The following is a 65,861-nucleotide window of genomic DNA, read 5'->3' on the forward strand; positions in this document are numbered from 1 at the left end:
AAGACATTATGCCCTCTTCCTGCCGAATTGTAGGCGCTAACCGGAAGTGGAAAGCTGCCGTATGGAGCCCCACATGACGAGTTGCACAAGCTACCGAGGGACAAGGTGGATCGACTCAGGTTGCAGAGCTTAAAGCTGTCCAGCTGGCTTTGGATATTGCTGAACGAGAGAAGTGGCCGAGGCTCTATCTCTGCACCGACTCATGGATGGTAGCTAATGCTCTGTGGGGATGGCTGGATCGCTGGAGAAAAGCCAACTGGCAGCGCAGAGGGAAACCCATCTGGGCCGCTGAGATTTGGCAGGACATCGCCGCCCGAGTAGAGAAGCTGACCGTGAAAGTTCGACACGTGGATGCGCACGTACCCAAGAGTCGGGCTAATGAAGAACATCGCAACAACGAGCAGGTGGATCGAGCTGCCAAGGTGAAAGTATCTCAGGTGGATGTGGACTGGCAGCACAAGGGCGAATTACTCCTAGCTCGTTGGGCCCATGATGCCTCTGGTCATCAGGGGAAAGATGCAACATACCGATGGGCCCGTGACCAAGGGGTGGACCTTACTGTGGACAGCATCTCACAGTTGTGAGACCTGTGCTGCAATCAAACAGGCCAAGCAGGTGAAGCTTCTGTGGTACGGTGGACAATGGTCAAAGTACAGATATGGGGAAGCCTGGCAAGTTGACTACATCACCCTTCCCCAAACCTGCCAAGGCAAGTGCTACGTGTTGACCATGGTGGAAGCAACCACTGGATGGCTGGAGACCTACCCTGTGCCTCATGCTACAGCCCGGAACACCATCTTGGGCCTGGAAAAGCAAGTCCTGTGGAGACATGGCACCCCTGACAGGATCGAGTCAGACAACGAGACTCATATTAAGAACAGCCTCATAAACACCTGGGCCAGAGAACACGGTATTGAATGGATATATCATATTCCTTATCATGCACCAGCTGCTGGAAAAGTTGAATGCTACAATGGACTACTTAAAACCACCCTAAAGGCTCTTGGTGGGGGGACCTTCAAAAATTGGGAAGTGAACTTAGCAAAGGCCACCTGGATGGTCAATACCCGAGGGTCCATCAATGGAGCTGGTCCCGCTGAGTCTGAACCCTTGCACACAGTGGATGGAGATAGAGTCCCTGTGGTACACCTGAGAGGTATTTTAGGAAAGACTGTTTGGATTAATCCCACCTCAGGCAAAGGCAAACCCATCCGTGGGATTGTCTTTGCTCAAGGACCTGGTTACATTTGGTGGGTAATGCAGAAAGATGGAGAAACCTGTTGTGTACCACAAGGAGATCTAATCTTAGGTGAGAACTGTGTGTAGGGTTTCACTGTATATATATGTGCGTGTGTAGAATTTAGGGAAGGTATTGATTTAGGATGATGTAGATGGTAATAGAATAAGGGGTGGATAATGTCCTGGGTTGCAGTGTATTCTGTTACCATCCTCATGAGCTGTTGAAATCAGGTGGGGCAGTGTTTCCTTGCCTCCTCCCCCCAGACTATCTTTCTGTTCATGGCCCATCATTGTCCTGCCGAATGACTCAGAGATAACTCCCTCCGGACTATCTTCTGTTAATGAGCCTAATCAACACTTGGCCTCAGGACTCATCACCCCCATTGTGAGATGCTCCAACGCAGAGGGAGGAACCAAGCATTCCATCCTGGATATAATCTGAGATTCTGAACACCAGAAACAACCCTTCTACTGGATTTCCAGAGGACAGGAGGTACACAGCCACCACTGGACCTGAGGAAGAGCAGACCCTTTTCCTACAGGATCACCACTTCAGAGGACTGCAGCCACCATTCTACCAGACTGCTACCACCACCCTGCCTAACGGGGTGTCAGGTTGTATCTTGACTCTGTCAGTTTGAACCAGTGTTTTCTTTTAGTTTTTCCTTTTCTTTAATTTCCCCGTTAAAATGTCATTCTGACTTGGTGCCTCCCACTGGTTTGTTTTCAAAATAGTACACGTATAATCTCACTTTTAAGCCAAAGGAATTGCCTTAGAAGCCAAGCTGGGGCTGTCCCCAGCAATTCACATGCAGATTCACAGACATCTTTTGGAATCCTCTCCTGGTTTGGCCTGGAGAGACTGGAAATGAGACCAGGAGAGGTCCCCCTTTGCCCATGGCATTCCATGGCTGACTGCCCTGGCCAGGAACTCCCAGGAAAAGAGGCAAACGCACCCATTCCAGTTCCACAGAACATTTTATCCAAATAACATTTATCAATAATACATATTCTACAATTACAGAGTCCAATGTCAGTTCCCGAATGTTACAGCTCAGCCTTAATCTATTAATCTTAACACCTATTTTCAAATGAGAACAATAAATTTTATTGGGAACTTGAACAGAAAGGAAACTTCTTCTTGACCTAACTCTACCAACTTGTCTATCAGTAAATCTCTTAACAAACGGAAGCTAAACCTAATACAAACTACTACTACAAAACATCTAACTGTTCCTATCCTCTAAAACGCAAAATGCACTTCCTTTCCTTAGGCCAGATGCAGCCTTTTCTTTGGGATTATCTCCTCCTCTTGATCACTGGTAGATTCTGCTGGCTGACGTCTCTGCCAAAAAGAAAAAGGAGAAAAGGAAATTCTCACCTTGAAAGAACACTCAGGTGCAATTTCTGAGTATTCACCCAAATGCCATCTCCTCTGTCCATGCCCCAGCCCGAGCAGCCAGTGGGCAGGGCAAGAGCCCAGGAGTGGCCCCAGTTGAGGGATGCAGAAGCAGCGAGATCAGACTGTGCCCCCAGGTCAGCAGCAGACACCTGGGCCAGCCCATCCTTCCTTCAGGCTACCCCCCAGCTGTCAGGGGGGTGAACTGAGCCCTAACTAAGCCCCGCTGCAAGCCCCCATTGCCCTGGGCCAGGCCTGGGCAGCAGCTCAGCCCAGTTCTCCCACCTTGGGGGCCGTCAGCTGCGGGCGCGGGGTCGCCTTGTTGGAAGAGGAGCCCTTGGAGCTCGTTGGTGCTGTCTGAGCTGCGCCCCCTTGGTCTGCCCCGATGTTCAATTGGCCTTCCTGCCCTGAGGCTCTTGCACCTCTGCCTGAGAGGGATGGGACCCTGCGGAGAGACAGGACAAGTGATCCCGGCTTTGCTGCTGCTCCCGACTCAGCCAGGACCGGCAATGGCTCGCAGAGCTTTGGAGGGAGCGTGGCCCATTTGGGAAGGCAGTCCAGCTCCATGGGCACTTGTGCCCTGTCCGTAAGACTCAGCAGCCCCCGGCTGAGGCCCAGGCAGGCTGAATCCTCCCTGGCAGGGACACAGCAAGATTCTGCTCTGGGGAAGCTCAGGGCTTTCTCAGAGGAGCAAGGAATGCCCTGAGCAAGAGCAGCTCCACTGCAGGGGGCCACAAGGAAAGGCAGAGGGGGCTTTCCTCTCATGCCACAAGCTTTCCTCCAGAAGGAAAGCCAAGGCCAGCGCCAGCCACCTGCTCCTGCTGCCCTCTGGCAAAGAGAAAACCAAGGAGCAGCCCTGCCCTAGGGCAGTCCCTGCCAGGCTCCCAGCACAGAGACCGGGGCCTACCTGTGCACGCTCTGCTTTTGTCGGTGCTTGTCTCTCTCGTATTTCCTCTTCAGTCCCTGGAATGTCTGCACGTAGCTGATGGACTGCAGTGCAGGATAGAAGCTCTCGATGACATGGGCAACCAGGGACTTACAATCTTCCTGCAAAAGGAGGAACAAAACACGCTCTCAGTCTCCAGTGGTCACAGGCCAAAGTTCAGAAAGCTTCCAAGGAATGCCTTCCTTAGCCAGAGCCAAAGCCCTTTTGTCCAGAGCAGTTGGGAAGCAATTGAGATTGATCCTGAAGCCAAGAGCTGAAATGGGGAAAGAACGATTCATCTTCCCGTGGCACGGGGCACCAGGGTCAGCAGTGTCCCCAGGCTGTTGGTGACACTTGCATGGAAGCGGGAGGCTGCACTGGACCTGTTGAGCTGAGAGGCCACAGCCGTGTCTGAGCTGAAGCTGCTGCTAAACTCACCAGTCGGAGGAATTCAAACAGCTCCAGCACAGCCCAGTGGAGCAGGTTGGACGTAGCTCCACTCTGCAGCAGAGCCTGCACAAGGGGTGCCAAGAGCTTTCCCTGGATGATGTAACAGGAATACAGCTCATCCTTCAGGCCAATGATCTTCCTCAGGAAGTGCAGAGCCCCTGGAGAAGAGAGAAATGCAAGGGTTTCAGAGCCACCGGCCAGGGCTGCAGTGCAGCAATTCATTCCCATCCCTTCCCACGAATCCCGAGTTCAAGGGTCCCCTGGAACACCTCCCACCTGGGACACGCAGCCTGGCAGGAAGAAATGCCAAAGGCTACTCACGCAAGGCCAGAAAGGTGTGTTTGGAATTGATCAAGAGGAGGACTCGTCTTAGCAAATCCCAGTGGAAGATGTAAACCCTCATGTGCTCCTTGTGCCGCGTCACACAAAAGGTCAGCAGCTCCAAAATCAAGGCCAGGAGTTGTGCTGTTTGATAATCATCTACAGGAAAAAGTAATGCCTTCAATGAGCAAAAAAGAAAAATAAAAAGCAAGAGATATCCTGTGCTGCCCACCCAGCTCAGGTGCCAGTGCAGTTCCTGACATGGTTTCAGTGGACTTTGGCTTTCCTGGGTTGCTTTAGGAGGGGGAAGTTTGGGGGAGAACAAAACACAGAACAAAGCACAGCCTGAAGCCATGTCAGCACTCGGAGGGGCAAGAAGGGGCTGAAAAGTGCTGCCTGCAGCACCCCTGTCCCTGGGAAGCAGCAGTTTTCCTCAAGCACATTCCCAGCTGGCCTGGCAGGCTGATCGCTGGCAGCACCCCTGCCAGTCCCTTCCAGGCACTGCAGGCCTCCAAGGGGGGAAACAAGGAAAAATCCTCATTCCCTATTTCCCAGGTACCTTTGGCTGCGTTGGCCAGAAGCGGCGCAGTCAGAACAGGAAGGCAGCGGGTGTAGAAAGAGTTGAAAAATCCAATTATTTTGGATACCTAAGGGAGGAAACGGCTTCATTAAATCCTGGCCTCGGCAGAGACCTTCCCAATCAGAGAGCGCAGTACCAGCAGAAAGAGCCTGCAGAGAATTCCCGTGGCTCCGACAGCTCTGCCTGTATCTTTCTGGTGGGGCCTGAAGCATTCAGGTGTTCCCTGCACAAAGAGCCATTTCTTTCTTTGGGGGGAATCTGAGAGACATCCAGCCCACCTTGCTCTCCCCAAGAGAATCCCCACCAGGGATGCCAGTCTATCCTGGCAATCCATCCGTGACTCGCCAGGCTTGACAAAGTGTCCTTCGAGTCCTCTCCAATGCAGCCATTGCATCAGGACAAGCTGCCATCCTTTTCCCAGCTACTCCTGTCCATCGCAGGCTATGAAGCCGGGCACTGGGGGTGCCAGGGCCTCTCCTGGACTCTGCTGCTGCCGGATGTCTCCCCCAGGCAGCGGGAGCTCTGGCCAGGCACTGCTGTGTCCCTGAAGCGCTGCTTGGGGGAATGACTGCGGGCACAGTGCCCCACACACAGGCCTGGCCTCAGCCAAAGGCTCTGGCAACTTCAGCTGCTTTGGAGCTTCTTGCCGTTCAGGCTCAGAGCACACACCACAGCCAAGCGCTGAGCCCAAGCCCAAGCTGTTTGCATGCTGTGCCCACAAGAAGAGCCCTCGAGAAGATCAGGGTTTCCCTTGGCTGAGACAGCCCCGTGTCTTCAGCCCTTTGCATTCCCTTACATCAGCTGTAGCCAGCAGATTCCCGGGATCGAGCAGAGTCTGCAACAGCTCCACGACCTGATCAGCTCCTCCTACTGCAGCAGCAGGATGGTGGAACAGCTGCTTCATGAGCACACGGATGAGGTCGGTACCCTGCAAAACCCAGACAAAGTAAGCCCCCAATAATCAGAGTGCAATGGGTTTCCTGGTTTCTATCAGTCTGGTTGGTTTCTTCCAATAAAAATGAAAAGGAACTGGAAACATGGAGATTGTGTTTGGCTGGTCTGTTTCCCGTTTGCCCTAAGCCTGGTCTATCCAGGCACCCACAAACCACTTTTACTTACGTGGTCCCTCTGCTGGGCCTCTTGCATGAGAAACTCGTGGACCAAGAATGGACAGAAGTCGACAAAACAAGACAAGATCTCTGTGGCAGCAGATGCCACTTGCACATCATCCATTCCCTAAGACAAAAGAGTTTAATTTGGTAGGGTAAATCAGGTTTGCTGTTTCCTATCAGGTAAAGCTGCAAAGAAAAGGAGGGAAAGGTTTTGGGAAGGTTTCATTCCCAAGTTTCTCTGAGAAACACAGTCATATGGTTCCAGAGAAACTACAATAAGCCAGCAACCTCTTTTGCCCACCCTTTGCCTCCTTTAGAAGGGACACAAGGCTCTCTGTGAATCTGCGAGTCCTCACGTAGGCAGGAACCGTTCCCATCGTGCCACTTCCTGGCTGGAACAGCTGAGACACTGATCTTCTGTACCTGTTATCCACAGCTGATTCATTTTGTACTAAAGGACCAATTGCACACATCAGTCTCTGTCTCTTTCCTCTGCTCACTTCTTCTTCTCGTTGAAATAGATTGGAAGGCAGACTAAACAGCGCCAGTCCCTGCCTTGTTGTGTGGGTCAGTTAAAGGTGGCTAAGCTTAAGTTTGCCAAGGTCAAGTCTGTGAAGGGCCTTCCTTGGCCTGCATGTTGTTTTAAAACTTGGCAAGTGCCTCATTCTGCCTTCATGTTCTCAGGCTTGCGACTCAAAGGATGATCTCAAGCTTCCTGGGAATGCTGGTGTTTGTCCCACACGGGGACACGAGTGGCTCAACCAACCTTCCCCTAAAGCTACCAAGCCGAGTGGGGCAGCACAAAAGTTTTGCTGGCAGTGCTGTGCCTGGCTCAGTTCCCAGGTTGTTCCTGCAGCAGAGAAAGCCCCTGGAATCTGGTGTTTGTGAGGAACAGCAGCACTGATGCTGGATTGCAATGGTCAGGTGGCAATTGCTGCCCCAGCCAAAGGAGGGACAAAATTCTGTTTTCCCACTGCTGCTCAGGACAGAGGAATCTGCTGCCACCAGGAGGACAGGATCTTTTGGGGAGGAACCAGCCAACAGCTCCAGCGGAGCCAAAAAGACTTCTCTGGCCCCGCTCCAAGCAGAGCCACAACAGCCCCAGGAAAACAATGCCAATGCAGCTGCCCCGTGGCAGCGAGTCTCCTTCCATCTGGACCCTGCCTTGTCCCAAGGACTGCACTGAGTACAGACTTGGCCCTGGTGCAGCGCCACAAGAACCAGGACAAGCCAGGGAGGCGCTTCCCAGAGCTGGGGGAGCTTTGGGATTGTGGCCGCTCCAATCCACTTCCACTCTCAGCAGAGCCAAGGTGTGCCATACACAAGAGTTCAGCAGGTCCAAAAAGGGCTCCAGTGGCTCTGGCCTTTCCTGCTTTAAGGAAAAGCAGCTGGAAGTTTTCACTTACCAGTAGAATTTCAAGAGCAGGAAGAATTCCCAGCTTGGCCAAGTTTTGTAAAAATGCCTTTCTGTTCTGGTGGAACATGACAGAAAAGGCACAGAAGTCCTTCACAAAGGTCACCTGTTGCATAGGAAAAAGAATTTCAGGTGTCTTGGAGTCAGACAACTCTCTGAAAGGAGGAAAGGGTTGCAATTTCTCGCAGAGGGGGAGCCCAGGGTTGTTGTGACCTTCCTAGAGAATGGTCTTCTTCTCGTGCTGTCTCCTCCAAGCTTTGCCAACATCAACCAAGCAAAGCCACGGAACGGAAACACAGAGAAAGAAGAAATTCCTCAGCTGGCCTTGACCTTAGAAAGAAAGACGGTGATACAGAAATAAAGTTCTCTGGGATGCTGGAGCTTTCTGGGAAGAAAGCAGAGCTTGAAGTCGAGGGTGTCGGCTCTGTGCTGGTCCTTTCTCCACAAGGAAATCCTGATTCACATCAAAGACATCAGAGCTTACGTTGCCAGAAATATTTCTTGGAGTGAGGACTTAAGTGAAGACTGAGCTGCACTGGCAAGGATTGCTGGGTTCCAGAAAGACCTCAAGGACTACAGAAGGCCTCAAGAACAGTTTCCCTTTTCCTCCTTCACCCCTCTCCTTTCAAGCCTTGGAGGAAGCCCCACGAGCACTGACTCACCAGTTCCCATCGCTGGTGGGCACCTGTAGCTCCAGCTGTTAATTGGGCCAGAACTTCCAACCAGAATTTCTGGTCTTTCTGTGGAACACACAAAAGGAACACAACTGACAGGGGCCTCTGGAAAGGCAGAACTTCCATCTTGAGAGGATCCCCCCCTGCCACAAGCCCAAGTCTCCACCCCTCCGTTCATTGCAGCCCAAGAAAGGCCAACGCCAGAGCGCACAGATCCCGCAGGATCCGTCCTTCCCAGGGCACTGTGTCAGCAGTGCCTGTGTGCAGCAGAAGCAGGGCCAGGAGCCCAGAGCCCCAGGGGAAGCTGAGCTCAGGGGAGGCTCCCGAAAAGTGCAACTCCCAAGAGCCAGCCGAGACACAGCTTGTCCCGTGCGGCACCTGCCCCGCTCCCCCTGCCCTGACAACATCCCACAGGGATCCCTTTCCCTCCTGAGCAGCTGAAGCCCTGCAAAGCATCTTTCCAGGCCCCCCGGGGCATGGGGAGCAGATGAACAGGTTCCCAGCTCGCTGCAGCCACGGCCTGGTTGCCCTTCCTCGCACTCAAAGCAGCTCCCCCTTTGCAGACGCTCTGCTTTGCGCTTCTGCCCCAGCCTTGGCTTGCCACAGTCACAGCCTCTGCTCCCAAGAGAGACTTCAGGACCTCCAGGACAAGAGCTCCCTTCTGGCCAAGCATTTCAGTTCCCCCATTGCTCAAGCCTCCAGAGGGACATGAAAACCAGCCTGAACATCATCATCACCATCTAACGCAGGGTTTGGTGCTCGAGGCACCAACTCTGGCGTGCCCCAGGTCAGAGGGAGCCCAGCTGCGTTACTTCCACACATCGCTGAAGCGGCTTCGAAGTCAGGAAAAGGGCTGCTTGCTTTACAGCATTCAGGACTGGCTCTGGTGTATTTTGAGCCTGGTTCTGTGGCTTGGACAATAACCCCTCACCGGTAAGGTGATCCATAGAAACCCCGGTGTTTTTTGTATCCCGAAGTAAAATTGGGAGGACCTCTCCCAGTTGCTTTCTCCAACCTTCTTCCCATATTTGAAACTCGGATGGGGAAAGGAAGCAGGAGAAAATGTTTTTGAGGTCATGTGGCACAATCACTGTACTGATGAGAGTCATCTTAAGAAGGTTCTTAAAATACTGACTCTCCCTCCCAAATTCTTTCTGGGCTTTGCAAAGCTCTTTGAGCCCTGCAGCATCAAAAGGTTTCCATGTGGGATGATTGCCTGCTCTGTCATAGGTAACAGGAGCGGCGAAGGGATAGCAGGGGGCTGAGGGGACTCCCAGGCCCGATTTCAAGATGGCGTCGGTTCTGGTACTTTCCCCGTGGGAACCAGGAAGTTCTCCACAGGGGGCGGGGTCGGAGGACCAGGAGGAGCGGCCACGGGATGGGCGGGGATTCCTGACACAGGGGGCGGTACCCAAAGGTGGGAGGAGCCCGATGACATCACATCTGGGGGATAGGAAAGGGTTGGGGTGGGAGGGCGAAAGGGATTGTGGGAAGAAGAAGAGGGGGGAGGGGTGAACTGTGCCATGCGGTTGGCGCCATTGTTCGGACACGTGGAGTGGGGGGGCAATGGCAAACAGCATTTAGAACAGTTTTCTGGGCTTACAACTGGGGAAGAAGGCGCGGGATACGGGGTTTGGGAAGGGGTTGAGGCAGCCTGGCCAGGGCTATCCCGACAGGGCGGCTGAAAAGACCGAGAAAGGTCAGGGAGAAGGTAGCAACTCTGTGTCTGTGGGCGTATCACCCCATTCTGTCTTTCCAACGAAAGGGGAAGCGGGATAAGGAGCAGGAGGGGAGGAAGGAGGGTTACAGGAAGAACTGCGGGGGGGGGGGGGGGTTGTGCTTTTCTTTTACTTTCCGGTGCATTTTATGCAAGTCCCAAAGGACTAGAACTAGAGGAAAGAATTTTTCTCCAGAGGAGTCTCCCTTTCGCTTTAAATCAGTAATCTTATCCCCCACAGCCTGCAAGAAGGCAGGAGATTTTAAATTTGTAGGAGATACTTGAGGAAGGTAAAAGAAAAGCCAGCGAACAAACTGTTTTAACAGACCCTTAGAAAATTCAAAACCACTAACTTGAAGGGATTTCACAACTTGGAGAAAAACCTCTCTTTGGGGCTGAGAGAGTTTTGATCCCATCTCTCTCTCAGCACTTCTTCCACCCGCCACCCACAAAATAAAAAAAGAAACAAAGTGTAAGGGACTGCGGATACTCACACAACTTGTAGAACTGAGGGGACACATGCCAGCAGCCCCCCAGTAGCCACCAGGAGAGGACCACCTGAAGGCTGCACAGGGACTTTTCCCAGGGCCTTCAGGGACAGGATGGGGGGAATTGCTTGAAGCTGAGGGAAGGCAGGTTTCAGTGAGGTCTTGGGAAGACATTCTTGCCTTGAAGAAGGCTGGGCACTGGGCCAGGTTGCCCAGAGAGGTGGTGGACTCACCAGGCCTGGAGGTGTGCAGTGGGCTGACTGTACCCACCAGAGCCGCTCTGTCTCTGCTGTCTGCATGTGGACGGGGCAGAGGAAATAGCACCAAGGATCCCTGGGAAATTCAGTTCTTGAGGAAATTTGGCGGGAGTCCATCTGGTGGGAAACAGCTCCCCACAACCTGCTGCCACGTGGGTTACTCCTGCTCAGGGTCAGGCCTTCAGGCCCCTCCTGCTCCAGCCTGGGTCCCCCACGGGCTCCCAAGGCCTTGCAGCAAACTTGCTCCAGCGTGCAGGGCTCCTCCTGCACGGCTCCATGGGTCCCTGCCAGGACCCTGCTCCAGCAGGGGCTTCCCAGGGGCTCACAGCCTCTCTCGGGCATCCCCCTGCTCCAGTGTGCGGGAGTCCTGCAGGGGCTGCAGGGGGATCTCTGCCCCCCGTGCCCTCCATGGGCTGCAGGGGCACAGCTGCCTCTGCATGGGCTGCACCACGGGCAGCGGGGCAAGCTGCACCTGGCACAGCTTGTCCCAAACTTCTGCACAGCCCCTTTCTCTGGGAAACTCTGTGCTAAATCCCAGCAGTCAGGGATTCACAAGGCGGGGCTTGGGGTGACCTTAGCCCTAACTAAGCCCCCTGCCCACAGGCTGGTACTGCCCGTGCACCAGCACCCCCGAGTCCTTCCCCTCAGGGAACGCCACCGGCTTTGGATGAGGTCTGACCAGTATTTTTGATACCTTGATTGGTTTTGGCCACTGCTTTGGGCACCTCTGGCCACAGCTCACTGTCCCAGGACACTCTTTGGCTGGACCTTCTGGTGTGAGCATTCCCGCGTGCCCCCCGTGGCAGAGCCCGGCGCATTTCAGCCACACCGTGTGTGCAGATCTCCCTGAGTGCTTTGGGAAATGGGCCTGGAGGGGGTGGAACTGCCAGGTGGAATTGGGCCTGCCTGGGGAAGCTGGAGCCGTGCAGAGCAGAGGGTGCCAGCCCTTCCCACTGCCACATCCCGCCATGGCACAACACGAGCTGGTGCTGGGAGCCACGGCACTGTCCGGCCGGGACGCAGGGAATTGCACAATCACAGAGCCCTTGTGGCTGGAAAAGCTCTCTGAGAGTGTCGAGTCCAACCATTCCTCCAGCGCTGCCACGTTCAGCACTAACCCATGTCCCTGAGTGCCACATCCGCATCTGCCACGTGAAAAGGGATTTTCTTTACTGTTAGTGTAGGGAGATTTACTTGACCCTCAGTGTTTAATTTGTCTCTCAGTGCCCCAGCAAAGCCGAGACCCCTGTGCCCGAGCAGTCTGTCAGCGTCCCGTTAGGGGGAGCCTTCCCCGAGCCATCCTGCTGGATCGGAGGCTGGTTCCACTGACTTACTCCAGCATAAGGAAGAGCACTCGGCAACTCTTCCCACTTTTTGACTCCTCAGGGGCTCTTCCTCTTTATCCGAGTATATTCCCTGCTGCTGGCGACTCCAGGGAAGGACTCACTCTCAGAGTTTACAGAATAACTCTCTTTATTGATATAAAACTGTGACAGGTTACAGTTCGAGGATTGTCTGGGATAGGATGTGTCAGTGATAGGATCTGACTGCATAAACGTGTTCAAAGATTAAGACAAGCCTTAATCCCCAATTAAACATTCAGTGTGCACAGAGTACAGTTCTTACCCAATAGGTCCTGACAGGGAAGAAGGCAGGTTCAGCCCATCAACTGAGCCCTGCAGTTACCATGGAGTCTTCCCTCGCTTTGCCTTCATTCTCAACTTACTTTTTAAATTCGTCCTGTTTAGGTGGAACTTGAGTGACTCAAGTCATGCAGACCTTTATGTAAAAGGTGTAAAATTCTTTTGCTTTGCTTTTAAAGGTAAAGTCACAAAGATCACCCCAGTGAGAGGTGGTTATACGGCGGGGGTGGGGGGGGGGAGGACCACTGGGATGGAGGGGTGTGTTAACGATACAATTAGACTTTAATGAACCATGTTCATCAGAGGAGAGCATTTTCACCCCAGTTGCTGGCTCGGCAGCAGGACATCTCCTCCTCCCTGCCCTGGCTGGCAGGTGCTCAGCAGTTTCGAAGCTGCAATCACCATCGAGTTTTCTCCAATACCCAACCTGAACCTCCCCTGGGGCAACTTGAGGTCGCTTCCTCTTGTCCTGTCCCTTGTTCCCTGGGAGAAAAGGCTGACCGTCCCCTGGCTGTAAGTCCCTAAACGGAAAACTGCTCTCCTGCATCCCTGGGCTCTGCTGGGTGCTGCTGGGGAGATGGGAAAGCTGCAGCAGGTGAGAGGCAGAGGGACAGCCCCAGGCAGCCCCAGGTTACAGAGCCCAAGAGACACCACTCTGCCACTGGGGAGACACTGGGAGGTGATCTGGGATGGGCTTTGGGCTCTCTGCACTGCCAAAAGGGGCAGAGAGTGTCCCTCTGTCACACAAGGCCAGAGTGCTAGTGCTGGCAGGAGCCAGGCCTGGGCCCCGCTCCCTCTGCAATGGGGTCCTTCACAAGCCTGGTCCCCTTCAGAGCAAAGACCAGAGATGGAGTTTGCAGCAGTGGAATTGGGGGATACAGGGATCCTTTCTGAAGCTGACAGGCAGCTTTTAATCCACCTGCTCTGCCTCTTCTGGAGAAAAGAAACAGGAGTAGGAGAGCCTCTGAAACCTGGCAGCCCCTGCCTTGCTCCTGTGGGATGGAGGCTGGAGGGGGCAGGTCTGCCCAAGTCTGCTGCAGGTTGGCATCTGCAGCACCATCTCCTGCACCCTGGATTAGGCACAGCCTCTGAGCCATCTGGCAGAGGTTTCCCAGCCCCCAGGGAAAGGATGCTCATCTCCAAATGCTGCGGTGACATCAGATCTGGGATATGTCTCCAATGCTCTACAAGGCCTCAGGGAAACCTGTGGGAGATCCACCAGGAGCAGCTGCAGTGGGTGATGTTTTGGTTGACAGCTGTTTAACATGAGTGGCCAGTGTGCCCAAGTGGGCAAAGAGGCCAGTGGCATCCTGGCTTGCACCAGCCACGGTGTGGCCAGCAGGACCAGTGCCTGTCCCTCTGTGCTGGCACTGCTGAGGCACCTCCAGTCCTGGAGGAAGTCTGGGGGCCCTTATGGCAAGAGAGACATTGAGGGGCTGGAGCATGTCCAGAGAAGGGAATGGGGCTGGGGAAGGGTCTGGAGTCCCAGGAGCGGCTGAGGGAGCTGGGGGGGCTCAGCCTGGAGAAAAGAAGGCTCTGGGGGGAGCCTCTCCTTTTCTACAACTACCTGACAGGAGGTTGGAACAAGGGGGAGGCCTGGCTCTTCTCCCAAGTAGGAGGCAACAGGACAAGAGGAAATGGCCTCAAGTTCTGCCAGGAATTTCTTAGCCCAGGGTTCACAGCAAAATTCCTGTGGAATCTGATGCCAAAGCTTTCCAGGTCCAAAGGAAGCAGCTCCCTGCTGCACTCCGTCCTCCTCCCTTCCTGCCAGTTTCAGCTGCACAATCCCAGCAGCTGCAGCAGCCTGGGCTCCCCAGCCCCTGCCAGCAGAGTGCTGGCTCCCGGCGAGCCACGGTGCCTCGGGAGAGGAGTGGGAGTGGGAAGGGTCCCTGGGCCCCAGAGAGCTCCTTGTGCCAGCTGCCTGTTCCTCAGTGCCCACTTCCATTTGTCGAGGAGAAAAAGGCCAGCCCAGGCCAGAGAAATTCAATGGGAGCCTTTGCCAAGGGCACCCTGGCCTCCGTTGACAATCCTGTCCATGGCCACTGCCATCAGGAGCACTGAAGCATCCAGCTTCTCTCCAGCCTCACCTGCTGCAAGGGCTGGCAGATCCTCGCGGAGCACAGGGGCTCCCAGGGCAGCAGCTCAGGGTGGGAAGCTGTTTAGCCACCAGCAAAACTGTTCTGTTCTACTTCCCCTCCAGGAGCTTCCTGTGGAGCTGCTCCTGGAAAGGACAGCCTTTTGCGGGCCTCCAGGTTCAGGCAACAGAACACGGATGGATGGAATCTTCTTGGAGCCTTCCAAGACACTAAAAATGCCTAAGAAAGGGAAGATCCTTTCCCTGTCCGGTGCCACCTGGTTCCTGTCCCCGTGTGGGGTTTGCTGGGATCAGGGAGGGTGTCCCACTCCCCTCCCTGCCCTCCTCCACAGGCAGTGCCAGAGTGCCAGAGGGGGACAGATGCCGGGCAGTGTTTCCCAAGGGGAGGGAGAGCAGAAGTTTGTACCCCAGCAAGCAGCAAATCAGGCAGGGATCAGCAGACACCCAAAATCCAGGTGGGATGTGGGGTCCTGCCAGGGTGCTGAGCACGGGAGCAGTGAGCAGGGTCAGACAGAACATTCAGTGTGGGGTCAGGCTGCAGGGCCCACACGTGGACCACCCTTGGCTTCCAGGGTGTGAACAGTGTCCCCCGGAGCCCTGGAATTGTTTGTCACAAGGTCCTGGGCCTTCCTGGGCTCCTGTACTGCCCTGGCATAGAAACACACAGGAAAAAGGGAAAAGCAGCTTTGCAGCCCTGCAGCCACACTTTCTGTAGGCTGCTCTGGAAATGTTTGGGCTCAGAGGGACACATGTGAGGGTACAGAGGGTCTGTGGGACATCAGGGAGAGGCAGCAGTGTCTCTGCTCCTGCAGTGCTTTGGCCTCTTCACTTCTCAGAGCTCTCCCTTCACAGGGAGCCAGACCCCCCCTGTCCTCCAGCTGTGCTGGGAGTGCTTCCCCAACACCTCTGCAGCCGTTCCCGTGCAGTTTGGGGCTGGGCATATTTCTCCCCCCTCTGACTGCACCCAGAGCAGCGTTGCTGGGGGGGAGGGGGGTTCCCATGGGAACCATTGCCAGAGAGTCTCTCTTCACTCCCCTGCTCTGCAATTTGTCATGAGAGAGTCACAATCCCAGCCTGGGTTGGGTTGGAAGGCACCTGAAAGCCCATCTTGTCCCACCCCTGCCATGGGCAAGGACACCTTCCACTATCCCAGGTTACTCCGAGCCCCATCCAGCCTGGCCTCGGACACTTCCAGGGCTGGGACAGCCACAGCTTCTCTGGGCAACCTGTGCCAGGGCCTCACCAACCCTATTGTACAACAATTCTTGCTTATTTCTCATAAGCTCCATTTTGTCTGTGGAAAAGCTGCAGTAAGGTCTCCCTGGAGCCTCCTCTTCTCCAGGTGAACACCCCCAGCTCTCCCAGCCTGGCTCCAGAGCAGAGGGAGTCCCACACTCAGAGCAGCTCTGTGGCCTCCCCTGGACTCGCTGCAGCAGCTCCAGGTCCTTCCCGTGCTGGAACCCAGGGCTGGAGGCAGCTCTGCAGGTGGGGGCTCAGCTGAGCGGGGCACAGGGGCAGAATCCCCCCCTGCCCTGCTGCCCACGCTGGGGGCTCAGCCCAGCACACGGGGGGTTCTGGGCTGCCAGAGCACGTGGCCGGGGCACGCTGAGCTTCTCATCCACCAGCACCCCCACGTCCTTCTCGCCAGGGCTGCTCTCAGTTCATTCTCCGATCTGTCCCGGAGGCTCCTTCTCCCGGGGGTGGGATGGGGGTCCCGGGCAGCGTCAGGAGGTGCCGGGCGCTGTCGGGGCCGGCCCGGCCGTGCCGTCCTCCCCAGCCCCGTGACATCAGTCCCGCCGCCGAGCGCCGCCGCCCCCGACCCGCCCTGCCCCGCCAGCGACAAAAGCGCCGAGCGGCCGCCGGCCCCGGCGCGGCTCCCGACACCGGCACCGCGACAGGGACCAGCATCGGCACCGGAACCGGCACGGAACCCAGCACCGGCACCGACCCCGGACTGACACCGGCACCGACCCCGGCACCGTCCCCGGCCCGGCCGCAGGTGGGTGCGGAGCGGGGGCGCCGCCGGGTCCCGCCAGGCGCAGCGGAGCCGCCTCCCCGCTCGTTCCCGGCGCTGCCGCTCTCCCAGCCCGGCGCTACCTCCATCCCTCTCTCCCTCCCTCCATCCCCCCAGGCTGCCCCATCCCCGCCGCCCACAACCCGGCAGCGGGGCAGATGCGGGGCTGGAGAGGGGCACAGCCCCCCCCGTGTGCCCGTGGGGTGGGCACGGGAGCGGTGGGACCCCCTGAGGCTGCTCCCAGTGCCAGAGCACCGCGCACATGGCGGGATGCGGAAGCCGAATCTCTTTCATCCGATCGACTGCACTCAGTAAAGCTCATTTCCAGGGAGCCTGAGGCAGCTCAGCTGTGGGCTCGGCTCACTTCCCAGAGGAGATTTGGGCTGCCGTGCACCAGGCTGGGCACACGCTCGAGCACAACTCCAGGTGCTGCTTTGCAGCCCTCAGAGCCCCAGCCCGTGGCAGGGGGTTCAGGAGCACTGGGCAAAAGCCGCAGCTGCTACCAAGTCCCTGGATCAGATCTTCTGTCTCTCCCTGCGTGAGAAGGGGCCGATGCTAAAACAGTGTGAGGGGTGAGGCTGGCTTTGGGTGCTGCTCCTCCTGGCTCCAGAGCTTGGGGAAGGGTGAGAGGAGAAGGCCTCCAAGGAGCAAGTGTGGTCATTTGGTCTGTTCCTGCTGGAGCAGAGGAGCCTGAGCTCAGAGCTCCCCGGGTTCTGCAGCTTCCTCCCGAGGGGCAGCGGAGGGACAGCTTCAATCTCTGCTCTCTGTGAGCAGGGACAGGAGCCAGGGAAGGGCTGGAGCTGTGTCAGGGGAGGGTCAGGCTGGAGCTCAGGAAAAGGTTCTTCCCCCAGAGGGTGCTGGGCACTGCCCAGGCTCCCCAGGGAATGAATGGGCACAGCCCCAAGGCTGCCAGAGCTCCAGGAGCATTTGGCCAAGGCTCTCCGGGATGCACAGGGTGGGATTGTTGGGGTGTCTGTGCAGGGCCAGGGGCTGGATGTGATCCTTGTGGGTCAGTTCCAGCTCAGGACGTTCCATTATTCTGCTGGGGTGAGGCTGGCAAGGTGCAGTGGTGTGGCTGAGCACTGGGCCCTGGGGAGGACTCAGCCCTTCCCAAGGAGCTCGGGGCCGCTGCTGCACAGACAGCTCAGGGCTGTGCTGCTCCCGTGGGTCATGGGCTCTGTGCCAGCCTCTGCTGTGCCCTGCATCAGGGCCTGTCCAGCCGGGATGGCAGTGCCTGAGCGCTGCCTCAGAGCAGCTGAGCGCGGCTCCTGCTCCTGGGAGGCTGCACCAAGTGGGGAGGACGCGACCAACTGGGGCATTTCAGGGCTTTGGGGGAGCTCAGGTGAGCTGGGTCAGGTGATGGATCTTGATCCCTGTGGGAGTCAGGAGCTTTCCTAAGCGTCCCTGAAAATGCTGCTGCTTTTGTTCTGGATCCAGTTGGGATCTTCATGGAGGACCCTGCTTCCAAGGAGCCTTTGTAAGCCAAGCTTGGGAGCAGTGTGTGCGCAGGCAGAGGCCCGTGGCTGTGAGAGCCATCAGGCTTGTGGCTCAGCGCCGTGCTGGCCTCTCTTAGGCCTCTTTTCTCCACAGCCGACCTGAGGCTGCCTTGGCAGCAGAATCATTTGTGATTGCTGATGGAGTCAAGCCCGACTGCTCTTGGAGTCATAAGAGTAGATGAGCCCCATGTGAGCATCACTCTGGAGCTCAGAGCCTCCTGACTTCCTCCCCTCCTATCCCAGCAAAGCCCTCAGAGGCATCTGATGTGATCCAGCTGCATCTCCTGGGGCAGCTCTGTGATTTCTCCCTGGTACTTCCCAGCGTTTTTCCATGACTCTGAGCTCACCAGCCTCAGGTCCCCGTTCTCTTGCTCACCAGTTCAACATCACTGGGTCACACGTGACCTTCGCTTATCCTTGTTTACACTGTTGGTGGCCCATGGACTCCTCACGTTACTGCTCCTCCCAGCTCATGACACAGCAGGGGACAAGGGGACAGTTCTCGCTTGCCCCTTGTAGGGCTATTCCCACCTGTGCCCAGGTGATAGGAAAGCTGCTCTGTGACACTTCCTGTTTGCCTGGGGCAGAGTCCCCCGTGGGTCCGACTGCAGGTCCCGGTGCTGAACCCCTGGTGCCATGTCCCGGGGCTTTCCCAGGGGATGTTCCCTGGTGTGTCCCTGGGAGCTGGTTCCTCTCTGCTCTGCCCATGTCTCATCTGTTTGGGTCCCTCCTGCTTCAAATTTCTGCCCATTTTATGGTCGTGCCAGCTGCTCTGTAAACTGGAAGGCACTACTCAGTCCCCCGGGCCTGGGGCTCCTGCTGTGTCCTCCTGCCCTTTGACTCTGCCAGGGCATGAATTAATTCTGCCTGCACTGCTGTGAACATCCCTAGGAGTGAATTTTGTGCAGCACTGATGGTGCTCATCTGTCATTCACTTGTTTTAATGCTCTCATTGGGAAAAAAAACACCCCTTTTTATGGGCCAGCACGAGCCTGCTGTTCCTCAGTGATCTCCAAGCACAAAGTGATTGCTCTGCAATTAATTACTGTAGGATTTTAGTAGGGCACAGACACGGGAAGGTTTTCCAGCTCTTGCAGAAGTTTGGATGGTTGGGTTGACATCCCGGTGGCCTGCAGGGATGTTCCTCCGAGTGTGACGGGGTAGGACCTGCCCTGCCCTGAGTGCTCCCATGGCCATGGAGCTGCATCCACACAGCCATGGGTGCTGCTCCAGCTCCAGCAGTTCCCACCCAGCTGCTCTCAGAAGGGCAGGCAGGGTGGAGGGTGGCAGCTTCGGGGGCAGTCACAGGAACACACTGACCTTTCAACCCATTCAAAAACCATGATGACTGTGTTTCTGCTGCTTGATGGCTGCATCTGCTCACTGCTTCCCGTTACAGCCAGTGATGACATCCCAAAGCACCAGTACATACTGGTTCCATACTGGTTCATGCCTGGTTGTTCAGTGTAGCTTACACTGCCTCCCAGCCTGGTGCAACACAGCACCTCAGGTGAGTCTGAGCCCAGATTTCACAGAACCACAGACAGTTTGGGGTTGGAAGCGACCTCAAAGATTATCCAGTGCCACCCCCTGCCACAGGCAGGGGCACCTTCCACTATCTCAGGTTGCTCCAAGCCCCGTCCAAGCTGGTCTTGTCTGGAGAGCTGGACTGCTGCAACATCAGACTCTGGAACTGGGGTTAATCTCCAGCAAAGGTCAGCTTTGGGTGGTTCTGCACAAGCCTCCCCTGTGTCTGTGCTCCTCACAGTGCAGCTGCTGCTAAAGGATGGGATCTTGGTTTCGGGGGCCTCTTCCCTTATCTGTAGTGGATGATGGAGTGGCTCCAGGGCCAAGCCCTGCTTGGCACCGAGGGTGGTGTTTGTAGGGCTCTGGACATGTTTGCTGGGAGTTGTGCTCCATGGACTGTGGAGCTGCAGGGGGGAAGGAGAATAAGCTTGGTTTTTTGGCAGCCCTGGGTGGCCCCGTGCCTGTGCTCAGTGAGGTCATTGGCTGCAGGACTGTCACCTCCTGTTCCTTATTTTGCATGGGGACCAGAGTGACCTGGAGAAGTGTGACTGTGGTCACCGGGTGTCGCAACTGGGCAAAATATGCAAAGTATTCTGAAAATAATGCTAAAAGGGTTGCAAACACTGTGACATATCTTAAAGTGGCCATTCCTTAGGGAATTGGGAGGATGGGTCTGTCTGGATGGCAGCTGTGAGGACTTTGTTGGTCAGGTCCAGGCACCCAGAGCAGGGTTTTCTATTCCTTTTTTTTGCTGCTGATGCCAGCCTATAGCACAAACTGCTCGTTGGTCTCTGTGTGGCCTGCTGGGCTCTCAGCATGTGGGGGGTGTGTTGTGGACTAACAGGGAATTTTTAGCAATGTAAATCTTATCTCAGGCTTTCTCTGTGTCCAGCTGTGAGCCTTCATGTGGATCCCCAGGACAAACTGATTTCCATGGTCTCTCCCCTCAGAAAACCCATCCTGGTGGGTGCTAGGAGGTTTTGCTGGGATGTGGCTTTGCTGGGACTGTGTTTGTGCTTCATGGTGAGAGTCACCTGCTCAAATCACCTGGCATCATTTAAACTGAGTGGAGGCACCTGCAGCCTTCCCATGGTGGATTGAGGAAAATCAGCAGCAAGAGGGTTTGGACCCCTCTTGTGGCAAATGTCAGATGAACTTCACCCAGAAGCAGTTTTTCTCCTCTTTTAGGCTTCCAGGCAGCTCAGAGGAAGGTGTCCCCTCTGCTAATGTCTTGGTTTGGTCAGGGGTGCCCTGATGTTCAGGACAAACAAAGCCTTTTCCTTTGCTGCTGCTGCTGCTCTGAGGGGAACAAAATGTGCTGTGGAAGCAAAGGGGAGCAGCTGGTCCCAAACCGTGGGGGGCACTTGTGGATGGGCTGGCAAGAGGCTGCCCCCAAAACAAGGCCTGGGGAATCCAAGAGGTGGGGTCTACCAGCTGTGGTGGTTGGAAAGGGCTGGGGGACCCAGAAAAATTGTAGCCAGAGATGTGTAATTCCTGACGCAGGGGCTGAAGGGGCTCAGGGGCTGGCAGGGGGTGCTGCTGGATGTTTCTGCCCTCCAAGGAAACTCCTGAACCAGGTCACGCCCTCCTCCTGATCCAGGGCAAAAAACCAGGCTCTGGAGAGAAACGGCCTGTGTCCTTTTAAGGCAATCCAAGGGCTGGGACTGGAAGAACCAGGCTGGGAGGGATTTGGCACAGCGGGAGGCCCAGCCTGCGGGGCCTTTGGAAAAGAGACTTCCCAGCTGCTCTGATCACACCCCAAACACTGCTCCCAGGAGCCAGCACAGCCTCTCCAGCCCCTGCTCCTGGCACCCTCCACTTCTGTCTGTCTGTCTGTCTGTCTGTCCTGCGCTGAGACCCTCTTGGCATCTGGGAGCTGTGGCTGGGATAAAGTGGGGTCAGCAAGTCAGCTCTGACCCCTGTCCTGGTAACCAGGCTAGGATCAGTTTCCCTTTTCCTGACAAAATCCTCTCACACAGGGAAGATCTCGAGTTCCCCATGACCTGGGAGGTGTAGGGATCTTGCTGTGCCTGTGAGCCCTTCATGCTCCCAATCTCTGTCTGATGTTTGTACAACCCCCAGTCCTGCTGGGTTTAGCACCCACCTCCCCATCTGGGAGAGCCACTGGGACTGGAGGCCCAGGGATGGGGCCTCAGCTGCCTGAGGTGCCCCAGGGGATTGAATCTGCTGCAGGGGGGGGCTCCAAGGCTCCTGGTGTGCCCCGGCAGACCCAGGTCCCTTCCTCATCTCCACACAGCTGAGCTGAGGGAGGTGATGAGATCCTACACATGTGGTGGGCTGGCAAATCTTGTACTCTGAAGATGGGGTTTCGTTTTTGGGGACCTTGTCCTGCTGCTTTAGCTGTTCAGGGGTCAGGAAGCACATGGCGACTTCTGCTGCCTGTCCCCAGGTGAGAGCAGGATGGAGAATTACAGAGGTGTTGATGGAAAGAGGGCCCTGGAGACCTCTCAAGCTGCAGCTTGTGCCTATTGACCTTTCATGTATCATTGGGCCTCTCCAAAAAGTGTTTTATTGTCTTTGTAGCAACCCCGGGTTGCTGTTTGATCCTCCTTAGCTTCCTCTTGGCCACACTCAACGAGCCTGGCTCCCTCAGAATCTCCTTGCAGGGCTTTATTGTGTGAGTCTTGAGGTTTATGTTAACCTAGTCTTCACAAGTGTCAAGGCCCCTTGGGACTGGAGCTTTGCTCGTGTAAGCAACCCAGTATTTTGGGGTTATCTGCAAATCCAGGGACCTCTTGATGGTGTCTCATCAGACACCATCTGCTGCAGTTCAGGAAAGAGAAACAGAAGCCTTTATAGCCTGCTGAGGAGCTGGATGGTGGCTTAGGCTGGTGCCCAGGTCTTTGCCCTGCACTGTGTTCTTGATGTCAGATTCTCCAGGCTCCGTGACTCTGCCTGCAGTCCTGGAGGAGACTGAGACACCGGAGTGCAGGGGGTGCCTGGGAGGGGTTGGCCCCGCAAGGCAGGAGCTGATGGTGCTGTGGGACACGGTGCCAGAGCCTGGGGTTTGGTGGGGTCAGGGGTCAGCCCTGACTGTCCCCTGCCCTGCAGTGGCTGAGATGGAGGAGTTGGTCAGGCCGGAGAAGCTGGGGCTGTGTCCAGGGGGGTGACAGCTGTCACTCCAGCACCAAGGCTCTGTCACAGTCCCCCGGCCGTGGCATGGGGTGACAGCAGGGCTGTGACCTGAGGAGGTGCCTGGGTAACTCCGTGAGCGCCGTCTCCCAGCATTGTCCTGCTTCCTCCCTTTTTCTGGCACTGACGGGGGCTGTGAGGTCTCATGGCTCCAGGACAGGGATTTCTGCTGCTCCTGGCAGACAGGACCCGTGGTCCCTGGGAGGCAGCTGGCACTGCTGGGTGCTGGCTCCCTGAGTTCTGCTGATTCTGTTCATTGCCAGCCCTGCAGTCTGGGCACCCTGCAAACACAGCGGGTGCTCTCTGCACATGGGATGTGAGAAAGCTGCTGGAGCTCCGCTGCCTGCTCCAGCTGCCCCATCCCAGCCCCGCAGAGCTCTGCCCTTGTTCCTGACTGTGCTTTCCCCTGCAGGATGCCAAACTGGGGAGGAGGGAAGAAGTGTGGGGTGTGCCAGAAGGCCGTGTACTTCGCTGAGGAGGTGCAGTGTGAAGGGAACAGCTTCCACAAGTCCTGCTTCTTGTGCAGTGAGTATCACCCCTTCCCTGACCCCCTCTCTGCTTCCTGGGTGTGGGCTCCTCGGGATCTCTCCAGACCCCCTGGCGTGGCAGGAACACGGATCATCCCAGGACACAGGGGCTGTCCAAGCTGTCGGGGCTGACCTCAGCCAGCACCCATACAAAGACTTAGTCTGTCCCTACTCCAGGGAAAGGCCAGGCTGGGTCCTCTGGTCTGTGTCCAGATGTTTAGGATGGGAGCATGAGGCAGGGCCTCTCCCAGCAGTGGTGGCAGGAGCTGGCACATCCCATGCAATGCTCGGAGATGGTGCTTTAGCCTTCTAAGTGGCTTTGCCACAAAAGGTGGTTGAGCCTGGGGAACTGGTGTGGAATCTCCTCATGTCTGAGGGATGATGGGAAGGAGATATGGTCCTGTCCTGGCCCTTGTGCTGATGGAAAGCCTCCTGAGAAGTGCTGAAGCATCACCTCCAGCCTATCTGCAGATCCACTCTTGCTGAGGGTGTCTCTGGCATATGTTTGGACCAAACATACACAAGTGTAAAGTGCTCCTCCAGGGAGGGGCAGCAGAACAGGATGTGGCGGGGAGTGATCCAGTGCTGAGCTCCCTTCCTCTGCCCCTCTACAGGATCCTACAAATTCTGCTGGGATCCTGCTGCAAGTCCCCAGACACCCTTCCCTGCCTTTGGAGATCCCAGGGCTGGTGGTGTTACAGTGCTGAGAGCAGCTCCTTAAACCTGGGGCATCCAGAGGGGCTGCAGGACCTTTCAGGCAAAAGATGAGCAGTGTCCTCAGCCTGTGTGGTACCAGATTACTGTCCCCTGTCCCTGGAGACTGCCACGTATCAGAACCAGTGATTCTCCTGTGCCCACAGGAGATAGGGCCTGGAGCAGCCTGGTCTAGTGTGAGGTGTCCCTGCCCATGGCAGGGGGTGGGACAAGATGAGTTTTAAGGTCCCTTCCCACCCAAACCTCTCTGGAATCCTGTGGACAGGAGCACACTTGCTGCCTGCGTCTGCTGATGGGTCCTTGAGATGTTGCCTCTGCCACAGAACAGCAGAAGTGCACCTCCAGAGTGGCCCCACTGAGGTTTAATGTTTCCTCAGCTGATCCCAGTGCCCTGGTCCCAGTATCACCATCCCATTGCAGCAGGGAGTGCAGCTGGGATCTTTTCCATAGGAGCAGCAAGCAGAGCTGGCATCTGGAAACAGGCACACTCTGGAACTGACCTCTTCCAGCAGCGAAACACCAGTGTCCTCATTGGATGGTCCCTGCCATGCTCCTGTGTCCCCCTGGCCTGGCTGCTGGATACTTCTTGTCCAGCCTGCCTGGGATGCAGCACATACAGCTGGATCCAGATGTGGGAGAGGGAGAGAGAGACTTCTGCTGTGCCTGTGCTCCCTGCAGTGTGGAGGGTGGCCAGCGTGGCCAGGAGCTCCCGTATGTGGGAGTTTCCAGGCTGGAAACTTGCTTTGGCTGGTAGGGCTCCGCAGGGGAGTTGTAGAGAGGCTTTTCCTGGGCAGGAAGGGGGTGGCAGGCTGGGTTCTTATGGCAGCTGCTCTGCAGAAGGAAATCCTGTTTGTTCTGTGGCCTCAGATAAGGAGGGTGGGGAATATTGCCCTCGCCCCCTATGCACACAGCTGGTTTACCAGGAAAAGCTGCTGCCATGGGATGCTGGCACCCAGAGAGCAGGGCAGGCCTCCAGGAGCCACGAAATGAGGCTAAAGGCATTGCTTCCAGGTGGGAACACGTGGCCAGAGTGAGGAAGAAGGTCACCCTGTGTGTGTTCATGGAAGCAAGTGCCCAGGCAGCGCTCCTGGGCTCAGGGCTGCTGTCCCTGGCTTTTGTTATGCCACTCCACATGTACCCAGCAGCTCTGCCTGTCCTGGCTGTGGCTCCCCAGCTCAGGCTGTGGCTCATGTGCCAGCCCACCCTGCTGCCCACTGTTCCCAGTCCATGCCACAGGCTGTGGGTGGTGCTCCTGAGCTCCTGCATTCCCAGCCTGTTCCCCAGTGCTGCATTTGGGCCCCATCAAGGAACTTGAAACCATTATCTTTAGGGGAGAATAACAAATACTTCAACCAGATCTGCCAAAAACATCATCTAAAAGGAGCCAAGCCTACCACAGTGCATTAGAGCTCAGGGAGCAACTTGGTGATTGACTCCTGGCCCTGATCCAGCTGCCTGGGTAGTGCAGGAGAATGAGCTGGAATGAGCCCCTTGGCCTTGGAAAGCAGAGGCAGCTCTTGCCTAATTGTTTTGTGGAGCAGCTCAGCTGCTCTTAGAAAAACAAAGGGTCCTTAACTCCGTGAGTGCAGTGCACTGGAATTTCTGCAATGCACAAACCCGGGGGCTGAGTAAAAAGTTTTTCTGTTGCCTCTCAAAGCTCTGTGAGTACATATGAGGGACTGTGAAAGCTTGGGCTGGAGCTCCAAATCCATCCAGATGCCACTGAGCTCATTCACTGCCACCCTGGGACAAAGCTCTCAACAAAGCCCTTTGAAAGGCCAGTGAAAGTGCCCAAATTCCCCTCCTGAGGGCCTGCCTGAGCAGGGTCACCCCAGGGCAATGCAGAGACCCCCACAGCAGCCCAGGAGCTTGGCAGCTTTGGAACCAGTTACCAGCTCTGGTCTCTCCCAGCTGGGATCCGTTCTCCATCCCCAGCTCCTGCTGTGGTGGGAGTGTGTAGCCAGGAGAGGACCCTGCCAGATCCTCCTTAGATGGCAGGAGATGCTTCCCTTTCCTCTCCTTGTCCCAGCAGAGGCACACAGGGTTCTCCCGGCCGTATTTAGTCATGGAAGGGCTGCCTCTGCCCCTGCTCGGTTTGTGCTGCTCCGAGGGGAGAGCTCTGCTCTGTTTGCATTCCTGTGATATTGGGAATGGCCAAGAAACTGCTCTGCTGGCCAAGAAGCTGCTGGAAGCCTCGACATTTAAGGTGTGCAAAGCAAGATGGGGGAAGCTGTGTGGCAGCTGCAGCCGGATCTGTTTGGGGCTGGCTGCCAGCGCTGCAGGCTCTGCCCTGGGAGCTGGGATCCTGCACAGGGCACGTGAACACTGCAGATCACCTGGAGTTTGGGTGCTGGTGGCCTCCTGCTCCTGCTGGCTGGGCAGAGTGTCCCAGGAAGGGCTAGGAAGGGATGTGGCAGCCGTGAGCAGAGCTGGGACAGGAGCTGGTACTTCCAGGACCTTAAGGGGGTTTATAAAAGAGAAGTAGAGTGACTTTTTACACAGGCAGATAATGACAGGGCAAGGGGAGGTGGTTTTAAATGGAAAGAGGAGCAATCTAGATTAGATATAAGGGAGAAAGTTAGATTAGATACAAGGGAGTAATTATTTACTCAAAGGGTGGTGGGGCATTGCTTCCTAGAGAAGCTGTGGCTGCTTCATCCTTGGAAGTGTTCAAGACCAGGTTGGACAGGGCTTGGAGCAGCCTGGGACAGTGGAAGGTGTCCATGGCAGAGGGTTGGAATTGGATAATCTGAATTGAAGGTCCCTTCCAACCCAAACCAGTCTGTGATTCTATGGAAACCTAAAAATCAGGAGACGGCCTGAGGCCAGCACCAAGCTCAAGCTGTGGGTGGCCTCAGCAGGGCCCCTGAGCCTGGCTGCCATCTCCTCCTGTCCCATCTTACATCCCACATTGGACCCCCAGGACTCAGACACCCAGCTGAGTTAGTGTTCCTCACCTGAGACCCCCTCCTATGCACACCCCCAAACCAGGGCTAAGGTGTCACTTGAGCCTTCTGAGCTCTGGAGAGGTGACTGTGCCCCATGTGTGAAGCCCTTGCAGTGCCTCGGATGTGGTGATGGCCACAGGGCTGCTCTTGGTCCATCCAAACACCAGGAAAACCACATTTGCTTACATTTCTTTGCCCTGAGCGCTTCCTGCCGTGGATTTGCAGTGGACAAGGCATGGGGCCAGGACATCCATCCCCGGGCTTGGGAATCCTGCAGTAGGAAAAATTCAGTCCCACGGTTTAAGTGCAGCTGCAGGAGAGCAGCACCCAGAGGGTTAACAGAGCTTTCCTTCCCTTGGTATCACCCTCTTGGCTTTGGTGGTTGCTTCCTTTTAAAGCCAGACACTGCTCTTGTTGTGATCCTTATCTGCCCTGGTTTGCATGTGCTCCCCGAGGCTGGATCCTGGCAAGGGCTTCCCTGCTCCTTGAAAGCCGAGCTGAGCTGTCCCTGTGAGGGCTTGTTTTCCCCAGCTAATTAGTGAGCTCTGGCAGAGCAGGCTGATGCCACACCCTGCCCTCTGTTCTAGTGGTCTGTAAGAAGAATTTGGACAGCACTACTGTGGCCGTGCATGGCGAGGAGATCTACTGCAAGTCCTGCTACGGGAAGAAGTACGGCCCCAAGGGCTACGGCTACGGGCAGGGAGCAGGGACCCTGAGCACTGACAAGGGCGAGTCCCTGGGAATCAAATACGAAGAGTGAGTCTGGGTCTTGTTTTTGACACCGGGGCTGTGGGCACCTTCTCCCCACACCTGTCCTGTGGTGCTCAGCTGTGCAGCCTGTGCTGAGCTCCCAGCACTGTCCGTGGGCTGCCCGGCCCCTCTGTCCCTCCAGGGAACCCCACTGAACCCTGTTTGGTGGGTGGGATGGGATGGGACATGTCGCCATTGCCTCAGCACGGTGCCCACCCCCTCCCAGCACACAGCCCTCGGGCTGAACTTTCCATGGGGCTCAACACATTGTTCCTAAAGTTCCCTCCTAAACTGGGCTGGGATTTGGGATTGCGTAGTTCTTTCCTGCTCCATCTTGCCTGTGCACCCCTGATCGTGAGCTCCCTCCCACCCACAGGGGCCAGCCCCACCGACCCCCCAACCCCAACGCAGCCAGGATGGCCCAGAAGGTGGGAGGAGCTGATGGGTGCCCCCGCTGTGGCCAGGCCGTGTATGCGGCCGAGAAGGTCATCGGAGCTGGGAAGGTAAGGGGGGATGGTGGGGACGGGGCACAGGGTGCTGCATGGCAGGGACACCTTTGGAGAGGGTCTGGACCTGCCCCTTGGGCTGGGCTGCCAGGGCTAGGCTTGGGTCCAGTGGCCACGTTCACCTGGAAGCCTGGCACCAAAAGGAGATCTTGGCATGTCTGGAAGCCAGGTTGTTCAGGCTGCAGTGCTGTCACAGACGTGTAGAGGGGGGAGAAACACATTTTATATTAAATATTCACAGCAGAGGCCACAGTGGACATCCTGCTGTGGATGTGCTGGGAGGGTGAGCAGTGACATGTGCCATGGCCAGTGTCACTGTTAACTGAAAAGTGCATCCTCCTCCCCTCAATGCCACGGGCCGGGATGCTGCAGCCGGGATTTGAGGCAGGCAATGAATTCCAGTGGTCAGCACTGCCCACAGGCCGGGCAGGGTGTTGGAGCTGTGGGCATGGGTTTGGTGAATGTTCCTGGGGCTGTTCTGGTGGTGGCTGGGTCAGCTCAGGGTTTGGTGTGAAGGTCACTCTTAACAGCCCTGGCACATCCCTTCACCAGGGTTCTTTGCACCCTGAGCTGTGACCTGCTCCCAGCCCAGCTCCTCTGCAGGGCCTGGGGACCCCTTCTGCCCTGCCAGCCCTGGGACCCCGGGTGAGGCCCCTGCTGGAGCTGCCCTCCCCGTGAGGTCAGGTACATGCAGAGCTTGTCAGGGACACCAGGCCAGGCTTCTTCGCTTTGTGCCATGGAGACACGGTGGCCATGGTGGGACAGCCTCACCTGACTGGTGATGAGGGGTCACTCCCTGACCTGGCTGGGCTCTGTCCTCCTGGGCCTTTGTGCTTGTCCTGCATCCCCAGAGTGAGGAGAGGAGTCAGAGGGGCCCCTCAGCATCATCACCCCCCAGCTGGCTTGTGATGGACACGATGAGGGTCAGCCCAGGGTCAGAAGCTGAATTTACCCTTAAAACCATGATCTGGGCTTCCTGGTTGGCTTCTGGCCCCAGTGTTTACAGGGAACCAAAGCTGGGGAAGCAATTACATTAAAGTAGACCCAGAGAGGATTCCAGAGCGTGTATTTCATGTGCTAATGTTTGCTGGATGACTCCATCCAATACCTCCTCCTCCAGCCCCCGAATTTCGCATTTTCTTCCAAAAAAGGTTTCATGTTTTCCCAAGTGTTTATTTAAATTCCTCTGTGAGCAGCTCTGGCTACTCAAGGTCTGCCTGAAGGCTGTGAGCTCATTTATCTCCAGGGGACTGCTGGAACCGTGGGGGGTTATTTTTAAACACTGGCTGGTTTTGGCATTGTTCCTCTCTGTTTGCTGCCTTCCTTGGAGCTGTGGTTGTGTGGGGCAGTTGTCCCATCCCTGCTGCCACCCCAGCCTAACATCCAGCAGCTGTGGGGCTCAGCTGGACAATGGGGGGGATTTACCTTGCTGGTTAAGAGAGGACAGTCCCCAAAGAGGGGGGGATTGCTCCTTACAAATTATTGTAGAAATTACTGCAAAAATGACTTCTGTGAGTGCAGCAAAAGGTCTCCAAAACCAGCACAGGAGCAGTGACCACACCTGGTGTTTCCTCTCTGTATCTTCCTTGTGGGGCTGGGAGGTCAGTGCTTTCCGGGGAAAAGCTTTTACCCCGTTCAGAGCTCTTTGCCAGCCCCTTTAGATCAGAAACAGAGCAGGGAGCCTGGCTGGTACCAGAGCGTGGCTGCCCTGTCCCTGGGGTGTGACTGGGCTCTGCTCCTGTCCCGCAGTCCTGGCACAAGTCCTGCTTCCGCTGTGCCAAGTGTGGCAAAAGCCTGGAGTCCACCACCCTGGCAGACAAAGATGGAGAGATCTACTGCAAAGGTGAGCCCCACCTTCCCTGCTGGCTTGTCCTGGGCTCTGAGGGGTGGGGGTGAAGCCCCTGTGGAGGGACCCAGGGTGGGATGGAGGCTGGGGAAGGGGTGGCCCAGCAGCTGCATTCGGGGACTGGCTGTGCCAGCCACAGAGCTGGGGAATTTCCTGCTGAGCCAGGGCCTCCCAGTTTGCCCAACGAATCTGGCAAACCTTGTCCTGTCCTGTCCAGGCAGGGTGTGCCCCTTGGGGAGGACCCGCTCCTGTGCCAGCCTCACCTGTGTCTCCCTTCCATCCTCTGCAGGTTGTTACGCCAAGAACTTCGGTCCCAAGGGCTTTGGCTTCGGGCAGGGCGCCGGGGCACTGATCCACTCGCAGTGAGCTCCGGGGCTGGGCCCTGCGCTCGCCCAGGGCTCGTCCTGTGCTGCCCACCCGCCCCACGCCGCAGTGAGTGCCCACTGCCACCCCCAGCCACCGCTGCTTCGCAGCACCAGCCCCTCCCGCCCTGCCCCAGTGCTCCCCGGAGCCGGGGGGGGTCCCAGCCCTGTCCCCTGGGGTCCTGCTGGGGCAGGTGGCACAGGGGGGTCACTCCCTCACACTGCAGCGAGGCCCCAGTGCCCAAGTCCTGCTCCGCGTTGCCCATCCCGCTGGCCGCGTGCTCAGCCGTGACACCGAGCAAGCAATAAAACATCAGAGACATCAAAGCCCACCCAGGCCTGGCCCTGCCAGTGATTCGCTGTCTGGGGCTGAGGACAGGCCCTGGTGCCCGGACAGGCCCTGGTGCCCGGAGCTGGGGAGGTGTCAGGAGGTGACAGAGGTGACGGGAGGTGTTTGCAGTCCTGTAATTACAGCACAATGCAGGAATGCGTGGTGCAGTTTGACACAGCCCAGCTGTGGCCAGCTGAGCTCTGCAGCCTGGCTGGGATGTGCTCCCCCTCTGCTCCCATCAAGAATCAGCATGGAATGGTTTGGATTGGAGGAGACCTTAAAGCTCATCTTGTTCCACCTTCCACTAGCCCAGGTTGCTCCAAGCCCTGTCCTTGAACACTTCCAGGGATGGAGATAGCTATTCCAAAAGCAGAGGTTGATGCTGGGAGGCCCAGGACAGCCCTTCTGGGGTGTGTTGGTAGCACCATACGTGTGCTCACCCTGTCAAAATCCTTATCAGTGCTTTCAGGTGGCACCTCTCCAAGCAGGCATGCCCAGCAGTGCCAAGTAATTAACAGCTTTTCACCTACTCCCTGCTTTTTTAGCAGCTTGTGCATCATTAAGCCTCCAGTTTGGCAGCTGCCCAGGTTTAATTGGTTTCCATCTAAACTCTTCACTCCCTTTCTGTGATTCTCCTGTTGGACCGGTGGGACAGACTCGGATCAGCCTCAATGCAGCTCAGAGTTAGGGACTCCACAGGGAATTGAGTTCTGGGGTTTTTAAAGTTATAAACATTGTGGTTGAGCAAATGAGATGGGGAGTGTTCTGGGAAGCACAACAGAGGCAGAAATCCCTTTTTGGGGCAGGACTTGGGCTCCTTTATCCACTTAAGCGCTTTCTCCTGTTCATCACACCCTCGGATTTACATGGTGTTTTTGAGGCTGAGATGGGGAATAAAGTCTTTACTGTCTGCAAAAACTTCCCCCCTCTAGATTCTAGCAGGTCCCACTGCTCTGGGCTGTGCGGTGGCTGTGGTGAGGGGTCTGGTGGTGTGTGGGGCAGACAGCTCAGGCTCGGGTAGGGTTGGGAGCTGCAGCACAGGGGGCTCAGGTACTGCCCTGGTGTGGAGACCCAAACCTGCCTCCCTCACTCGGCAGAGGCCCTGCTGCTCCCCCATGGAGGTGGGGGGGTGAGGGGTCTGGAAGCTCCTGCAGAGATGGGGGGTTCAGGAAACTGCTGCAGAGGGGTGAAGGGGGGCTGCTGCAGGGATGGAGGGGTCAGGAAGCTGCTGCCTTCTCTGTGAGCGTGCAGGGGATGCTGTGCTGCTGCTGACACATCTCAGCTGGATGTGCCCTTGATGGGATCGTGCCCAGGCAGTGCTGGTTGGTCAATAAAGCTACAGTGAGTCTTTATTTAGTCCCTTCCTCACACAGCTGTAGAGGTTCTGTCAGAGAGGGGGCAGGAGCGGGAGCCCCTCTGCTCTGGAGCCAGGCTGGGAGAGCCAGGGGTGTAACCTGGGGAAAGCTCCAGGGAGAGCTCAGAGCCCCTTCCAGTGCCTAAAGGGGCTCCAGGAGAGCTGCAGAGGGACTTGGGACGAGGGCCTGGAGGGACAGGACACAGGGAATGGCTTCCCACTGCCAGAGGGCAGGGTTAGATGGGATACTGGGAAGGAATTCTTCCCTGTGAGGGTGGGGAGGCCCTGGCACAGGGTGCCCAGAGAAGCTGTGGCTGCCCCTGGATCCCTGGCAGTGTCCAAGGCCAGGTTGGATGGGGCTTGGAGCAGTCTGGGACAGTGGAAGGTGTCCCTGCCCATGGCAGGGGGTGGAAGGAGATAGTTTGTAATCTTTCAATCCAAACCAGTCTGTGGTTCTATGGGGTACTGACATATCACATGTGGTAGACCCCAGAGAGGCCAATTCCACTGGAGGCCTGGTCAAAGCCAGGAGAAAATGCTGGATTTGGGTTTCAGAGGGCCACAGAAAGATGTAGGTTAGAAGGGACCAGCAGAAGTCTTAACTCCAACCACCTGCTTAAGGCAGGGCTCCAAAGGTCAGGTTGATCAGAGCATTTGGTGTCCACTCAGGTATGCGAGCCCTCTGAGGGTGGAGTTCCCACCACTGTGGATGATGTCGCAGCATTGTGCCACAGAACCTTGAAAGGCTTGTTTCATCACTGAAAGGGTTCTCAGACCCTGGCACAGCTGCCCAGGGCAGTGGTAGAGTCACCATCACTGGGGGTGTTCAGCAGACCTGTGGATGTGGCACCTGGGGACATGGGTTAGCAGTGACCATGGCAGTGCTGGGGGAACGGTTGGAACTGATGATCTTGTGACGTGGGAGAGCTTTTCCAACATTAATGATTCTGTGAATCCCTGATTTTCCTGATGTGCCCCTGTGCCTGGTGTCTCGTGTCCTTTTGCCAGGCAGGGCTGTGTTTCCCTTTTCCACAACCCTTCTCTAGACAGTGGAAAACTGAAGTTCAGTCTCCCCAGGTCTGCTTTTCTCCAGCCTGGTGGGTCTCTGCTGAGCTCCCAGCCCCAAAGGGCCCGGGTAAACCATGTCCTAGGACAGGGACCGTGCCCTGAGGGTGTGCCCTGGGTGCCACACACCTGCTGACCCTGCACTGGTCACTCAGAGTGGCTTAGGGAGTGACAGAGACCACCGCGGGGACACCAGGACGGGATCTCGGGGGCTGCACATCCCGACAGGCATGCGGGGGGCTGGAGGAGGTGCTGGGCCATGGCCCAGGAGAATCAGGGTGGGACTAGAGGTGCTTTTTGGGAATCTCCTGCCCAAGCTGCAGTGGGACAGCTCTGACCATCTGCTACCCTCTGCTGGTCAGCGAGCACGGCAGGGCCCGGCCAGGCAGCCGGACGCGTGTGCCCACCTGTGCCCAGGTGTTGTCCAGCTCCCCCCCGAGGCAGCAGAGCCGCGCTGTGCCCAGCAGCTCCCACCCCTCGGGAGCTGCAGCCTGGGAAAGGGGCTGTGACACCCGAACCTGCCCCCGAAGGGACAAACCAGAGGTTGGCCTGTGGCCAAGCACCCTGGAGCCTGGGGGTGATGGCACCACTTGAGGGGTCAGACTGGAGCCTCCGAGCCCCATGGCCAGCGGGGATGTGACAGGGGATGTCACTGTGCCACCGAGCTCTGCGGGGATGTCACCTCGGGGCAGGGCTCAGGCCGGCAGCCACGCGACCTGCCCTGAGGGCCCTGTGTGGATGGGATGAACCCTGGGCAGCCCATGCAGCAGAGCCTTTGGCTCACCCACAGCCTGGCACAGCGAGTCCTGCTGGGTTTGCTGCAGGGCAGGAGCTGCCATGTGCCCCCCGGGCAGCCTGGCAGGATGGGACTCCTGCCTGGTGGGTCTGGGAATGGACAGCTGGGGAGACGGGACTGGAGAAGGACGTTGTCAAAGCTCCTTCGCACACAGGGCTGCGGGAGCACCACGTTCCCTTGGTGACTGGTGCCTGGAGAAGCAGTGACTGCAGTGAGCAGAGGAGCGAGGGTCTCGGGCAGGGGTTGGCAGCCCTTGGCTCTGCCCCGGGCTGTGAGGATGGAGCCGGAGCTGGATGGTGAGCAAGAACTGCCCACGGACATCCCAGCTAACCAGAACAGCAACAGTCCCAAAGCTGCTCCCCGCGAGCTCCCAGGGCTCGGCATCCCTGGAGCTGAGCGTTCCCTGTGCGTGGGAAAACAGCCTCGGTGGGGGAACCCACACTTCTGCTCCGCTCCTTCTGAAGCGCTGGGGTGCTCAGGGTGACCTCCGAGGCCGCCTGACGTCAGGAGCCCGGGTCTCCTGGGACACCCGGGATCTCTGCCAGCGTGGCGAGGTTGGCCCCAGGGAGCACGAACCAGTTCCTGGCTCCGCCAGCCGCCCTGCCCTCTTAATGAGGGATAATGAGGTGCATCTCATCAACGCTGCAGACTTGCCCCCTGGCCATGGCGGCTGCCGGCAAAGCCCCCGGTGGGACCGGGAGTGATGGAGGGGCTGGGGCAGGAGGCATTCCAGCCGGGGGCTCTGCGGGGTTGGGGTCTGCGAGGGGTGCATGAGCAGGGTGGGCCGGAAGGTGGGCGCTGGGACAGCAGCTCTGTGCCAGGGAGCCAGGGGCTGATCCAGCCCCCGTGAGCGACCCCGGCACATTCCCGGGGGGATTTCTTCCCATTGCGGACCTCACCTGGGTGAAGGACCCACACCCTCAGCATTTGCAGGGGCACATCCCGTTGCCCAGCCACCTGTGGCTGTCACCCGCCCTGGCAGCCCACGGCCAGCACAAGTCCCCAGATGTGCCCCCCGGCAGCCGGGCCCGGCCCGGGGAACCCCTGGATGCCAGGCGCTGGCACAGGAACAGACGGTGCTGCGGTGGCCGGGAACGAGACGGGCTGGAAAGGAGACGGTGTTTGGCTGCAGGGGAGGGAGGGTCAGGCAGGGCCAGGCTGCGCTGCCCCGGCCCCGCGGCGGCTCGTTCCCCCTGCACAGGTCACGCGAGGCTGGGGGATGCTTCTCCTCGCTGTGGGACTGCCTGGGGGCTTCAAGTCCCCCTTCCGAGGGGCTTTGAGGGATGGGAGCTCTGTGTGCTGAGGGGTGGCCCAGCACCCTTGGGTGAGTAGCTGGGGTGTGGGTGGCTGCCAGGGGTTGTCCCCATGGCTGCTGTCTGTTCTCTGCTTTTGTCTCCCCTCCTGGGCTGCACTCAGGGGTCCCCCACAGCCCCTGCCTGGCTGGTGCTGCACCCACAGCCCCCTGTCCCAGCTGGCACTGCAACCCCCAGCCCCCCAAGCCTGGTAGCACTGCACTCTGTACCCCCTGCCAAGCTGGCATTTTATGCAGAGCCCCCTGCCCGGTCGGCCCTGTGCTCCACAGCCCACTGTCCCCACCACCACTGCACCCTATAGCCCTGTGCCCGTTGGGCTGCAACCCCCAAGAGCTGCTCTTGCACCTCCAACATCTGTCCCTGCACCCCGTGCAGAAGTCCCCAAGCCCTGCCCTGGCACCACTGCCACGCAGCCCCATCCCACACCCTGCCTGTTCACACGAAGACCCCGAGGCAGTGTCTGCCCTCGGGCACCCCAAAAGCTCCTCCCGGGTGAAGCGGGGCTGCGCCGGGCCTGGCCGGGCTTCGCCTGGGCGTGAAGGGAGCCTGAGCGCAGGAGGGGCCAGGCGAGGCGGCAGGAATGCGAGTGGGAGAGCGGCCGGGCAAGTAGCGACAGCTCCTGGCAGCGCGGATCCCACACGCGGCTCGGGCAGGGAGCAGAGCCCCGGCACGGGGCTGGCGGCCGGAATGGGGCACCCCATGGCTCAGCCCCTCTGAGAGCCGGAGCGGAGGGTGGCGAGTCCCCGGGGGCAGCACGGCCAGCGCGGGCTCCTGGCCGCAGGGAGCGCGGCTCCGGCTGGAATCGCCCCGGCGGGGAATGCCCGGCCGGGCCGGCACGAGGCGCTGAGTGAGGATCCCGGCGGGCCGAGGAGCCGCGATGACCCCCGAGAAGGTGCTGAGGGAGGGGGTGCTGGAGAAGCGGAGCGGGGGGCTGTTGCAGCTCTGGAAGAAGAAGCGGTGCCTGCTGACGGAGAAAGGGCTGCAGCTCTTCGAGCCCAAGGGCTCAAGGCGCAAGGAGCTGAGCTTCGCCCGCATGAAGGCCGTGGAGTGCGTGGAGTGGAAGGAGCGGCACATTTACTTCACGGTGGTGATGGACGACAGCCTCGAGATCGACTTCCGCTGCGCCCAGGAGGACCCGGGCTGGAACGCCGAGATCACCATGGGGCTCGTGCGCTTCAAGAACCAGCAGGCGATGCGGGACGTGCGCGCCCGGCACAGCTGCCGAGCAGGTACCGGAGCCCCCGCGGGCCAGGGAGCAGGACCCACCCCAGGATGAGGTCCCTGGCCGCAGGTTCCCATCCCCGAGTGGTCTGGGGAATCCCAAAGGGGGTCCCATGGACCGGGGTGGGTCTGCAGCTTGATGTTCCCGTGTCCCCCTGCACTGGCTGGGACGACCCCCCCCCCCCATGGGTTTCGCCTCTCTGTATCCCTGCAGAGGGACTTTCTAACATCTTCCCTCTGTCTGGGGTGGCCTGAGGGATACGGGGCCCTTTGCCATCCTGCACGTGGGGTGGGGTGGGGATGGTGGCTGGCCCCACTCCCCAGTCCCCTCAGGATGCCCCATATCCCAGCGCTGGCCGAGCGGGTGACAGGAGCCTTCTCTCCGCAGTGGTGCAGCTGAGCGCAGCTCCGGTGGGACAGCCCAGGGAATCGCAGCTTCCCAGGAGTCGGATGGAGATGGCCCTCGGCTCGGCAGGTGCTGGAGAGAACGGGATCCCTGCGGGCAAGTGAGGCCACCGCTGTGCAGCCCGGGGACGAGGACAGTGGCCCGGGGAGGCCGGTGCTGGCACTGGCTCCCCCTGTGCCGGGTGAAGGACAGAGGCACCGCAAGAGCTGGGCTGGCACAGCCACCTCCCCTTGGCACAACGGGGCAAAGGACAGAGGCAGCGTCACCACCTGGGGCTTCAGACAAGGCAGGAGGGGACATCCCTGCCTGGGGCCCCACCACCCTTCATTCAGCTGACGTGTGCAGGGCCTCGGTGCCCTGGTGGGGACCCCAGGCCTCTCCTGCAGGACAGGGGATGGATGAGGCTGTGCCCGAAGGATCTGTGCGACAGGGAGCTCTGCCCGTGTGACAGTGACACTGGGACAGATGGATGTGGCTGGGTCCCAATTTTAAAAAGGGGCTGGAGAGCTGCTGCTGCAGCAGGGACCCCTCAGTAGGGCACTGAACTGATGGTGTGGTGACACAGCCGTGCTGCAGGACATTGTCTCACCCTGGGATGTCCTTGGGCTGTTGGGAAATGCTGGGGACCCCAATTCCCTGTACTAAACGTGTCCCCAAACAGGACTTTCTGCTTCTTACCCTGGTGTTGCTTTGATTTGTGGAATCCCACAGGGCACGGGAGAGCACAAATCCTGCACAGAGTTTTGCTAGCATCCCCCAGTCGGGCTCCAAAGCCCGGCACTGGCACCCCGAGACTCCCTGGTCACCAATCCCGCTGCGCCCCTGTCCCCAGGGATTCCCACGGTGTGCCGGTGACGCGGGAGCAGCGCTGTGGCTTTGCAGCAGGGGAGGGATGGCCCTGCCCCGACAGGCAGCGTAGACAGCCGCGCCTGGAGCCACCAGCGCGCTCCGCAAGCCGGAGCCTGAGCCCAGCCGGGGCCGGAGGCGCTGCTGATCCTCCCGGAGATTTCCCGGCCGTGTGGGAATCACGGAGCGCGGTGTCCTGATGCCTCGGAGCGCGGCAGCTGCCCCCAGCCCGCGCCCCAGCCCGCACCCCACGGTGCCCACGGGGTCCCGTCCCCGTGCCAGGGCAGTGCCGGGTGGCTTTGGGGACGGTGGCATGGCCGGAGCCTGCTCACCGTGCTGGCTCTGCTGAAACAGGCACGCGGTGGGGGCCACCCAGGGAAGGCTCCTTGGGCAGCCAGTCCTCAGGGCTGCATTTACTGAGACCCCCGGCTGGGAGTGGGGAGGAGTGGGGGGCCAGGCTGGGGGCTGCAGGTGAAGCCGGACCCAAACCCTGCACAGACGGAGCTCTGCCCCATCCCAGTGCCATGACGGGGACATGGGGGGCTCCAGGGATGGGGGGACCCTCCACAGGACATGCTTCAGGTGTGGTGCCCTGTGTGGACAAGCCCCAGACCAGGTCCCTGCACACATTTCAGGAGGCAGTGGGGTGGTCAGGAGGGTGCTGGTGCTTACACAGCATTTCCAGGGCAAGGATCACTGTGCTGGAGTCTCCCCTAAATCCCCAGCTCCCAGAGTCAGCAGATTCAGTGAGGCTCAGTCAAAGCCCTGTGAACATCCCATGTGCCATGGTGGATGCCAGGGTGGGAGCACCCAGTGCAAGGGGGTTCCCAAAGTCACCAGTTTTATCCAGTGTGACTCCTTTTTTTCAGTTTTTCTGCTCTCTTGCTCCCTGTAAATATTTTCTGTTTTCCAACTGCCAGCAAGGAACTGGCAAAGATGATCAAGGGATGTGTAAGCACCAGCCCTGGTCGTGGCACATCCCCAGGCACTGATGATGAGGCAGCAGGGAGGCCACGGTACCTGAAAGTTGGGGGGAAATTCAGGCAGTCAGTGGAGGGAGAGGACAATAAGAGAACACAGATCCCATGTCAGAGTTTCAGGTCCAGGCCTGGGGAAGGTCAAGCTTTTCCATCCTCATCCCAAGCCCCGCATCCAGACCAACACACATCCAGGGTCCCTGCCTGGACCCCATATTCCCCAGGGACTTTAGAGCTCCCCAAGCGTCCAGGTTTGGGATTTCCTGAGCAGACACCCACACCTGCCTGACCCACCCTCAGTGCGTGGATTCCCAGCCTGACCCTGGAGCAGGGGCTGGGGGTCAGAGCCGAGCCAGCGGCATGGGGGTGGGAGGTGTGGTGGCTTCATCTGCCCCTGGGAGGGCTGAATGTCTTGTGCAGAGGGAAAGTCACCCCAAGACTGAAAAACAGATAAACAGCCAAGAGACCTGGCCAGGGAGTGGAGTAGAGCCAGGGCTCGAGGCTGGAGCATCCCCCAGCACCAGGGACGTGGTGCCAGCACACTCCCAGGCAGCCTGGAAAGCAGGAGAGGACCCACAGGAAGCATTCCCAATGCCCCCGGAGGTGGGCAAACTGAGGCACAACAGGGGGATGGGGGTGGGTTTGTGGGTTTGTGGGGAGGGGCTGGCCAGACCCCCCCGGGGCCCCCAGGGAGAGCCCCAGAGAGGAGAGAGGTGCCCTGAGGCACCTGGAATTCAAAGGCAGGAGCCTGAAAATCTGGCTCTGCTGCTCCCAGCCCACGGTGCCCTCAGTCCATCAGCCCTCCCCACACTTCTCTGAGGGTGCCCCGGTGCTGAGGCTGCTCTGGGGGGCTGCCCTCTGCCCCCCACCCTGGGCCGGGGCTCTGCCAGCACCCACAGGGACTGGCACCCTCCCTGCAGCACCATGAGGGTGCAGTGGGTGCAGGGGACAGGAGTTTTTTCCACCTGATGACATCCCAGGTCTGGCTTTGGGATCCCTTTGGGGCTGGCTGGACACCCTGAGTGTCAGGGAGGGCAGTGGGGTCACAGTGCTGAGACAGGGAGGTGCAGCCTGATGGTGCCCATGCTTTTGTCAGGTGGGACCGTGTGTGGGGCCTCCTCCACATCCAAGTGCCCTGCAGAGAGCCTGGCAGTGCCCCGCTTCTCCTGGGATCATCCCTGAGCTTGTGAGTGGTTCCTCTTTGGATAAAAATGAAAGGAAAAAAAATCCCATCTGTAACAAGGAGTATTCTGCTGTTTGGCTTTAGGGCAACTGTCCAACTTCCTCCAGATGCTCCTAAAATGATTTCATTGTTGACCATCCTTAATTACAATTCTTAAATCACTGGATTTTGGTTTGGGACCCAACACCTGCCTAGAGCTCTGCTATGTCTGTGTGTCCACGCTCCAGGGGAGCAGAGGCTGGTATGTCCCCGCCACTGCTGTGGGGAGCTTGGCCATCTCCAATGAATCCTCTTGCACTGGGGTGTAGGAAGGAATAACTGTCCTTGTACCACAGATCTCGGGATGCTGAGGGCATCAGGGCAGGGGTTACACATTAATTCCCCAACCACAGGGTCCTGCTGGAGTGTCCTGGGGGGTTGAGGACTGTGGCTGAGACATTCCCCAGCAGTGGCGCTGAGGCTGTGGGAGCACACTGAAGGGCAGGGACTCACCAGGAAGAAACAAAACCAGGGCCCAGACATTGCTGGAGCTGCAGAGGGAACAACCAGCACATCCCAGCACCTGTCGGTCCCCCACCATCCCTGAGCAGGAGCCACGATGCTGCTCTGGGGGTGGGGGTGGCCCAGCCCAACCAGAAGTGGATACTGAGATGTGTCTCAGAGACAGATGGAAAAGCCTGCAAATATCCTGAAAATGTCAAAAAACTCTGTCAGGGTCCCTGCCTGGGCCAGAAATTTTGGATTACTTGGAAAGTCTTTTTTTTTGGATGATATTTTGCCTTAGGCTGGAAACCAGCCTGGACTTTGTGATACTCAAACTGACGTCGCTGCTGAGCCACGGCTGCCACTGGCACAGAACAGCCCAAATCCCCCTCCTGGTGAGAAAAGCCCACAGGATCAGCACTGGGAAGGTCTCATGTATCACTGGCAAAGCTTAAAGTCTTCAGCGAGTGGCTCAGCTCCATTTCAATTATGTCTTTCCACTGTCCCAAAGTGGGTAATTCCTCCTTATTTAACAAAGCCTTTTCCATGTGCCAGTGGCACGAGGCAGGAGCCTGTGCTGTTCCTAAAGGGTGCTGTGGCTTTTGGGGAGCCCTCCTCAGCTTTGGCACCTTCTGCAAATATTTCAAGCCTTCCCCAAGTATTCAAGCAGAGAAAATCAAACTGTCCATGATATTTCTAGAAGTGGAAGGTGTTTCTTTATTCTGGGATAATTGTCCTGCTTTGGCATCCAGCCCCAGAGCTGCCTCCACATGGATTTGCTCTCTGTAGCCAGGTGGGGAGGGTGAGTCCATGCCCATGGATGGAGGGGCTGGCGTGGGCACAGTCCTGAGCTGCACCAGGCCCATGGGGGTGTCCAGAGCTTGGGGCTCCCAGAACAGGGGGCTGTGGCTGCAGGAGCAGGGCAAGGAGCAGCAGATTCTAAAGGGATGAGAAACCTCTGCCCTAGCAGGCAGTGGGAAATGGGGATGTCCTGGTGGGGCTGATGCAATGGGGTGAAGATCAGTGGGGCACATGAGCTGGGAGAGGTCTCTCAGCCCCATGGGGCATGTCTGGAGTCTGGCCTGGGGCTGTGCTGGTTCCCAGGCCAGGCTGTGATGATTATCCAAATTCTGGCCCCCTTTCCATCTCAGGGCATCCCTCAGCTTTGGTGGGACTTGTTCACAGATGCAGCAGGGTGAGAAAATTCCCCCCAGGGCTGCAGAAGGCCTTGGCTCTTGGAGAAGCATCCCAGGAGCTTCCACTGCACTGTCACAAATCCACAGAGGAGGTGGGACAGGTTGGAGTCCTCTGGCAGCTCAGGAGGGGTGAGAGCTGCCGGATGGTCTGCAGGAGAAACACCCACGTGGGACCATTCCTCAGGACGAGTCCCATGGCCCTTCATGACTTCATTGCCACCTGACCCTGCAGCCTTGCCATCACCTGGCTTAGGAGGTGACCTCACTGTCCTCTGATCTCTGAGCTGTCCCACAGAAGGAAAACCTTCTCCCATCCCATGGTGAGTCTGTAGACATCATCTGTCCCAGTCCAGTGACAAACCCAGTGCAGCGCTGGGCTCTGAGCGTGGCAGTGGGGGGGGATGGATGTGAGAGTGAGTCCCAAAGGACACCAGAGGCTCAGTCCCAAAGGACACCAGAGGCTCAGCTGTCGTTTCTAAGTCTGTCCTGGATGCTCTGGGAGCTGTTGTCTTTGTGAATTCCATCGGGGTTGATGGAACGAGGATGGTGCTTGGGAGAGGATGAGGACAGGATGGGTGGGAAGGTTGAGAGCAGGGGAAGAGATCCCTCCAGCATTGCTTCAAGTCCATTTCTTCAGGGAGATTGGCTTCATGTGGGGCAGCTGAACTGCTCACAGGGGTCAGGTACCTTGCAGTTGGAGTCCCAAGCCCTTGAGGAGCCAGGGACCATTGGGCAGCTCAGGCAGCCCCTGCCATGGGTGTGGGGCTGATGCACCAACACCCTCCAGGGACATGGAAGGTCCAGAGGGGGAAAATGCCCCCTCCATCTAAACATGTGCCAGGAGGTCCACTTGTAAAAGACTGAACACAGGTGATCTGCAGATCACAGGGACATTCAGGGACAAGCAGCTGTCCCTGGGGACCTGGTCCTGGCTGGGTCTGACCTCCCCATACAGCTCTCTGGGAATTTTGTGTTGGCATCCATCCCCTTGGTGGCAGCTCATGGGGAACCCTTCCCTTCAACCAGTGACTGCCAGTAGCAGGGGGATATTTGATTTGTAGCAGCAGCAGCAACACGTGGGCAAATCACAGAACCACAGAACAGTCTGAGTTGGAAGGGACCCACAAGGATCATGGAGTCCAACCCTTAAGTGAATGGGTGCCAAACGCCAGGCACCCACAGAAGCCATTCGCTCACCCTCTCTCACTCTCAGCTGGGCAGAGGAGAGGGAAAAAAATTAGTGAAGGGCTCATGAGTTGAGATGAGGACTGGGACAAAACAGTCTAAGGGCATAACAGGTTCAAATTTAAAGGTATAAAGTAAATTAATAATTAACAGAGTCAGAGGAGGATAATGAGAAGTAAAATAAGCCTTTAAAACACCTTTTTCCCCCCAGGCCCTCCCTCCTTCCAACCGACAGTGCACGGAGACAGGGAGTGGGGGTTTGGTCAGTTGGTCAGTTTGAGATCTTCTTCTGTTCACTCAGGGAGAGGAGCCCTCCCTCTGCTGTGCCACAGGGTCCATCCCACGGGAGACAGTTCTCTGTGAACTTCTCCAGCGTGGCTCCACTCTCACGAGCAGCAGTCCTGCCAAACCTGCTGCAACGTGAGCCCCTCCCACGGGCACACAGTCCTCCCAAAACTGCTGCGCCCTGGGTCACTAGTCTGTGAGGTGCAGCCTTTTATGGACAGGCTGCTCTAGTTTGGAAGCCAGGGCCCTCCATCTCTGGAAGCAGGGCCCTCTCTCTCCATTTGGGTCTCCCACCGGATCCCAGCTTTCTCTGGCATCCACCCGCTCTGGTGTGAGCACTTCTCCCATGGGCTGCAGGTGGATCTCTGCATCCCCCATGGATCCCCACGGGCTGCGGGTGGATCTCTGCATCCCCCATGGATCCCCAGGGGCTGTGGGTGGATCTCTGCATCCCCCGTGGATCCCCAGGGGCTGCAGGTGGATCTCTGCATCCCCCATGGATCCCCACGGGCTGCGGGTGGATCTCTGCTTCCCCCATGGATCCCCAGGGGCTGTGGGTGGATCTCTGCATCCCCCATGGATCCCCAGGGGCTGCGGGTGGATCTCTGCTTCCCCCATGTATCCCCAGGGGCTGTGGGTGGATCTCTGCATCCCCCGTGGATCCCCACGGGCTGTGGGTGGATCTCTGCATCCCCCATGGATCCCCAGGGGCTGTGGGTGGATCTCTGCATCCCCCGTGGATCCCCAGGGGCTGCGGGTGGATCTCTGCATCCCCCGTGGATCCCCAGGGGCTGCGGGTGGATCTCTGCATCCCCCATGGATCCCCAGGGGCTGCGGGTGGATCTCTGCATCCCCCGTGGATCCCCAGGGGCTGCAGGGGCACAGCTGCTCCACCATGGTCCTCCCCGTGGCCTGCAGAGGAATCTCAGCTCCGGAGCCTGGAGCACCTCCTGCCCCTCCTTCTCCACCGCCCTTGGTGCTGCCATGTTGTTCTCCCTCACGTGTTCTCACTTCTTCCTCTTCTCTGACTAGAAGAAAAACTGCTGCTCGTAGGTACTATTGCCAACAAGTTCCACCAATTCAAAGATTCCTGCAGGATCCTGCAGCACCGGGAGGTTGATCTCATCTAGGTTCTGTGCCAGGGGGTCTCTCTCCATGTTTCTGCTGCTGGCCAGGCTGCCTCGCTGCCACCGTGTGGGCAGTGCTGGCCGCCGTGGCATTGGCACCATTTAACGCCTCTCCTCATGCGGGGCATTGGCATTGGCACCGTTTAACGCCTCTCCTCATGCGGGGCGCCGAGAAGGAGAGGCCGCTGCCGCCCCTGCCCTTCTGCCCGCGGCACGGCTGGCGAGGGGCGGCCAGGCAGGCACAGCTCGCCACAGGCCACACTGAGATGGCGGCAGCGCCTCGCCACCCCTGGAAAAAACTGCCCCCACACTGTTCTGATTTTCTTCTTAAATACGTCATCCCAGAGGTGCTCCTAACCTCTCTAACTGGGCCAGCAGCATGTCCATCTTCAGAGCCATCAGAGATCGGCTCTGCCGGACATGGTGGAAGCTTCCAGCAGCTTCTCACAGAAGCCACTTCTGTGGCCTTCCCCTGCTACCAAAAAAGCAGGCTGTGCCAAACCAACAATGGGGATCAAGTCCATGACCTGGGTGTTATCAGTACCCACCTCTGACCAACTGAGCCAATCCCAGATATATTTTTATTATTTTGCTCTGAATTTGCCCCCAGCACTGCTCTTCCCTGGAGATTTCCAGGCTGATCCTTCCCACCCCCAGCAGCTCAGAGTGGTGTCCAAGGCCCAGGTGGCACCTGATAAAACAACCCCTCACCTGGAGGCAGCTCCCTGGGGTTTGTGAGCCAGGGATGGGGATGGGGACTCTGTGTCAACTGGGGAGGAGGGATGGGAGACCTCGGTCCCCTGCCAGTCCCTCTGTGCAGCCCCCATGGCAGAGCCAGCGCTTTGAAACCCATGGGAAAACCCCAGATCGAGGGGTCCCATTGCCCCATCCCTCTCCTGCCCTTTCCTCCTCTTCACTCCCGGTCCCAGCAGAGGATGAAACCTGAGACTGGAGCAAATGGCATCCGAAGCAGCCCCCGCCCCATCCCCGGAGCTGCGGGAATGCGGCGCCTTTGTCACGGGCTAATTTTGGCTCCTCTGTGCTCCTAAAACAATCCCAAGGCATCCGGGAGGAAAGATGCTGGAGGCCTGGCCCCGCGGGGGCTTTTCCTTATAAAGGTCTAACGGGGTGGTTAAAGCCTCCTCCTCCTCGGGGGTGAGAGCAGATCCCCCGCGCTGGCGTTTGCAGCCAGGGAAGGGTCCTTGCAGGGGTCCCGGGGCTGGGCTGGATGCAGGGGGGCTTCTCCCCTGGCCACTGGGACTTGCTGGGTGCAATTCACACGAGGATGGCACTGCCACTGCCATTGCCACTGTCACCGATCTCCCACCAGCTTGTGGGGATCCCCAGAGCTCCCGTTGGTTTCCAGGCAGGGGGAAGGAGCCGGGAAGGCTCTGCAGGATGGGGCTGTCTGTGCTCCCCACCATGGGAGCTGCCCCACTCCTGCAGCTGCGTGTCCCTCCCGGCCATGAAAGCCCCAGGATTAACATGCCAGGCATTGTCCCTGCTGGGCCCCACGCTGGGAATTGTTTGCTCCTAAATTTGTGCCTAAAAATATCCTGGGGAACAGGTGTTGCCTGCCCTGCAGTCCTTGCCATGCAAAGGGACACCGGGCAAGGGGCTTTGTGGGAGCAGTGGGGACAAACAGCAGCTTTGTCACTGCTTTTCGGGAATTTCATGGGGAAAACCTCAGGGCCTGTGAGAGACTGGGATGTGCTTGAGCATCCTAAGCTGTGCTGCATGAGTGGGGCTGGTCCTTCTCCTTAAAGAGGGGACTGTGCCCTCCTTGGTCCCAACCCCACCTGGCATGAAGTGTGACCCCACATTTGCTGGTTTATGCCATCACCCCTCAGCACTGTGGCCTGGCCTGGTGATGTTCACTCTGGTGGCTCGGGTGGCTCCCAGGAGGCCCCTTGGCCAGCGCTGTGCTGTGTGCCCCATCGTGCAGGGGTCAGCACGGCAGGAGCTCCCAGGCTGTTCACACCCCCTCCCCTGCCTGTTCCAGCATCTCTGAAGCTCTGTCACACCGGACAGATGCAAGGCAGAGGTGCCAGGAGGATCCACCCCATCCCCACGGCATCACCAGCACTGGTCAGCCTGAGCCTGTGTGTCCCCAACACCCCACGTGTGAGCAGGTGCTGTCCGAGCTGGGGGCACTCCAGTGCTCAAAGGGGCTCCAAGAGAGCTGGAGAGGGACTATGGACAAGGGATGGAGTGCCAGGACAAGGGGAATGGCTTCCCACTGCCAGAGGGCAGGGTTAGATGGGATACTGGGAAGGAATTCTTCCCGGTGAGGGTGGGGAGGCCCTGGCACAGGGTGCCCAGAGAAGCTGTGGCTGCCCCATCCCTGGAAGTGTCCACGGCCAGGTTGGACAGGGCTTGGAGCAGCCTGGGACAGTGGAAGGTGTCCCTGCCCAGGGCAGGGGTGGGACTGGATGGGCTTTAAGGCCCCTTCCCACCCAAACCTTTCCGGGATGATTCCCGTGTAAACAGCCCTGGAATTCTCCGAACCAAAGCGGGGTTGTGGGTGCCCTGGGACAGGAGTGCAGTGACACACGGGTGACCTGTGTGTGTCCCTGTGTTCCAGGCGGTGCCCCAGGTGTGAGCAGCAGTCCCAGCACTCATGGGGCTTGCAGCAGATGCCTGCAGAGGAGGGGATTTGTGCTATTTTTACCGACCACTTGCAGGCAGGGCTGGGATTCAATATCCCCCCTCAGCCACAGCCCCAGCAGAGCGCGGCTGTCCTGAGGCCAGGCGTCACCTCCCTCCTGCACAGCCAGGTAAGACAGACACTGCCACTGCCCCGTGTCCCCCTCCGCGTGTGCTGGTGGTGACATGGGCACGAGACCCCTGGCACTCGCACGTGACAGGGAGGAACCCCCAGCACGTGAATTTGCCTGAATTTCTCCCCGTCTCTGAGGTGGATCAGACATTTCTTCTGCTCTTGGAAAGGGGATTGGTGAGGCTGCAATGGGGACAAAGACTTTGGAGCTGATATTTGACTGGTTTTTTTCCAAAAAGTGGCAAACAGGACCGTTTGGAGAGCCCTTGTCCGAGTGTTCCAGTCTGGCTTGCTGGTGTGAGGTTCAGGGTGGGAGCAGAGTGTGGAGTAGCTGGGAGAGTGCCTGTGGTCTGTCTCCAGCCTCCCAGGTTGGGGGAGGATGTCAGGATTGGCTGTGTTTGGGTTTATGGGATTATTTCTTTTAAGGATTTCCATGATCCAGTGGTTCAATAAACTTTACAAGCTCTTCACAGCTGGGGCAGTGCAAATAGTGCAGAAAGAGCTTGTCCAGATCCTCTCATCCCCATCAGGAAGCGAAGTCTCTCGTGGATGTTCCAGATCCAACTGGAGTCCAAAAGTCCTGGCACTGGGGATTGCTGGGGATGTCTCACTGGCACAGCCGAGTCCCTGCTGTTGTTTGGGAAGCCAATTTAGGACTATTTGGCCCTAAAACTTGACTGACCTTGGTAGAGGTCGTGAGCTCGAGGTGTGGCGTGGATCCCACCCCAAGGAATGCCAGGCTCTGTTCCAGCAGGGGACAATGGAAACGCTGGGGGCTGCGCCCAACCCTCGCCAGCTCCAGGGAGAGAAAGGCTCCTCTGCCACCCCCGAAATAAACTGGGGGGCAGCAGCTGGGACCCAGCCTGCTCAAGGCACCAGTGCTGCCTGGTGTCCTCTGGGATGTTTGTCACAGCACCAAAAACCTCCACAAAGGCAGGAAACAGGATCTGTCTGATGTGGTTTGAGGACAAAGAAATTCCTGTTCTTGTGATTTTTCCTTGTAAATCCAGGGATCTGTATTGGGAGGCTCCGGGGGAGATGATTCCTGCTGGGATTTTATGACATTTTCCCCCCACCAAACTCCACTGATTCAGGACATGTCTCTGGCTGAGTTGTGGGGGCATGGAGAGAACAGGGACAAGGGGACAGAGCCAGGAGGCACCCTGAGATTTGCCTGGCACAGGCTCCATGCAAGCCTGGGAGTAGCTGTTTGAGACCAGCTTTTCATTTCCCCCAGCAGAAATCTTTGGGGTCTAAAGCAGTTTCCAAATTTCAGGGAATGAAAAAGGATCAAGGCAAAAAATCCCAGCTTGTCCATTTCACTCCTAAGGAAAAGGACTAAACCCACACCTGGGAAATGCTGTTTGAGGGAAAAAAATTTAAAAGGATTGGTATGTCCCCCACATTTTTCAGCTGCTTGGGCTCGCAGGTTGCCCCCGCTGCTCAGCACAGGAGGGGTCAGAGCAGGGAGCAGCGTGGGATGGAGCAGCTGCCAGGGCTTGGGATCACCAGGCAAATGTAAAATAGGAAACCCTGAGTGTTTCACCTGGAATGTGGCTGCTGAAGGAACCTGCTCAGCTGTGGGCTCTGACTTAGGGAATCCCAGAATGGTTTGGGTTAGAAGGGACTGTAAAGATCCTCCAGTTCCACCCCCTGCCATGGGCAGGGACACCTTCCACTGTCCCAGGGTGCTCCAAGCCCCGTCCAGCCTGGCCTTGGACACTGCCAGGGATCCAGGGGCAGCCACAGCTTCCCTGGGCACCCTGTGCCAGGGCCTGCCCACCCTCACCGGGAAGAATTTCTTCCCAATATCCCATCTAACCCTGCCCTCTGGCAGTGGGAAGCCATTCCCTGTGTCCTGTCCCTCCATCCCTTGTCCCAGAGTTTCTCTCCCACTCTCTTGGAGCCCCTTTGAGCAGTGGAAGGGGCTCTGAGGTCTCCCTGGCTCCTTCTCTTCTCCAGACTGGACACCCCCAGCCCTCTCAGCCTGGCTCCAGAGCAGAGGTGTTGCCCCTTGCTCCGGCACTCCCCGGGTGGATTTTGGCTCTCCCATCCCTGCCGTTGCCCACGGGAGCTGCGGGACAGGACTCCCTGAGCCGACACAGTGGGGGGACCCCCGAGGCACCCCATTTCTCCTGAGATTTCCAGCCTCCATCCCTTGCCCCGAGCTGGGGAGGGCGACGCAGCCGGCGGGGGAGCAGCTCGGAGCTTGGGAAAAGCCCCGAGGAGCAGGAGCCCGAGCCCTGCGGGGCCGGCTGGCGGCACGCTGGAGCTTGCCCGAAATGCAGTCAGGTTTTCCCGGAGCCGGCGGCTCGTCCCGTGTTTCCCAGCGGGACAGAGGCTCGGAGCTGCTTCCCTCCGCCGACAGCACGGGGCAGCACCGCACCTCGGCATCGCTCCTCGCTGCCTTCCGCCTTTGTGTGCACTTGGGATTCGCACCTTTGTTTCAGCTCCTTTCCCTTTCTTCGGCAGGGCACAGCACACGCCGCGATGCCAGAGCCGTGAGTAGCTGGAGTCCCCTCGCACCCCATGAACCCTCGCCCGGCTGCGCTTGTCCCTTTGGGGAGGATCGGCTGGGAGACCCTGCCCTGCCCCACACCTCTGTGCCATAGCCCTTGCAAAAGCTGTCTCTAAATGCAAATTGTTCGCCCTTTCAATGTCCCAGTTCAAACCTTGGGGCTTTCCTAGATCCCAAAATGTGGATCTGAGGGTGGGCAGCCCTCTGGATTTGCCGTGAGGCTCTCTGTAGCACATTGTACAAATACACCACGTTCACTGGCGAGCAGAGAAGGGAGAAACTCCTGCAGAGCTTTTCTGGAGCAGTGCCATGGGGATGTCCCAGCCCTGCAACTCGAGCAGGATCCGAGGATCTTGCCCCAGCTGCAGTGGGAGTAGGGGAATGAGGGTGACCGAACTGCAGGGACTGAGCTGGGGTTGGCACGATGGGCACAGTGCCAGCTCACCTGTCACACCTGAGTGACATTTGGGCTTTCTTAGCTGTGGCCCTGAGCTCCCACTGCATTCCCAGAGGGCACCTTCACCTCAGACCCGGCTCACGTGCTGGTGGCAGCTGTGAGATACAGAAATAAGGAACCAACTGCAACCACACAAAATGCTTTCCTTGCCTGTCCCTTCTTTTTCACTGTCATTCCTGATGCCTTGTTCCTCTCTTGTTTTTTCTGTTCCTCCTGGGCTGCTCACCTGCCTGCAGGGAGGTAAGTGCCTTTCCCTTTGGGAGAGATCTCAGTGCTGCTCTGCGTTTGCTGTGCATTTATTTTCAAAGGGTGTTCTCTTTCCCTCCCCTTTCCCCTAGAGAAAATCCAAGATCACAGCCTCACGCAAACTCTTGTTGAAGGTGAGTCCCGAGGGCTGGAAACTCCCTGGGGTTTGTCTTGCTGGGGGAAAGGAGCCGGGTTGGAGCGCGTGGTCGGCGGGACGGGCATGAGGAACAGCACAAGGATGGGCTGTGGGGAGCAGCTCCCACCCCACCTCTCTCTTCTCACTCATGTGGGATTTGTGGTCCAAACAAACCTCCCCTTCACAGAGCTGGGGAGAGACCCCCACACCTTCAGCTCTGAAGCCTCAGCCCGTTTGAGCTCCCTGGGCTCTGGCTTGGGATAAACATTCCCTGCCCCAGCAGAGCCAACGTCAGCACCCAGCGGGACCACAGTCCCACAGCCCCCAGTGCCACGGCCCCGCCTGCCCTCAGCACCCCACACCAAAGCTGTGGGGAGGCTTTGATGTGTGTTTGGGGACAGCAGGGAGGGGGCTGGCACACAAGGCTGTCCCATCCTACAGACGCTGTGTGAGTGGCTTGGGGGGAACCAGGAGCCTGTTCAGTTCACACTTCTGCCATTTCCTTGTGCTCACAGAGTTTGATGCTGGCCAAGGCCAAGGAGGAGTGGGATCAGGAGATTGTGGACAAGCAGGCAGAGAAGGAGAGGTACCTGTCTGAGCGGGTCACCCCACTGCACACCAGTGGGCTCTCCCTGAGCCAGCTCCAGGTATTCCTCAGGCCCAAGGGTGGAGGGAGCTCTTTGGGAGTGTGGAGGGGCCTTGCTCACCGCTCTCCTGTGCCCTCGGCCCCCAGGACCTCTGCAGGGAGCTGCACGAGAAGGTGGAAATTGTGGATGAGGAGAGATACGACATTGAAGCGAAATGCAACCATAACACCCGGGAGGTAGGAGGGAGGACAGGCTGGTTCCTTCTGGAAATTCCCTCCCAATGGCAGCTCTGGCCTCTGTGGGGATGTGTCATGGACCAGGCTGAGCTGGGATGTGGGACAGGCACCAGGGATATCTCAGGGCTGGTGTTTGCTCTGCAAGGCACCACTCAGAGCAAGGTTCATCCCTGCCCAAGGGAACTCAAACTGTCCTCGGGATCCACAGAGAGGTTCCTCACCCTCCTGGTCACCCCTGTGGGTCTGAGAGCTTCTCACAGTACAGCTGCCACCTGAGCAGGCTTGGGCCCAGCCCATGGCCCAGCTCTGAGCCTGGGTGGGCAGAGCCTTGGTGGGGGTGGTCCTGCAGGAGAGGGGCAGACCCCTCCGGGGCTTGGTGCTGGCAGAGCCTCCTGCTTCCCACAGGGGCTCTTTGTACAAGGCAGCCCAGCAGTGACCTCCCACTCCTCCTCCTCCCATCCCCCTGCAGATTAAAGATCTGAAAATCAAAGTTCTTGATCTCCGAGGGAAGTTCAAGCGCCCTCCCCTGCGCCGGGTCCGCGTCTCGGCCGATGCCATGCTCAGGGCTCTGCTGGGCTCCAAGCACAAGGTGTCCATGGATCTCAGGGCCAACCTGAAGTCTGTCAAGAAGGAGGACACAGAGAAGGTGGGTGACTCCTCTGGAGGCAGGAGATGGACACACTTCCTAGGGGTGCCCTTGCCCTTCTCCGGGGTGAAAGAGCCTTGTGAGGCCATTCCCATTGTGGGATGTTGTGGGACCACGTAGGACCAGTTAGACTGGGCCAGGCAACTGGTGGATGCTAACATGAGATCTTGGGTGGTGTCCGTGGTGCTCTTCCCTCCCAGAGCATGTGGGGGTCTCTCACCTGGGCCCCCCTGGCACCACTGCTGAGCTGCACATGCAGAATCTGATCTCTGATCTTGTAGGGAACCAGGAGAGCTCCTGTTGGGCACAATCACACCCAGAAAACTCCCAGGGAACTCCCAAACCCAGATTAGATAAAACAGAGAAGCCCAGCACTTGGCCTGAGATAAATGGCCCAGTTCCCACCAGCTTGGCAGAGATGTGAGAGGGGAAAGTGTCAATGCCAGCGATGCCCAAACCTGCCCGGGGTGTGCAGGTGCCCCAGCACCAAGAGCTGTGCCTCATCCCCAGGGCCTTTCCGCAGAGCGGTTTCACCAGCTGGTTCCAGCTCAGCAGACTGGATGAGAATCTCAATTTTCAGCTGTTTTTCCTTTGTCCCCCCATCATGGTATAGCACTTTTCCACCCCTTTGGACAGAAAACTGTGCTGACAGCCCTGGGCACCAGGTGGAGAATGGACCTGGGTTTGTTTTAGATGTTGTGAGATGGTGTTGGGGCACAGCTTGTAATCTACAAATGCTGGGGGTTGGCAGAGCAGACACCTGGGCATGCTCCCAGAGCTGCTGTCACCTGCCCAGAGCTGGTGTCACCTCCCCTGTCTGCTCTGGAAGTGTCTGTCAGGCTCCCACTGTCACACCAACAATCCCAGTCCCCACCAAAGGCTCAGAGAAAGTGGGGGTGGGGTTTATGTGGGCTGGGAGGGCAATGCAGGAAGTGTTTTTACCGACATTTGCCCAACTGTGCTGGTGTAAACCCAAAGTCCCACATGGTTTCTTTCTCCTAAAGACATTTTTCTGGGATTATTGAGCCTTCTGGTGCATGAATGCAGCTGGGCCAGGCTTTGAGGAGGGGAGTATCCACATGGATCCAGATCTCCCTGTGGAGACCAGGCTGCTGTTTGCCACCTCCCAGCCGGCTCCTCGTGCAGGGACACGCGGCAGAGGGACAGGGACTTGGCGAGGGGCAGCTGTGTCCCCAGCTGAGGGCTCTGCGCAGGGGGAGGGATGGGGCAGGGCTGCCAGACCCTCATCCCCGGCCCCGGCTCTCCCGCAGGAACGCCCTGTGGAAGTGGGTGACTGGCGCAAGAATGTGGAAGCCATGTCGGGCATGGAGGGGAGGAAGAAGATGTTCGACGCTGCCAAGTCCCCCACGGGGCAGTGAGAGGTAGGGCCGGGTCCTGATCCCACTGTGCTCCCTCAGCCTCCTGGGCTGTGCTTGGGGAGGTGCAGAAATGCCCCCACTCCCTACAGAAAAAGGCAACCCATGCCCATGTCCCACCCCACACTTGGCTGGGGGTCTGTCCCACACCTCCCTGCTGTGGGGTCCCTGCCAGGCCCTCTCCTCCTCTCCTGGGCGCTCCCCTCCGGGTGTGCTGCCCGAGCCACCTCATCCCGTGGCCATAGCTGGCACCACCGCCAGGCTGCTGGCAGCAGCCAAAGCCACCCCCGCTGCCCCTCTGCTGTTTCTTTCCCACAGAAGCACTGGGAAGAAGACCGTCCCACCCCTGCTGCCAGCCTTCCCTCGCTGCTCCTCCGTCCCTTCATGCCCTTCCCTGAATTCCCACTGAGCTGAAACACAAGGACAACAGTGTGGGAAGGAGACCTGAGCTTCTTCCTTCCAGCAGTGCCCTCAGCCCTGCTCCTGCACGGCATCCCCGCCACATCAGCCGCACAGGCCATGCCGTCCCCAAGGGCCACTGGCCACCCCTCCCCTCCCAGCCCTGCAGACGCCCCAGAGGCAGCTGCTGCTCCCCCCATGCCCCATGCCCAGCGGCTCAGCCTGAGCTGTGTCACGCCGAGATGTCCCTGTGCAGCCACACGGGTATTAAAGGACGTGTCCTGGGCCGAGGTCGTGTGGGGTCATCACTGGGGGAACTCTGCCCAGGGCCAGGGCCAGGTCACCCTGCAGTGTCCCCATGCTGGCACTCAGACACCACACCCTGGGGTCACACAGGCTTTGGGCTCATCCCTTGCAGCCCAGGCTGCTCCTCATGTCCCACCAGCTCTGCTGAGCCCCCTGGCCCCATTCAGGGCCACCCTTGCTGGGGCTCAGGGGTGCAGCAGCTTCCCAACCACCAGGCTTGATGAATGGAGCTGCCTGTTCTCCAAGCCCTGCTTCTCCTCTGCTTTTGGAAAAGCCTTCAGAGCTCCAGACACCAACTCCCTCACCAGCTGCCCCACCACAGGCACTGGAGCTGTGGCAAGTGGGACAGCTCCATTTCAAGGCTTGATTCCAGAGATGAATCCCTATTTCAGGCCAAACATCCTGTGCTCCCCCCCAGCCCAACCATTTCCTGTGTCACAGCCCCCCAGACTGCAGCTGGTCAGTGAAAGCAGCTGGGAATGTGTCAGCTCATTCCGGAGCAGGGCTGGAGGGGTGAATTAGTGAGAATTCAAACCACGTGGGGTCTCCTGGCTGGGGGCACTGCAGGAGATGCTCAGCCCACACCCACAGAGCGTTGCTCTTGGTAGGTGCAGCAGTGCCTTGTCTGTGTTCCCAGGGTATCCAGGGGAATTGCAGCATCCACAGACTCAACCCCACACCACATCAGGGTGTGTTGCAGCACCTCCATCCTTTTGGAGCAAGCCTGTAAAGTGCAGAAAATGCAATAAACGGGGAGCAAAGGACAGGGCTGGAAGGAAACGGCATCAAAAAGTGCTGGCTCCAAGAGAGATCAACCTTCCCAGGAAAACACTGCCTTCCCTAAAGAAAGGGATGGGAAAGGGTGGCCCCATGCAGATGGCTCCTGCAGGACCTCCCACAGCAGACTCATGGCTGGCAGTGGGAGTGAGGGAGAGGCTTTGGGAGGTGGGTTTGGGTTTGGCTCCAAGACAGCTGAATTCTTCCAGCATCACATCCCTTCCTTTGGCCAATTCAGGGATGCTGAGCTGAGCCGCTCACTGTCCTAGGGCACTGATGATGAGGGAGGAGACTACTGGGGACACTTCTCTAGCCCAGCCACCAGCACTCGAGCTGCCACAGCACCCTGCAGCTCCTTCATGGGGGATTCAAAACTCATATGCAAACTCTTCCCCAAATCAGGGATGGATCAGAGGAAGCTGCCACCGGAAAATGCACATTTGCTCCATTGGCTCAGTCCTTGTCCTTCCACCGGATCCTCCATCCCCTCAGCATCCTCCTGCAGGACTGGAGCAGCTGCATGGCACACAGAGCCTTTCCTGCCCATTTTTTATCTTTTCAAGCTTAATTTGGCCAAGCAGCTGCAGCCTAGCAGGGTGCCAGGGCTCCTCTGTCCTCATTGCAAGCACCCCAGGACAGGCTCCAGGCAGGCCCAGCCATGGGAAGTGTCTCTGTCTTGGCCAGCACCAGTGGCTCAGCTCCCAGAGGTGACCAGAGATGGTGCCTGGTGACATCCCAGGATCTGCCGTGGCCCAGCCTGCCCCAGCTGGAGGCAGAAGGTTTTGGGTAGCAGCTCACCCCTCCAAGCTCAGGGCCCAGGCAGGAGTGGTGCCAATCCTGGGATCTCTCCATGCATCCCCAGAGGGAACTCACACAGGTCCTGGCAGAGGAAGAAAGATGTGCAGGGAGAGTTAATAACCGTGACCTGACCGACTGGTAGAGCTGGAAAATGCAAGAGAGGTTTCATGGAAACAAAGCCTTCTTCAGGCCTGGAACAGAAGCAGAAAATTGCCCAGCAGGGGCTGAGAACAGTTCTCTGAGTTTAGTACAATTATGCTAATCTGGTAATTAAAAAAGGGGTGGAGTTTGTGGGGTGGAGAAGGATGGAAGGGAGATGAAAGGCAATAGGGGTGCTGGGTGCTGTGCACCAGGTCCTGGTCAATGCTGGGCACTCAGGCTGTCCCTGTCCCCATCCATCTCCTTGTGCCCAGCCTGCCCTCAGATCCTGCTCACCCAAAACTGCTGCAGAGCCAAACCTAGGGGCTCCCCAGGGTAATTGTGCAGCCCCAGCAAGGGCAGCCAGGTGTGCTCAGCAAGGTCCCAGGGCCCACATGCCCTTGTCATGGGCTACAGGTGGCTTCGTGGGGCCACCTTGTGTTTTAGATTGAGTGGGAAGAGAAAAACCCACCCCCAAAACTTTTCCCGCTGCAAGGTTCCCTACGTTTTCAAGGTATAGTGCTCTCCAGTCACTGGGGCCCATTTTCATCCTTCTCTGGTGGAATACACTGACTGCCATGGGAAAACAAAGTTTTACGGATTTCAGTTTTATTAGGAACACAGAAAAAGTGTGGGGGAAAAATGCTCTTTTAGTGGGACTGAATCTCCAGGGGAAGATGCAACAGCGAGCTCTGAGCTCTCCTGGTTGGATCAGGGACTGGGATCCAAGTCTTCCTCTCCATCTCTGCTCTGGAGCTGCTCCTGTGGCCCTGGGCCAGCTGGGATCCCAGCTCTCCCCTTGGCAAAGGGAAAGGCTGAGCCCTTCATCCCGGGATGTTCCTGGCTTCCCTCACCCCACAGCTCTGCAGTCCCAGGGTTGTTTCCCTCCCAGGTGACAACAATCTCAGTTTCTGCTCACTGAATTAGAAAGGAACCCTCCAACACATTTTTACTGGAAATTCAGCCCAAATGGGGGACTCACAAGGCTCTTCTCAGGGAGAGAGACTGATGCTGGAGGAGTCAGTCGTGTCTCTTTCTAGAGGAGCTGGAAGTCAGCCCTGTCTCCTTGAGCTGAGCAGAGTCCAGTCCCCACTGTCCTGCAGTTTGCTCCACTGCAGCCTAGACCCCTGAAAGAAAGCAAAGCACTAGAATCTTAAAATTACACAGATTTCAAATTAAATTGGACAGTAGGGGAAAAATATATCATCAAGACAGGATAGACTTCGGAAAAACATCCCTCCTTGTTGGTTGTAACGTGGTCCCTTCCAAGTTTACAGGGGCTGTGGGACCCCCTTGCTGACCAGTCATGCTCAGGGACACCTGAACTGTGCCCAAATATTTCCCTGAATATTTGCAGCTCAGCTGGAGGCTGGAACTGCAAAGGGAGGATGGGAGAAAGGTCAGTGGTGATGGGCAACCTTGGGGTGGAAGGGGGTGACGTGTATTCCATGGCATCTGCAGGTGGCTGCAGCATCTTGCCCTGCACAGGGCTGGCACAGGCTGCAGTCCCCGAGGTGAAGGAGAAACATCACCCCTGGGACCCCTCTGGGCTCTGGGTGCAGGATCAGACCCCATGGCAGGGCCATGGCACAAGCCCCTGTCACCCCCAACTTGTCACTGCTGGTTCTGTGTGTCCCCTGTGGTAAAAACCGGGAAGGAATTTTCCCCTCCTGCAGCTGCCCAGGCTCAGGTGCTGCAGCCCCGGGGAGGAGCGGGGCTCGGGGTGAGCAGGGCATGTCCCCCTTGTCCAGCTTCCCTTGCTGGGCCTGAGCCCTGTCCCTCATTGCTCACAGATTCCTCAGGCATCACAACCAATTCAGGGGTGCCCAGGGACAGGACAAGGAGCAATGGCCACGAACTCAAACAAGAAGTTCAACCTCAACATGAGGAAGAGCTTCTCTCCTTGGAGGGTGCAGAGCCCTGGAACAGCTGCCCGGGGAGGGGCTGGAGTCTCCCTCTCTGGAGACATCCCAGCCCCACCTGGATGTGTCCCTGTGTCCCCTGCTCCAGGTGGCCCTGCCTGGGCAGGGGGTTGGACTGGCTGATCCCCAGAGCTCCCTTCCAGCCCCAACAACCCTGGGATTCTGTCACTCCCTGTGCTGTGAGGGTGCAGTTGTCACAGAGCTGCTGGCAGTGAGCCAGGCCTGTTCTGTCCATCACCTGAGAAGTTTGCACTGATGTCCCTTTTGGGGAATGTGCCTCGTTTGCCATCGTTAGACCCAGAGTATCCCAGGGATGGCATCTGGAGGCCAGTCTGCAGGGAATGGAATGGGAACCTGAAGGACAATGGGGCACCATGGTGGAATTTCTGAAGCAAGATTTGTCTTTATTTTTGAATAAAAAGCTAAACTCTAAAGGAAAAGAAGCCCTCTGGCAGCTGGTGCCAGGCAGTTCAGACAATGGATATTCCTTCCCGACAGAAAAGGCCGTGATCGGGCTTGGTTCAGTTTCTAAGCAAGCACCAATTCCAGAGCCTTCCTGGCTTTCTCTCACAGCAGAGCTCTCTTTGTACCATCACACAGATCTCCCCAAAGGCTGAATGCATTTTAGGGGGAAGGAGAGCCCTGGGCCATTCCAGGGCCTGCAGAGCACCATCCCAGGGATGCAGGGAGACCTCCAGCTCCTCCCAGAGCTTTTCAATGCTGGTGGGACCTCTGGGAGCTGTGGCACCACTGCAGTGCTGGGATGGAGCCGAGCAAGAGTGAAAACCCCTTTTCCTGGCCAGGGAGCCCCATGTCCCAGCCCAGGGGGGAAGCCTGGGAAGAAAGTGTTGCTCCCCCATGGCAGAGCAGCAGGGATGAGCCTCGGGAGACAGGGAGGAGCTGAGCCATGGCTGAGGGACCAGCACAGCACGAGGGCTGGAGGTGGAGGGTTCACGGCTGGGCCCCGGGAGAAGCTGAGGAATGCCGTAATTACAGCACAGTTGTGGAAACTGGGAGCTCTCCACCACCCTGCAGCCAAAGAAACAGGCTCTGCACCATGATGAGACACAGGACACTGTTCCCAAGGGAAAAACGAGCCCTGCTGAAACTGGTCCAGCTCCTTAGAGGGTATTAATGAGTTCTGCTGATCACACCAGGGGAAGCTCTGGGCTCTTCCTTGGGCAGGTGCAGCTCCCCTGGGCAGAGCAGGGAAGAAGGGTTTGGCCCTGGAGTTTCCCTGCTTAGGGCACATCCTGTGGCTCTGCTCCCTCAGCCACGAGCACAGAGCCTTTCCCTTGGGGCTGTGGGTCTGGAACAGTAGATGGGACAGTCTGAAGTGGGTCTGGAACAGCAGATGGGACAGTCTGGAGCAGGGAGCGGGTCTGGATAAACATCGGACTGGTTCTCTGGGCATTCCTTCCCCCACAGACTCATCTCTCTGCCTGATTTCATCACCCTCAGCTCTGGGGACCTGCAGCTTGGGCTGGGCTTTGGGGATGAGCTCAGGGTGGCCTAAATAACTTTGTTAAGGGAAATCCGGTCTGACAGTGACTGTTGTTTGCTGAAGGCATCAATGAGCCTGTGGATAAGGGTGACCTGGGAGACAAGCATTTTCCTGGGGTTCCAGAAGCAAAGACCTTTAGGTCAAGCACAGTTAAGAGGGAAAGTCCAAGCAGAGCTAAATAATCAACCAGCAAAGTGGAAACAGTAGTGAGATAACAAACTGCTGATAATTCCTCTGATTTCATCATAGCAGAGGGGAAGACTGATGATGCAGACATTGAGAAGCAGCAGCACTTGGAGTTTGGGGATAAAGTGGCAAAGGAGGTTTGGAGGGGTATAAAGTAACTCACAGGGGAAAAATGCAGCATGACTTCATCTATGAGATGAGGGGCTCTGGGCTGGCTTTGCCTCCTTGGGAGCGAAATTTTGGGATTATGGTGGACACGGAAAGACGTGAGGAACATCAGGGAAAACAGGAGCTCCGTGGCAGCAAAGATCTCCAACCATGAGAGATCAGTGCTTTGTGCTGCCAAACAGCCCAGCAGGACCCATCCAGGTTAAAGGAGGAGATTTCCAGCAGTGGGGAATAGGCCTTGGGGACTTCTTGCTGAAGGATATTTGCTCTACTGACCATTTTCCTGGGTTTGAGGGAAACGGGGCAAACCCATGGAGGAGAAACCCTCTGAGGGATCTTGAATAAAGAGGAAACTCTGTTCAGCTCCAAAGGTTTCTGAGCTGCAAATAAAGCCCCGGGAAGGGGCGAGTGTCAGCACGGGGGCGAGTGTCAGCCAAGCTCATCCTCTGCCTAATCCCCAGGCACTAAATGCCCGTCTAGAATTTCTTCAACTTAATAACAAGAGGAATCGCAGACTGGGAGGTTTTATATTCCTTTGCCGTGTAGATCCTAGCTGGGGGTGTTCTTTCACTGCCATGTTCAGTGTAATCCTTTGGAAAACCCTGCTAAGTCCTGTGCTCCAGTGCTATCCCTTGGCGATGAGTTTTGCAAGCGCCGTGCTTGCTGCGCATTAATCACAGAGCTTTTATTGCTCTAGAGGAGCTGCTGATGCTGGACTGCTATATATAGTTTGTCAGCAATTAGCAGGATGCTTGCAAGGTTATTTAAGTAATTTTTTTTCCCTTATGCCACAACTGGCTGAATTCTCTCCATATATGAAAACACGTGAAAGATGAGCGATTACTGCAAGAAGACAGAAAAGCAGAGAGCAAGCCCTGCTTGGAGCGGGCAGCTCGTTTGACAGGGCTATCTCCTAGAAATGGGATTTTAATCAGGAACCTTTGATTAAAATCGTTGCTCAGGTCATGGCACACCCCTGTGGGCTGGAGGCATGCAGGGCCAGCCCAGCCTCACAACCAGTTCCTCGGGCTGGTGCAGGGATGGTGCTCCCTGGGAGCAGGGGCTCTACTCAAGGGGTCCTGGATGACATTTCCTGCAGGGAATAGTGCCTGGCTGCCCGAGCAGTGGGAGCACTGGGGTCCTGGCCATACTGTGGGAAAATCCAGGCTGGGACCTGGCTCTGCTGTGCCTGGCCCCCCATCCCCACTAAGACAACCCCCATTTCCCCACTGAAGGCAGTGCCCCCAGGGCTTCACACCTGCCCTTGGCAGGAGGGGCTGCCCTGTGGAAGGGTGGGGGTCTCGGGGCACATCCAGAGGCCGGGATGGGTTTGATGGGCTGGGTCCAGGCGTGGGATGAGCCTGGGCACACAGCTCCTCTCTGGCATAGGGCTTCAGCACACAAAAATTGGATCCCCCCATGCTCCAGCCCCCTCCCCTGAGACTCAGTGAGTGCTCACTGCTGCAGCAAAGCTCATAAGAATGGGGAGACCTTGACAGCTCCATCCAAGACATCTAGAAAGGGCTGGAAGGAGCAGGGGACCCTCCCAAGCTCTTTGGGAAGGGCTGGACTGCGCCCAGCCGGAGGTGTTTTAATGACTGTTTTGGATCCCCGGGAGCCAACCTCCTCCCACTCAGCCCGGGGTAATTCACCTCCTCCGCCGGGCTGCAGGAGTTGTTGACTGGTGGATTGTGGCTGGTAGAACAGGTTCTCAGCAGGGAGTTGTCTCCGAAACCTTGGGAGACGTGGATGGCTCGAGCCGCGGGTCCCGGCTCGGAGCCTGGCAGCGAGGAGGGCTCTGGTTTTGCGTGGCACTGCTGGGCAGGGCAGCTCTCGCCCCGCGCCGCTGGCTCACAAATCACAGCCCTGCCTGGGTCAGGTAGATAAGGAACCATGTGATGCAGCTGGTGGGGAGCGGGTGGTAGGCAGGGTAAAGGTGCACAGGGAAATAACCTTGCAGGGAGTTCCTCCCTCCCTTCTCGGGCAGCGCTGATCCCCGCGGCTCCCACGGCACCTTGGCCTGGATGCCTGCTCGGGTTCTGGGGGCTCTCTGAAACTCCCGGGAAGCAGGAATGTCCTTTAGCAGAAGGAACTGGTCCGATCTCTCCAGGTAAGTGCTGTGGATTAATGCTTAACCCTTTCCAGCGGTGCAGGGAGGGGTGAGGGTGGGCTGCTGGTGGCCGAAGGGGCTTTTGGGGAGGATGGGAAGAGGGGGCAGCTGCGCTGGGGGTGTTGTTTGTTGTTTGCAGAGGTGAATGACAGCCCCACGGAGAGCTCGGCGCTGCTGGAGTTTCTTGTGGCTGGGTAGGATCAGAGGCGTTTTTGTTTCTGCTGCCTGGGGAAGCTGAGCCCTGCACAGGAGAATTACCTGGATAAGCATTCTCGCCCCATGCTGGATACATTTTGGGTCTGTTTTGCCTTTTCTTTGGGGTACAGAGTGTCTGGGCTGTGCCTCCAGACTTGCTCTGGAGCTGGCTGGGGGCGTTTCCACTCCCCCCATGCCCATGCAGCCCCTGGGTGCGTGTCCTGCTCTGCCCTGCAGAGACCGCAGCCCATCCTGTGCTGAGCAAGCTCTGATTCAGCGGCAGTGACTGAGCAATCCCCGCAGCACCGCCAGCTCCGCTCCCTCGGCCTTCCCAAAGAGTGATTCAGAGCAGGGGAGGCTCCTGGGCATCCTGGGGTGGGTTAGGGGCTCGCACGAAGCTGGAGCAAAGAGGGATCAGCCCTGATCCACTGCAGACCCCAGGGCAGCCCCGGCTGTGCAGGAGCAGTGATGGAAACTCAAACACAGCCACGCTGTCCCACAAATCAGAGCAGGAACCCTGGTCCAAGTGGATGTGATGGCTCCGAGATTTAATTGCAAACCTCGGTACTGGGTGTAAAAAAGGGGAGTTCACAGAATCCCAGAATGGTTTGGGTGGGAAGAACCTTAAAAGTTCATCTTGTTCCACCCCCTGCCATAGCAGGGACACCTTCCACTAGCCCAGGGTGCTCCAAGCCCCGTCCAGCCTGGCCTTGGACACTGCCAGGGCTGGGGCAGCCACAGCTTCTCTGGGCACCCTGTGCCAGGGCCTTCCTCCCCTCACTGTGAAAAACTTCCTTATTTTAATTGAGACCCCACTGCTCTGAGGCCACCAGCTCTCAGCTGCCTCTGCCATGGATGGGACAGATCCAGAGGCCATTTCAGCCCTGTCCAGATCCATCTGCTCTGAGCCGTGGACTTACCCCAACACCAGCCCAGCTGGGTCCTGCACCCCCTGTGCTTCACAACCCCGGAAGGCATTTCCTGAGCTCTCCTGAGATGAGGCAGCACTGAAACAGCAGATATGTCAGAAATCTCTGCACTAATCATTGACAGGGCGGGAAAGGACAAGGCAGGGACACTTGCCAAACTTTTTTTACTCATCTCTTTGAGTTAAAAAAGGTAAGACAGCAAAAAATAAATCCCTCTTTGAAAAGAAGGGGGAAAGATTGGCAGAGCAAATCCATAGCCTGATGGGTGGATCACTTAATTACAAATAACGAGGAGCTGCCTGTGGGTAGTGCCAGGCTTTGTGCTGCCTCAGAAGAAGCCACGGTAATTCAAGGCAGGAAAATCCCATTTTCACTTCGAAGGAGCCTGTGATTGTATACACAAAGTGGTACCTGGTCGTCATGAGGATTTAGCCCAGCATTAGTGCTCTGTGCTGTCACTGCCTGAGGGACAGGAGTGCAGAGGCACCGGCATGTGTGTGTGTGTCCCCCCGGACAGCCGGGAAGCGGCCGGCTGGGACTGTGCTCGCAGGGATCGCTGCCCCGGTGCTGTGCGAGCACGGCCCTGCTGCCTCCCCACCCGGGGGTGCTCCCTGGGCACATCCCAGCCTTCGCCAGCCCCGTCTCTCCCGGTACCAAGCGTGCCATCGGAGACCGCCCGGAGCCCCCCAGCAGCGGGTCCGATTGCTGTTGGGGCTGTTGGGCTGCGGGGTCAGCGGGAGAGAAGCGGGACACTGCCCTGTCCTGTCCCCGGCCCTGAGCTCTCCGCCGGGCCCTGGCCCCCCTTCGCTCCCGTCGCGCTCCGCTGGCCCCGCCGCGCTCCCGCCTGCCCCGAGCAGGAAGAACAGAAGCCGCAAACACTCGCGGGGGGTAAAGCGGTTTAATTTATGACCGGCTGGGATTACTCAGTAACTCGCACCAGCCGCGAGTCCTCGCCGCCGCGCTCGCCGTAACGCGGCCCTACCCCCCTGACTTTCGCCAAAAGTCAAATTCATGGCAAAGCCTGAGCCTGGGTGCCGCTGGACGGAGCTGGGATGAGGTGCTGGGATGGACCCTGCGCAGGGAGGCTCTGCTGGGGTGCCGGGCGCTCCATGGCGTTCCCTGCAGTGTTTGTGGCTGATTGAGGGCGTGTTGGGGGAGAGGAACCCGGCTCTGAAAAGCTCCATCCAGCCAATAAAATTGTTTTCCAAGACAGTTTATGCACCAGCACAGAGGGTGGGCAGGTTTGGCACAGTGGAGAAAGGGTGGCAGAGCTGGTGTTTTCCAGAGAACTTTTTATTCCTAGTGGCATATTAAAACAAAACAAAACCCAAACCCACTACATTTGGCTTGTGCAAAATAAAATGCTCAAAGATGATTCCAAACCTTGTCTTTTTGGCTCAGTCTGTGGTTATAAACAGTTCCCAGTCCAGGCACATGCAGGGAGGAAGAGGAGCCCTGCCAGCCCCATCCCCTGGCAGAGCCTCTCAGCAGTTGCCTCCAGCCTCTGATACTTCTGCATCTGAGGCTTTTTGCTCTATAAAAATTAAATTGCCATCATCACAGCTTATTTTTGGGCTAAAATCTTGTGCCATAGTGGTTACCCTTCTAGTTTGTGTGATAGCTCAAGGCTCCTGGTCTGGCTGAGTTACAGGTTCAATATCCTTCCCCAGGAAGGTTTGCTTAATATAGGGATTCCTTTGAAATGAGTGCTCCCTCCAGCAGGAGAAAATAGGAGTTGGGAAGTCAAGTGCTTGCTTTGGGAAGGGCCTGCATCAGCTGGGTGGAGTGAGAGCACTTTGGGACGCTTGGCTCATGCTGGCATTGCTCTCCTCCAGCAAGGTGACTTCTGTCAGCCCCTTGGCCTTGCCCAGGGTGTTGCAGTTCCTTTCTTGTCTGGCACAGGGGCTTCAGGGTCCCCGTGCAGGACACAGCCTCCCCATGTCCTGGTGTTTCCTCCCAAACAGCCTGGCCAGGCAGAGGACCCTGGAGGATGAGGAAGAGCAGCAAAGAGAGCGCCGGCGAAGGCACCGGAACCTGCTGTCCTCCACATCCACGGATGAGGAACCTGCCAGCCCTGTCAAAGACACCAGCCCGGCTTCCAGCAGGTCTGTGGAGTCTGGCTGGCATTGGCCTCGCTCCTGACCCTGAGCCCTTGCAGCTGCTGCTGTGGAGGGTGGGAATCGCTCCTGACAGTGGGAAGAGCTGAGCTCCAATGACCCTTGGGAGGAGGGATGGGCTCCCCAGGAGGAGCACGGGGGGATGGCTCGGGGGGCTGTCCATGGCACAGGAGCAGGAGTGCTGGGGGAGGGCTGGTGCCAGGGCAGAGCTCAGGTGGGTGCTGGCCACGCCCAGGTGGGATCTGCAGCAGGTAAGGGGTGCCCAGCTCTGCAGGGCAGGAGAGCAGAGCAGGCAGAGCCTGGCTGGCTGTGCTGCCCCTCTGAACCTCACAGTGACGCTGTGGGACCTCGGCTGAAGTGGGGATGTGACCCAAGGGCTTTCCAGTGGTGCTTCCAAAGTTCCTGGCTGCAGGGAGCTGGGATTTGGAGGTGCTCTGGGACCGGCTGCCCTTACACAACCTGACCCACTCTCTAAATTGATCCTGGAAGTGTCCAGTATTTAAACGGTTTGTGTCCACAGTAAGACTCCCACTCCAGATGTGTTTCTGTGTTTCAGACAGGATGGAGTTAGGATGCTTGGGTTGGATATGGGGGCTGGACATGACTAAAATGAACCAGGTGGGAAGGACAAGTCCGTGTTCCCTGGTGCTGACACAGGCTGGCCATGTGGTGATTGCAATTCAGGGGGAGGGCAAACGTTATCCCACCTCCTTCCCAATCCTGGGAGTGTGCAGACACAGCCTGCCCCTTCCCAGACCTTGTGCCTGTTTGCCTGGGGGAAGGAGCGGAAACAGCTTTTCACGGGTCATGTTGGGACTGTGGGTGGAGCTGCCAGAGCAGATTGACTTCCAACTGACACTTCCCATTTAAAGATGGTGGGAAGAGTCACAGCCACACTTCTTATCCAGCAGCAGACCCAGCACGCTGCCCTGAGCCTGGATCTCCTTGGCACAGCACTTGGTGGGTGCTGGTGTCCTGGGACAAGGATGCGGAAATGCTTCATCTCTACGACAAAAAGGAAAAAAAAGACTTTTAATCCAAACTTTTTCTCAGACAGCTGAGCTGGGGTCATGGGGATGAGTGTGGCTGCAAGCCCTGGTCTGCAGGGAGGACTCCAGGATGTTGGTGGGATTTTTATGTCCCTCCCCAGAGCCTTTTGCCTCACTTGCAGCATGAAATCCGCCCCTCTAGCCCCAGATGCTGAGGTTGTCATCCCATGTTGTCCCTGTTCCTAGACCTCCATCCCTGGTGAAGCCGCAGTCTCCGGAGGATGGGGAGGAGAGAAAGCTCCCGGAGGTGCTGAAGACACAAGAAGGGAGAAGGACAAGGTGCCTCCCGCCCACGTCCGAAAAGCTGAGGCAGGAGAAGGAGCAGAAGGAGCCAGGGGGGGCAGAAAACTGCCTGGA

The 65,861-nt window shown here is 57.8% G+C and overlaps 5 protein-coding genes across 9 annotated transcripts in view; 4 read left to right on the forward strand and 1 right to left on the reverse strand.

Moving 5' to 3' along the window:
- Positions 1-2,229: 2,229 nt before the first annotated feature.
- On the reverse strand, positions 2,230-10,595 carry LOC109145258 (serine/threonine-protein phosphatase 4 regulatory subunit 3B-like). The gene is made up of 12 exons (XM_039565560.1): positions 10,553-10,595; positions 10,326-10,453; positions 8,103-8,180; positions 7,433-7,546; positions 6,034-6,150; positions 5,711-5,842; positions 4,894-4,981; positions 4,335-4,493; positions 4,002-4,171; positions 3,546-3,685; positions 2,924-3,083; positions 2,230-2,584 (listed from the first exon to the last, which is right to left on the reverse strand). Exons 2-12 carry the CDS (start codon positions 10,350-10,352, stop codon positions 2,510-2,512), a joined length of 1,260 nt encoding a protein of 419 aa, XP_039421494.1. The 5' UTR covers positions 10,353-10,453; positions 10,553-10,595; the 3' UTR covers positions 2,230-2,509.
- A 5,557-nt stretch (positions 10,596-16,152) lies between these two features.
- On the forward strand, positions 16,153-30,489 carry CSRP1 (cysteine and glycine rich protein 1). The gene is made up of 6 exons (XM_039565391.1): positions 16,153-16,313; positions 22,917-23,029; positions 27,281-27,449; positions 27,820-27,946; positions 29,699-29,792; positions 30,085-30,489. Exons 2-6 carry the CDS (start codon positions 22,918-22,920, stop codon positions 30,159-30,161), a joined length of 579 nt encoding a protein of 192 aa, XP_039421325.1. The 5' UTR covers positions 16,153-16,313; position 22,917; the 3' UTR covers positions 30,162-30,489.
- A 1,695-nt stretch (positions 30,490-32,184) lies between these two features.
- On the forward strand, positions 32,185-37,320 carry PHLDA3 (pleckstrin homology like domain family A member 3). The gene is made up of 2 exons (XM_039565404.1): positions 32,185-36,245; positions 36,626-37,320. Exons 1-2 carry the CDS (start codon positions 35,894-35,896, stop codon positions 36,745-36,747), a joined length of 474 nt encoding a protein of 157 aa, XP_039421338.1. The 5' UTR covers positions 32,185-35,893; the 3' UTR covers positions 36,748-37,320.
- A 9,210-nt stretch (positions 37,321-46,530) lies between these two features.
- On the forward strand, positions 46,531-53,595 carry TNNI1 (troponin I1, slow skeletal type). 4 transcript variants are annotated; one of them, XM_010404517.3, is made up of 9 exons: positions 46,547-46,702; positions 49,177-49,205; positions 49,916-49,919; positions 50,018-50,059; positions 50,577-50,708; positions 50,795-50,884; positions 51,354-51,530; positions 52,802-52,912; positions 53,225-53,595. In XM_010404517.3, exons 1-8 carry the CDS (start codon positions 46,562-46,564, stop codon positions 52,907-52,909), a joined length of 723 nt encoding a protein of 240 aa, XP_010402819.2. In that variant the 5' UTR covers positions 46,547-46,561; the 3' UTR covers positions 52,910-52,912; positions 53,225-53,595. The 4 variants fall into 4 exon arrangements, with proteins under 4 accessions (XP_019144522.1, XP_010402819.2, XP_039421425.1 ...); XM_019288977.2 differs by lacking the exon at positions 49,916-49,919 and having other exon boundaries at positions 46,531-46,702; XM_039565491.1 differs by lacking the exons at positions 46,547-46,702; positions 49,916-49,919 and having other exon boundaries at positions 48,972-49,205.
- Positions 53,596-60,767: 7,172 nt separating this feature from the next.
- The window catches only part of LAD1 (ladinin 1), an 11,060-nt gene continuing 5,966 nt past the window's right edge, over positions 60,768-65,861 (forward strand). Inside the window, exons 1-3 of one of the 2 annotated variants that reach the window (XM_019288976.2) lie at positions 60,768-61,214; positions 64,303-64,443; positions 65,691-65,861. The exon at positions 65,691-65,861 is cut by the window's right edge and continues 316 nt beyond it. In XM_019288976.2, the coding sequence (XP_019144521.1) occupies positions 61,177-61,214; positions 64,303-64,443; positions 65,691-65,861 (350 nt within the window). In that variant the 5' untranslated portion in view covers positions 60,768-61,176. The remainder of the gene's footprint in view (positions 61,215-64,302; positions 64,444-65,690) is intronic. The other variant, XM_010404514.3, reaches the window with a different exon arrangement.

This window comes from Corvus cornix, chromosome 26, assembly GCF_000738735.6.
Source record: "Corvus cornix cornix isolate S_Up_H32 chromosome 26, ASM73873v5, whole genome shotgun sequence".
Lineage (NCBI taxonomy): Eukaryota > Metazoa > Chordata > Aves > Passeriformes > Corvidae > Corvus > Corvus cornix.

What these genes read in the sequence shown, in the direction of transcription:
- LOC109145258 (XM_039565560.1), bottom strand. Translation starts at nt 10,352, where the DNA reads ATGTGTCCCCTCAGTTCTACAAGTTGT. An exon ending in AGGCCCAGCAGAGGGACCAC is followed by an intron (nt 5,843 to 6,033) that starts GTAAGTAAAAGT and finishes TGGGTTTTGCAG; the next exon opens with GGTACCGACCTCATCCGTGT. An exon ending in ACACACCTTTCTGGCCTTGC is followed by an intron (nt 4,172 to 4,334) that starts GTGAGTAGCCTT and finishes TCTCTTCTCCAG; the next exon opens with GGGCTCTGCACTTCCTGAGG.
- CSRP1 (XM_039565391.1), top strand. Translation starts at nt 22,918, where the DNA reads ATGCCAAACTGGGGAGGAGGGAAGAAGTGTGGGGTGTGCCAGAAGGCC. An exon ending in CAAGTCCTGCTTCTTGTGCA is followed by an intron (nt 23,030 to 27,280) that starts GTGAGTATCACC and finishes CCTCTGTTCTAG; the next exon opens with TGGTCTGTAAGAAGAATTTG. An exon ending in AGGTCATCGGAGCTGGGAAG is followed by an intron (nt 27,947 to 29,698) that starts GTAAGGGGGGAT and finishes CCTGTCCCGCAG; the next exon opens with TCCTGGCACAAGTCCTGCTT.
- PHLDA3 (XM_039565404.1), top strand. Translation starts at nt 35,894, where the DNA reads ATGACCCCCGAGAAGGTGCTGAGGGAGGGGGTGCTGGAGAAGCGGAGC. An exon ending in CCGGCACAGCTGCCGAGCAG is followed by an intron (nt 36,246 to 36,625) that starts GTACCGGAGCCC and finishes TTCTCTCCGCAG; the next exon opens with TGGTGCAGCTGAGCGCAGCT.
- TNNI1 (XM_039565491.1), top strand. Translation starts at nt 48,987, where the DNA reads ATGCAGTCAGGTTTTCCCGGAGCCGGCGGCTCGTCCCGTGTTTCCCAG. An exon ending in CACGCAAACTCTTGTTGAAG is followed by an intron (nt 50,060 to 50,576) that starts GTGAGTCCCGAG and finishes TTGTGCTCACAG; the next exon opens with AGTTTGATGCTGGCCAAGGC. An exon ending in TCTCCCTGAGCCAGCTCCAG is followed by an intron (nt 50,709 to 50,794) that starts GTATTCCTCAGG and finishes CTCGGCCCCCAG; the next exon opens with GACCTCTGCAGGGAGCTGCA.